Source organism: Nerophis ophidion, linkage group LG10, assembly GCF_033978795.1.
Source record: "Nerophis ophidion isolate RoL-2023_Sa linkage group LG10, RoL_Noph_v1.0, whole genome shotgun sequence".
NCBI classification, from domain to species: Eukaryota; Metazoa; Chordata; class Actinopteri; order Syngnathiformes; family Syngnathidae; genus Nerophis; species Nerophis ophidion.
The window spans coordinates 54015273-54087361 of NC_084620.1; the positions used below are offsets into that span (position 1 = coordinate 54015273).

General features: G+C 39.8%; 2 protein-coding genes across 2 annotated transcripts; both read right to left on the bottom strand.

The window, feature by feature from the left end:
- Positions 1-7067: 7067 nt before the first annotated feature.
- On the bottom strand, positions 7068-8186 carry tnnt2c (troponin T2c, cardiac). The gene has a single exon (XM_061914125.1). It carries the CDS (start codon positions 8027-8029, stop codon positions 7238-7240), a length of 792 nt encoding a protein of 263 aa, XP_061770109.1. The 5' UTR covers positions 8030-8186; the 3' UTR covers positions 7068-7237.
- An 18027-nt stretch (positions 8187-26213) lies between these two features.
- Positions 26214-50436, bottom strand: cry1a (cryptochrome circadian regulator 1a). Its single transcript, XM_061914126.1, has 13 exons — positions 49198-50436; positions 41379-41487; positions 41156-41298; positions 40894-41078; positions 40728-40816; positions 37745-37885; positions 37353-37664; positions 37119-37270; positions 29283-29485; positions 29130-29222; positions 28967-29056; positions 28825-28890; positions 26214-26795 (listed from the first exon to the last, which is right to left on the bottom strand). Exons 1-13 carry the CDS (start codon positions 49353-49355, stop codon positions 26698-26700), a joined length of 1839 nt encoding a protein of 612 aa, XP_061770110.1. The 5' UTR covers positions 49356-50436; the 3' UTR covers positions 26214-26697.
- Positions 50437-72089: the final 21653 nt, after the last annotated feature.

The window sequence follows — 72089 nt, forward strand, 5'->3', positions numbered from 1 at the left end:
CATGAAAAGCACATTTAATTGAAAAAAAAACGTTATTCTGGTCTTACCCTTACTTATAAATGAAGTCCATGCGCAGCTCCTTCTGATCAAAAGCATCGATAACTTGTTTATAGAAGTCTTCCTTATCTTTCTTCAGTTTTAAAAGTCTCCCTGTCTCGATGGAGATCTTCCTTTATTACCTCCTGCTTCGATTGAAAGTCCAGTTTAGAAAACGGTTTTGTTTTAGATATGTAATCCTCCATGTTAAAAGTGCAAGCGAGAGGAAAAAATAAACTCTTGCTGTTTGTTGTCACTTCTTCTGCAGCCGAGTAGTCGCAAGAAGGATCACTAGCGCCCTCTACCACCAGGAGACGGGAGTTATTTAATGACTCATATTTGACACACGTAGCTACGGTATATTAATAAAACATAGCCGCTTACTGTTCTTTTTAGCATATTCAATAGCTTGGACCTTAAATCCTACTGAATAGCTCTAAATCTTTTTCCCGTTATGCGATTTCAAATGATTGAAATCAGCCTCCTCCATTTTGAAAATGATGACAGGGGAAGTGTCACTCGTGACGTGACGAGTTTGACCCTGTGGAAATTCTAGGCATATGCTAATTATTTGGCGAAACGCGTTTGACCCGGCAGTAATTCTAGGCAGGCGCATACTATATACCCGGCGAATTCAAGGAAATACGGTATTCTGTTTCGGATGCGGCCCTTGAGCTAAAACGGTTTTATTTAAGATATGTAATCCTCCATGTTAAAAGTGCAAGCGAGAGGAAAACATAAACGACTGTGCTTGTTGTCACTTCTTCTGCAGCTGAGTAGACGCAAGAAGGATCACTAGCGCCCTCTACCACCAGGAAGCGGGAGTCATTTAATGACTCATATTTGACACACACAGCTACGGTATATTAATAAAAAATAGCCGCTTACTGTTCTTTTTAGCATATTCAATAACTTGAACTTTAAATCCTACTGAATAGCTCTTAATCTTCTTCCCTTTATGCGATTTCAAATGATTGAAATCAGCCTCCTCCATTTTGAAAATGACGACAGGTGACGTATCACTTGTGACGTGACGAGTTTGGCATATGCTAATTATTTGGCGAAAACGAGTTTGACCCGGCATTAAAAATCTAGGCAGGCGCATACTATATATACCTGGCAAACTCAAGGAAATACGGTATTCTGATTCTGATGCGGCCCTTGAGCTCAAATGAGTTTGACACCCCTGTCTTAGGGTGATTCAATATGTTTTGCTCAGAATGATTTCAACAGCATCGTGCTCAGATATGTCAACACTGAGATGGAGTTAAAGAACAGCTTGCAACCCGGTCAGAGTTGAAGGCTGTCAATCACACAACACATAGCGGGACGCTAATGAGTTAGTCCCCCCACCCCCCTCAAGATCCACAGCTGCTGTTCTGCTCACACACATCTCTCTCAGCGTGCGTCACCACGAGGCGCCATTTTCTTTTCAAGCTAAATTGGATTCATCACCGTGTTGGTCGGACACCGCGGCGGGTGAGCCGGATCAGGCGTATCATCTTCCATGTCGCCCGGTCATTGCGGACTTGAGGAAACGTGTCCTTCTTTGCACGTGGGGCCCATGAACGTGTCAACTACGGGGCCTTTTTGGCCCCCTTCGCGCCGTCAAGGATACAAAGCGCCCGCCTTGAAACTGAAGTGGCAGGGTGTGGGTGTGCAGGAGACGGGCCTGACAGTATATGCGCGGCCTCTCCCAGTCTCCATGGAAACGGGCAGGCGTGCAGCCGTGTCTGGGAAGGGCTCTTAATGGCCTGTCATGGCCTTGAGAGCATGCGGCGGGTCTGCGGGGTCTGCGGCCCACCTCCCACAGGCGGCCTGGATGAACTACTACTTGTTGATTTGAAAAAAATGCTCCACACGCTCCAACTACAGACGGAATATTAATTCCATCAGGCGAAAGTTACACAAACGTGCGCTGCTGTAAAAGCAGGTGCTCTGGCGCCCTCATGTGGACACTATGGAACTAATAATAGTTATTCGGCATAACCACAATAATAACCTAGCAGAATTCCATCCATCCATTCATTTTTCTACCGCTTATTCCTGTTTGGGGTTGCTGGAGTTTATCTCAGCTACAATTGGGCGGAAGGTGGCGTACACCCTGGACAAGTCGCCACAGATAGACAGACAACTTTCAGGTTTGTCCCTGTTTTAGTTTTTCCTCTTTGTTACCTGTCAGCGCTCTTATTTTGTCCGTTTCCTGTTCGTCTCCCTGTGAATTATATTTGTGAAGTGAATTATATTTATATAGCGCTTTTTCTCTAGTGACACAAAGCGCTTTACATAGTGAAACCCAATATCTAAGTTACATTCAAACCAGTGTGGGTGGCACTGGGAGGAGGTGGGTAAAGTGTCTTGCCCAAGGACACAACGGCAGTGACTAGGTTGGCAGAAGCGGGAATTGAACCTGCAACCCTCAAGTCGCTGGCACGGCCACTCTACCAACCGAGTTAAACAGCCCCTGAGTGCTGTGTCTCCCCAGCTGTGGCCGATTGGCACCTGGCCACACCTGGTGTCAATCAGTCAGTTACTATTTAAAGCTGCCTTCCCCTCCAGTCAGTGCTGGATTATTGTCACCACTTCCTGTCACTGTCATTAATACTTAATGTCGTAGTTGTGTCTACTTCTGTTCACTCTGATCATGTCATAGTTAATTTCTGTCACAGTAAGTGTTTTTGTTTGTAGTACACAGTTAGGCTTTGTGCTAGTTTTTTTTTCCATAGCCAAGTTTGTTTTCCGCCTTGTGCGCGCCTTTTGTTTGTACCCTTTTGTTTCCAATCCAATCCACTTTATTTATATAGCACATATAAACAACAATAACGTTTCCAAAATGTGTTCTTATTTTAGTGTTAAATGCAATCATGTTTACCTGCACAATGCCTGCATCTTGGGGTTTGTCACAAACTCAACCTGACAACAACATCCACACACTAGGGACCATTTAGTGTTGCCAATCAACCAGAATTCACGATTATATATTAAAATTTAAAAATTTTTATATGTTACACACTAAAAAAAATGCTGGTTTATTTTTCTTTACCCAATTTATGAGTGTTTTTTAATTTTTGGAGTTATTTTTATGAAGAGCAATCTATTTTTGGGGTTATAAGGGTATTCTTTTAACAAAATGATGAACCATTTTTGGGTTGTTTTTCAATGAGTAATGCGTTTTAGGGTAAACCAGTACTTTTTTCTTGAAGGGAATTTTACTAAAAATTAATCTTGTAAATATAATTTACAATCACATATCTTATGTACATAAAAATATTTGAGCATGCTGTATGAATGTCACTCGAATCTTGCTTTTGAATATATTTTAATGGAATAAAAATAATTTTTATCAGTAGTTGGGAAGGAGTAGGACAAACCGGCAGTAAAAGTTATTATTTTTAACCATATATTGGGTTAAGGAGCGCTAAATTGCACAACCCAATAGTTGGGTTATTAGTTGGGTTTGGAATAACCCAACATTGTAGTTAGCATCACTCAACTTTTGTGTTAAATAAAGTCCACCCAGACGTTGGGTTATGAATCAACCAACATTGAGTTAGTATAACCCCACTTTGGGTTAAACAATTCAACCCAATAGTTGGGTTATGAATCAACCAACATTAGGTTAGCGTAACTTAACTTTTGGGTTAAATAATTCAACCCAATAGTTGGATTATGAATAAACTAATATTGAGTTAGCATAACTCAGCTTTTATGTTAAATAAATTCAACCCAATAGTTGGGTTATGGGTCAACCAACATTGCGTTATCGTAATTGAACTTTTGGGTTAAATAATTCAACGCAATAGCTTGGTTGGGAATAACCCAACATTAAGTTATCATAACACAACTTTTTGGTTAAATAATTCAATCCAATAGTTGGATTATGAATCAACTAATACTAAATTAGCATAACTCAACTTTTGGGTTGAATAATTCAACCCAATTGTTGGGTTATGGGTCAACCAACATTGAGTTATCGTAACTTAACTTTTGGGTTAAATAATTCAATCCAATAGTTGGATTATGAATCGACTAATATTGAGTTACCGTAACTCAATTTTTGGGTTGAATAATTCAACCCAATAGTTGGGTTATGAATCAACCAACATTGAGTTATCGTAACTTAACTTTTGGGTTAATAATTCAACCCAATAGTTGGATTCTGAATCAACTAATATTGAGTTAGCATAACTCAATTTTTGGGTTGAATAATTCAACCCAATAGTTGGGTTATGAATCAACCAACATTGAGTTATCGTAACCTAACTTTTGGGTTAAATATTTCAACCCAACAGTTGGGTTATGAATCAACCAACATTGAGTTAGGATAACCCCACTTTGGGTTAAATAATTCAACCCAATAGTTGGATTATGAATCAACTAATATTGAGTTAGAATAACTCAATTTTTGGGTTGAATAATTCAACCCAATAGTTGGGTTATGAATCAACCAACATTGAGTTATCGTAACTTAACTTTTGGGTTAATAATTCAACCCAATAGTTGGATTATGAATCAACTAATATTGAGTTAGCATAACTCAACTTTTGGGTAGAATAATTCAACCCAATAGTTGGAATATGAATCAACTAATATTGAGTTAGCATGACTCAACTTTTGGGTAGAATAATTCAACCCAATAGTTGGAATATGAATCAACTAATATTGAGATAGCATAACTCAACTTTTGGGTTGAATAATTCAACCAAAAAGTTGGGTTATGAAGCAACCAACATTGAGTTAGGATAACCCCACTTTGGGTTAAATAATTCAACCAAATAGTTGGATTATGAATCAACTAATATTGAGTTAGAATAACTCAATTTTTGGGTTGAATAATTCAACCCAATAGTTGAATTATGAATCAACTAATATTGAGTTAGCATAACTCAACTTTTGGGTTGAATAATTCAACCCAATAGTTGGGTTATGAATCAACCAACATTGAGTTATCGTAACCTAACTTTTGGGTTAAATATTTCAACCCAATAGTTGGATAATGAATCAGCTAATATTGAGTTAGCATAACTCAACTTTTGGGTTGAATAATTCAACCCAATAGTTGAATTATGAATCAACTAATATTGAGTTAGAATAACTCAACTTTTGGGTTGAATAATTCAACCCAATAGTTGGATTATGAATCAACTAAAATTGAATTAGCTTAACTCAACTTTTGGGTTGAAAAATTCAACCCAATAGTTGGGTTATGAATCAACCAACATTGAGTTAGTATAACCCTATTTTTGTTAAATAATTCAACCCAATAGTTGGATTATGAATAAACTAATATTGAGTTAGCATAACTCAGCTTTTGTGTTAAATAAATTCAACCCAATAGTTGGGTTATGGGTCAACCAACATTGCGTTATCGTAATTGAACTTTTGGGTTAAATAATTCAACCCAATAGCTTGGTTGGGAATAACCCAACATTAAGTTATCATAACACAATTTTTTGGTTAAATAATTCAATCCAATAGTTGGATTATGAATCAACTAATACTAAATTAGCATAACTCAACTTTTGGGTTGAATAATTCAACCCAATAGTTGGGTTATGGGTCAACCAACATTGTGTTTTCGTAACTTAACTTTTGGGTTAAATAATTCAACCCAATAGTTGGATTATGAATCAACTAATATTGAGTTAGAATAACTCAACTTTTGGGTTAAATAATTCAACCCAATAGTTGGATTATGAATCAACTAATATTGAGTTGGCATAACTCAACTTTTGGGTTGAATAATTCAACCCAACAGTTGGAATATGAATCAACTAATATTGAGTTAGCATAACTCAACTTTTGGGTAGAATAATTCAACCCAATAGTTGGGTTATGGGTCAACCAACATTGAGTTATCGTAACTTAACTTTTGGGTTAAATGATTCAATCCAATAGTTGGATTATGAATCGACTAATATTGAGTTAGCATAACTCAATTTTTGGGTTGAATAATTCAACCCAATAGTTGGGTTATGAATCAACCAACATTGAGTTATCGTAAATTAACTTTTGGGTTAAATAATTCAACCCAATAGTTGGATTATGAATCAACTAATATTGAGTTAGCATAACTCAACTTTTGGGTAGAATAATTCAACCCAATAGTTGGAATATGAATCAACTAATATTGAGATAGCATACCTCAACTTTTGGGTTAAATAATTATACCAAATAGTTGGGTTATGAATCAACCAACATTGAGTTAGGATAACCCCACTTTGGGTTAAATAATTCAACCCAATAGTTGGATTATGAATCAACTAATATTGAGTTAGCATAACTCAACTTTTGGGTTAAATAATTCAATCCAATAGTTGGATTATGAATCGACTAATATTGAGTTAGCATAACTCAATTTTTGGGTTGAATAATTCAACCCAATAGTTGGGTTATGAATCAACCAACATTGAGTTATCGTAACTTAACTTTTGGGTTAAATAATTCAACCCAATAGTTGGATTATGAATCAACTAATATTGAGTTGGCATAACTCAACTTTTGGGTTTAATTTTTCGAGTTAGCATAACTCAACTTTTGGGTTGAATAATTCAACCCAAAAGTTGGAATGTGAATCAACTAATATTGAGTAAGCATAACTAAAATTTTGGGTTTAATAATTCAACCCAATAGTTGGAATGTGAATCAACTAATATTGAGTAAGCATAACTAAAATTTTGGGTTTAATAATTCAACCCAATAGTTGGCTTATGAATCAACCAACATTGAGTTATTCTAACTTAACTTTTGGGTTAAATAATTCAACCCAATAGCTTGGTTGGGAATAACCCAACGTTAAAAGTTATCATTACACAACTTTTGGTTAAATATTTCAACGCAAAAGTTGGGTTGAAAAAATTAACCCAAAATAATGAGTTAAAATAACTCAAATAAGAGGTTTGTCCTATCCTGAACCAACAGTTGGGTTAAAATTGGGTTAATTACACTTTTGTTTTCAATAAAAACAACTGACCGGAAGCTACAAATACAAATGTTATGAAAAAGTTTTTTCTGAAAGCATGACAAAACAGTTTCTGGTGGAGGCTGCAGATCGCCACCAAACAATCAAGTTTAATAATAATTATGTGGATAAAGTAGATCGACATCAATGACTCCGCCCCTCAGCATTAACGCCTGCCCCAGAAAATGATCTCCAATAAAGTTAGATACAAACAAGACAACAAGTCCGGGAAAGGTTTCCTCACTTCCAGGACCCAGACTTGCCCTTGGCCCCGCGGGTGGTCTTGGACGCTTTGGAGCCTCGCTGGTGGTCGCTGACGCGGTTCCTGAGAACGTAGATGTCGTACTTCTGCCGCTTGAGCTTCTCCGCCAGCTGGAACTTCTCAGCGTGGAGCTGATGGAGCCACGCCCAGAGGTCCTGCGCCTTCTCCGCCAGCTTCTCCTGGTTGAGGTGGTCGATGTTGAGCGGCTTGCGGCGCTCCAGTAGCGCCTTCTTCTTCTCCTCGCGCGCCGTCAGCTTCTTGCCCTTCTTCTGGTCCACCTTCTGCAGGTAGCCGCCGAAGGACTTGTTGGTGAAGGTCTTTTTCTTCTTGGCCTCCTCCTCGGCGCGGAGCTTGGCCGCCTCCTCCTCGCGCCTCGCCCGCTCCTCGGTCACCCTGGCCTGGCGTTCCCGCTCCTCCTCGGCGCGGACCCGCTGTTGCTCGGCGCGGTCCGAGCGGCGGCGCTCGATGCGGTTGCACAGATCCACCAGTTCCTCCTCTTCCTTCTGGCGGTTGGAGAAATGCATCTCAATCAGGCTCTGGAGGTCATTGAAGTCCTTCTCCAGTCTCTTGCGGTGCAGGTCGTCGAAGTCCACCTTCTCGCCGTCCGGCAACTTCGGAGGGGCGATGTTTGGTACATAAGTGGTTTTGTGTCGAGGTTTGGACTCTTCCTCCTGTTCTGTCTCCTCTTCCTTTACCTCCACTTCATTGTCTTCCAGCTCCTCTACCTCCTCTTCGTACTCCTCCTGTTCGTACTCCTCTGTGTCCGACATGTCTTAAGGTGGCTTTCCGCAGATCACCAGAACCACCAAGACCAGCTGGTGTCTGAAGACTGGACTCGTGGGCGCACTATTTGGGCCTTTTTTAAGGCTTTGCAGGGACCATGTGACCCAGCAGAGTCTCCAGGGGAGTGGGTCAGCAAGGGGGCAGATTTGGAGACAGATGGAAGCTTCTATTTTCTCCAAGTCTTTCAGGCTTGCATACCTCCTAAAGACCCCCTTGCTGTAGACTGACCCCCGGGCACGCCTCATTCCTTTGTAAGGACAAAATTAGAGCCCTTTTCGGATGTCCAACAGTTGCGTACACAGACTTGTGCGGCGCGTCATAATAACCACGACCAATAAAAGGTGAGGCGCTATAGGGGCAGCCTATAGGCGCACAAATTGGTGGACATGTTAATCCACGGTGATGGCGTAATGGGAGTGCTAGATTTTAATGATCGTAGCAGTGAGCGGCTGTCACTAATGTGAGACCATCACCATGGGTGTGCGGCATAAAAACAAACAACGGATGAGGAGATGCTGCTGCGTCCGAATGTCATTTAAACAGTTAGCGCCATCTTTTGACACTTCTTCCACTCCCGTCCTTGCACGCTACACGGCTACAACAAAGATGACGGGGAGAAGACGCTGTCGAAGGTGAGCCACGGATATAAGACCGCCCGAAGATCAGCAACTGTCAGAAAGCGACTTGAAGATGATGTGTAAAACATCATCTCAATGGACTCTCACTATTATGTTAGATCCACTATGAACTGGACTCTCGCTATTATGTTAGATTCACTATGGACTGGACTCTCACTATTATGTTAGATCCACTATGGACTGGACTCTCACAATATTATGTTAGATCCACTATGGACTGGACTCTCGCTATTATGTTAGATCCACTATGGACTGGACTCTCCTTATTACATTAGACCCATTATGGACTGGACTCTCCCTATTATGTTAGACCCACTATGGACTGGACTCTCACTATTATGTCAAATCCACTATGGACTGGACTCTCCCTCTTATGTTAGATCCACTATGGACTGGACTCTCACAATATTATGTTGGATCCACTATGGACTGGACTCTCGCTATTATGTTAGATCCACTATGGACTGGACTCTCCTTATTACATTAGACCCACTATGGGCTGGACTCTCACTATTATGTTAGACCCACTATGGACTGGACTCTCACTATTATGTCAAATCCACTATGGACTGGACTCTCCCTCTTATGTTAGATCCACTATGGACTGGACTCTCACAATATTATGCTAGATCCACTATGGACTGGACTGTCACTATTATGTTAGATCCACGATGGACTGGACTCTCACAATATTATGCTAGATCCACTATAGACTGGACTCTCCCTATTATGTTAGATCCACTATGGACTGGACTCTCACTATTATGTTGGATCCACTATGGACTGGACTCTCACTATTATGTTAAATCCAATATGGACTAGACTCTCAAAACATTATGCTAGATGCACTATGGACTGGACTCTCACTATTATGTTAGATCCACTATGGAATGGACTCTATTATGTTAGATCCACAATGGACTGGACTCTCACTATTATTATAGATCCACTATGGACTGGACTCCCCTTATTACATTAGACCCACTATGGACTGGACTCTCACTATTATGTTAGATCCACTATGGACTGGACTCTCACTATTATGTTAGATCCACTATGGACTGGACTCTCGCTATTATGTTAGATCCACTATGGACTGGACTCTCACTATTATGTTAGATCCACTATGGACTGGACTCTCAATATTATGCTAGATCCACTATGGACTGGACTCTCACTAATATGTTAGATCCACAATGGACTGGACTCTCACAATATTATGTTGGATCCACTATGGACTGGACTCTCGCTATTATGTTAGATCCACTATGAACTGGACTCTCCTTATTACATTAGACCCAATATGGACTGGACTCTCACTATTATGTTAGATCCACTATGGACTCGACTCTCACTATTATGTTAGAGCCACTATGGACTGGACTCTCGCTATTATGTTAGACCCACTATGGACTGGACTCTCACTATTATGTTAGATCCATTATGGACTGGACTCACACTATTATGTTAGATCCACTATGGACTGTACTGTCACCATTATGTTAGATCCACTATTGACTGGACTCTCACTATTATGTTAGACCCACTATGGACTGGACTCTCACAATATTATGTTAGATCCACTATGGACTGGACTCTCGCTGTTATGTTAGATCCACTATGGACTGGACTCTCACTAATATGTTAGATCCACTATGGACTGGACTATCACTATTATGTTAGACCCACTATGGACTGGACTCTCACTATTATGTTGGATCCACTATGGACTGGACTCTCACTATTATGTTAGAGCCACTATGGACTGGACTCTCGCTATTATGTTAGATCCACTATTGACTGGACTCTCACTATTATGTTAGATCCACTATGGACTGGACTCACACTATTATGTTAGATCCACTATGGACTGGACTCACAATATTATGTTGGATCCACTATGGACTGGACTCTCACGATTATGTTAGAACCACTATGGACTGGACTCTCACTATTACGTTAGATCCACAACAGACTGGAGTCCCACAATATTATGCTAGATCCACTATAGACTGGACTGTCACTATTATGTTGGACCCACTATGGACTGGACTCTCACTATTATGTTAGATCCACTATGGACTGGACTCTCACTCTTATGTTAGATCCACAATAGACTGGACTCTCAAAATATTATGCTAGACCCACTATGGACTGGACTCTCACTATGATGTCAGATCCACTATGGACAGGACTCTCACTATTATGTTAGATCCACTATGGACTGGACTCTCACACTATTATGTCAGATCCACTATGGACTGGACTTTCACAATATTATGCTAGATCCACCCGATGTACATTGCACAGGTCATCCCATAGGGTTGAGTTTTTCCTTGCCCCTGATGTGGGATCTGAGCAGAGGATGTCGTTGTGGCTCGTGCAGCCCTTTGAGACACTGGTGATTTAGGGTCTTACAACCATCAGCAAGATGAGCTTCACTTTACCGCCATCGGCCTTAATCTCCCCACTTTGAAAAGTTATTCAAACATGGGTGATTTCCCGAGGCTCTACGCTCCAGGGTGGATTAGTCGGAGGACTGACTCCCGAGCTGTAACATTTAAACACAGACGTGCAGTCGGGGTTATTTGTGGAAAAGGACAAAAGGCACTTTTGGGAAGGATGAGCTACCTAAGTGACAAGAGGGACAGGTGCTCACCGCCGCCCAGAAAGAAACTCATTATCTGCGGTCGGGTTGAGTTTCAGTCTCGTTCCTAATCTTGACGTGAAGATAAACTAAACGAGGCCTTGGACTTCAACACCTGTCGAGCCCCGCTGAAACATGCCCGGAGCGCAGCAGGTGGTTCCAGTCCAGGGACAACCATGTTTGTCTCACGACTAAAAATAGCCGCCGAAAATAATGTCGCTGTTTAATAGCGGCATTCTTCTGCCACTGCCCCCAGCAGGACCAGCAGATGCTAGTTTCAAGACTACAATAAATCTGATGGATTTCCACTATTTTTCCTTCTTTAAAAGTCAGGCGTTTCTCCTGAGATGAAAACAACTTGTCTGTAAAGGAAGCTCGGGTTCCATCCATCTATTCTGGGGTGGCGGGGGTGCTGGAACCTATCTCAGCGGTGTACACCCTGGACAAGTCGCCACCTCATTGTTCCTTTAAGAGGCGACCTCAGTGATGTTGACTGTGGAACTCCTGAATAAATAGAGGGACGCAGGAGCTGAACCTTAGAGCGTAGGGCGAGACTGGGACTAAGTGTGCAGCTCTATGCTTTCTCCTCATTGAGCTAAATTAAATCCAGTCTCTGTTTAATTCCTTGCTTCTTGTCTGTTTAATAGATGTCATCAGTGTTTGAACCTGACACCTTCTTGGTCCTTCGAGCATTAAGAAAAATACCACTTCAGCACATTTTCTACCGCTTGTTCCGTTCGGTGTTAAGGTGGGGGGGGGGGGGGGGGTCGCTCGAGCCTATCTCAGCTGCATTCAGGTGAAAGGCGGGGTACACCCTGGACAAGTCGCCACCTCATCGTTCTTTTAAGAGGCGGCCTCAGTGATGTTGACTGTGGAACTCCTGAATAAACAGAGGGACGCGGAAACTGAACCTTAGAGCGTAGGGCAAGACTGGGATTAAGTGTGCAGATCCTTGCGTTCTCCTCATGAGCTAAATTGAACTCTGTTTCTGCATGGTTCATTGCTTCTTGTCTAGATTAATAGATGTCATCGGTGTTTGAACCTAACATCTTCTTGGTCCTTCGAGCATTAACAAAAATACCACTTCAGCACATTTTCTACCGCTTGTTCTGTTCGGTGTCAAGGGGGGGTCACTCGAGCCTATCTCAGCTGCATTCGGATGAAAGGCGGGGTACACCCTGGACAAGTCGCCACCTCATCGTTCTTTTAAGAGGCGGCCTCAGTGATGTTGACTGTGGAACTCCTGAATAAATAGAGGGACGCGGAAACTGAACCTTAGAGCGTAGGGCGAGACTGGGATTAAGTGTGCAGCTCCTTGCGTTCTCCTCATGAGCTAAATTGAACTCTGTTTCTGCATGGTTCATTGCTTCTTGTCTAGATTAATAGATGTCATCGGTGTTTGAACATAAGATCTTCTTAGTCCTTCGAGCATTAAGAAAAATACCACTTCAGCAAATTTTCTACCGATTGTTCCGTTCGGTGTTAAGGGGGGGTCGCTCGAGCCTATCTCAGCTGCATTCGGGTGAAAGGCGGGGTACACCCTGAACAAGTCGCCACCTCACCGTTCCTTTAAGAGGCGGCCTCAGTGATGTTGACTGTGGAACTCCTGAATAGATAGAGGGACGCGGAAACTGAACCGTAGAGCGTAGGGCGAGACTGGGATTAAGTGTGCAGCTCCTTGCGTTCTCCTCATGAGCTAAATTGAACTCTGTCGCTGCATGGTTCATTGCTTCTTGTCTAGATTAATAGATGTCATCAGTGTTTGAACCTAACATTTTGGTCCTTCGAGCATTAAGAAAAATACCACTTCAGCACATTTTCTACCGCTTGTTCCGTTTAGTGTTATGGGGGGACGCTCGAGCCTATCTCAGCTGCATTCGGGTGAAAGGCGGGGTACACCCTGGACAAATCGCCACCTCATCGTTCTTTTAAGAGGCGGCCTCAGTGATGTTGACTGTGGAACTCCTGAATAAATAGAGGGACGCGGAAACTGAACCTTAGAGTGTAGGGCGAGCCTGGGATTAAGTGTGCAGCTCCTTGCGTTCTCCTCATGAGCTAAATTGAACTCTGTTTCTGCATGGTTCATTGCTTCTTGTCTAGATTAATAGATGTCATCGGTGTTTGAACCTAACATCTTGGTCCTTCGAGCATTAAGAAAAATACCACTTCAGCACATTTTCTACTGCTTGTTCCGTTCGGTGTTAAGGGGGGGGGGGGGGGGGGGGTCGCTCAAGCCTATCTCAGCTGCATTCGGGTGAAAGGCGGGGTACACCCTGGACAAGTCGCCACCTCATCGTTCCTTTAAGAGGCGGCCTCAGTGATGTTGACTGTGGAACTCCTGAATACATAGAGGGACGCGGAAACTGAACCTTAGAGCGTAGGGCAAGCCTGGGATTAAGTGTGCAGCTCCATGCGTTCTCCGCATGAGCTAAATTGAACTCTGTCTCTGCATGGTTCCTTGCTTGTTGTCTGTTTAGTGTTTGAACCTGACATCTTCTTGGTCCTTCAAGCATTAAGAAAAATACCACTTCAGCACATTTTCTACCGCTTGTTCCGTTCAGTGTTAAGGGGGGTCGCTCGAGCCTATCTCAGTTGCATTCGGGTGAAAGGCGGGGTACACCCTGGACAAGTCGCCACCTCATCGCAGGGCCAACACAGATAGACAGACAACATTCACACACTAGGGACCATTTAGCAGAGGTGGGACCAAGTCATTATTTTGCAAGTCACAAGTAAGTCTCAAGTCTTTGCCCTCAAATCTCGAGTCAAGTCCCGAGTCAAGACAGGCAAGTCTCGAGTCAAGGCCAAGTCAAAACTGAAAAGTCTCAAGTCAAGTCCCAAGTCCTGCATTTTGAGTTTCGAGTCATTTCAAGTCCTTTTAACCACAGACTAATATATTTACACAGATTGTGTATGCTTTTAAAACGCTGTATGTATTTATTATAAAAGAAAATAGTGCTGACATTGCACTTCATAATAGCACTATTAACCAGTTATTTTAAACATGTAACTCATTCCTTTGAAGAATAAACACATTTGAAAAAACAAGTGCAACTGTAATTATTTGCACAAAAATGTTATCATTGTATTTCTATGGCATATTGCATTGGAACTAGTTCCACAGCAGTTTCCATCCTGTTTGTACCTTATCTCATTGATCTCATCTCATACTGTATGTGTTTTAAAGTGTGCTTACACATGAAAACCATAAATACATGAACATAACAATGAACAGAGTTGTACTTTTTAGATGTCAGGGCCCTATGCAATATGTACACATATTCTTAATATAGTATACATTTTAACTGACCTTTATTTGACTATGTTTGTCCTTTTGTAGGTTGCTAAAATACGTGGTGTTGCTGACCGCCATCTAACGTTACGTTACTGTGTGTGATACATTCATGAACGTAACATTATGTGTAGGTACCTCATGCAGCCCTGCTTAAGAAAAAATCACTTGACAAAAAGAATGAATCAGGTAGTGAGCTGCAATGGACGCAACAGATTGTAGTGTTTGCGATGACGTTATAACCATAGACATATTATAAGTAGACCCAGCATTGGCTGCTGTGACGCGAGCAATTTGGCCACCATCTTGAAGTGGTGATAAAGAGCTGGCGAGCAGCCTAAACTGACAGTTGAGAGGTAGAAAACAAAGATGCCGGGCTGGTGTTCAGCGTTTTCCTGCTTAAATGAGCGGACTGTTGAAAATAGGAATCGGGGGGTTACTTTTCACAAGTAAGATTTAACATTAACATACTATTGGTAGTATTTTGTGAAAATAATATTATCACAGAGTTGTGAAGGAGCAGAGATCTTCGATATTTGTATGTGAAAATTACAAAGAAATCTTCTGGAGGAGGATGACCCCTCTACTGGTATTTGGTGTACAAACTTTCAGCCACCACTGATTATGATGCATTCATCATTTTAGGCAAAACATAAGACAATACTTTTTTAACCGTAGAATTGTAACCAGGAATGAGTCTTCAAGTAACAATATTCAAATACTAACATTGTTGGGTAAAACAGACTTTGGTTTTATTCTGAATCCAGTGAAACAGATTGGCGGCTTTAGCTGACATAAAGACTTTCAGGTTTTATATCCATCCATCTTATTCCGCTTATCCGAGGTCGGGTCGCGGGGGCAACAACCTAAGCAGGGAAACCCAGACTTCCCTGTCCCCAGCCACTTCGTGTAGCTCTTCCCGGGGGATCCCGAGGTGTTCCCAGGCCACCCGGGAGACATAGTCTTCTCAACGTGTCCTGGGTCTTCCCCGTGGCCTCTTACCGGTTGGACGTGCCCTAAACACCTCCCTATGGAGGCGTTCGGGTGGCATCCTGACCAGATGCCCGAACCACCTCATCTGGCTCCTCTCGATGTGAAGGAGCAGCGGCTTTACTTTGAGGTCCTCCCGGATGGCAGAGCTTCTCACCCTGTCTCTAAGGGAGAGCCCCGCCACCCGGCGGAGGAAACTCATTTCGGCCGCTTGTACCCGTGATCTTATCCTTTCGGTCATGACCCAAAGCTCATGATCATAGGTGAGGATGGGAACGTAGATCGACCGGTAAATTGAGGACTTTGCCTTCCGGCTCAGCTCCTTCTTCACCACAACGGATTGGTACAACGTCCGCATTACTGAAGACGCCGCACCGATCCGCCTGTCGACCTCACGATCCACTCTTCCCTCACTCGTGAACAAGACTCCTAGGTACTTGAACTCCTCCACTTGGCTTTTATATAAGTTTAAGTATTTGGCCAAAGCAACATACATGAAAAATACATATAAAACAATCACTGTAAACATGATTGTTTAGGGCAGGGGTAGGGAACCTATGCCTCACGAGGCAGATGTGGCTCTTTTGATGACTGCATCTGGCTCTCGGATAAATCTGAGCTGACATTGCTTAACACGATAAGTAATGAATAATTCCACTTGTAATCACAGTGTTAAAAATAACGTTCAAAATATAAAACATTCTCATGCATTTTTAATCCATCCATACGTTTTCTACCGCACCTGTTCAAGAAGTTGCATTAAAGGTAAGAAGTTATTTATTTATTATTGGTTGGTGTGGGGCTTGCCCTCCTGGGGGTTCTTCAGACCACCAAGCACCGACACGAGAGCCTGTTTCAGGGTTACAATATTGTGAAGTGAAGTGGATTATATTTATACAGCGCTTTTTCTCAAGTGACTCAAAGCGCTTTACATAGTGAAACCCCATATCTAAGTTACATTCAAACCAGTGTGGGTGGCACTGGGAGCAGGTGGGTAAAGTGTCTTGCCCAAGGACACAACGGTTGGCTGAAACGGGAATCGAACCTGCAACCCTCAAGTTGCTGGCACGGCCACTCTACCAACCGAGCTAAACCGCCCCCATATTGTTTTATTTTTCAATTAGTCTCTCAGTTGCTTTCTAGCAATTGTCTTTTTCTCTTTCGTTCTCGCTCGCGCTCTGGCTCCAGCCCCAGTCCCAACCCCGTCTCTCCTCCTGGCTGCTGCTTATAACAGAGCGACAGATGATTAGATAACAAGGCCCAGGGGGGCAATCTACACACATGTCGCTGATTTCAAGGCCGATCCTGGCAACACCCCGCTTTGCTGCAGGCCCGCAGGCCACGCCCCCTCCACATTTAACTTCAGAATAACGATGTTATTACAAAGAATAAGAGACCTATTATACTCTAGAAATGTTGGTCTTACTTAAAAATGCACGCGTTTAGTTGTGTTCAGTGTTAAAAAAAATATTACATGGCTCTTGAGTAAATACATTCTAAAATATTTGGCTTCTTGGCTCTTTCAGTCAAAAAGGTTCCCGACCCCTGGTTTAAGGGAAGAATGTAATACAAAATATCAATACAAAATGTCAAGACTAAATAAAATATCAGCTGTTGCAGCAACAGAGATGAAGTCTATTGGTCCGTAAGATAAATAGATATCTAATATATTCATACATTGTTTATGTAGGATATACACATGTATATATAACCTCATCATATTGTTTCTTCAATTTAAAAACGTCATACGCAAATACGGTATTAGCTTTCACTGTTATGCTGATGACACCCAACTCTACATGCCCCTAAAGCTGACCAACACGCCGGACTGTAGTCAGTTGGAAGCGTGTCTTAATGAAATTAAACAATGGATGCTCGCTAATTTTTTGCAACTTAACGCCGAAAAAACGGAAATGCTGATTATCGGTCCTGCTAGACACCGACCTCTATTTAATAATACAACTTTAACATTTGACAACCAAATAATAAAACAGGGTGACTCGGTAAAAAATCTGGGTATTATCTTCGACCCAACTCTCTCCTTTGAGTCACACATTAAAAGAGTTACTAAAACGGCCTTCTTTCATCTCCGTAATATCGCTAAAATTCGCTCCATTTTGTCCAATAAAGACGCCGAGATCATTATCCATGCGTTTGTTATGTCTCGTCTTGATTACTGTAACGTATTATTTTCGGGTCTCCCCATGTCTAGCATTAAAAGATTACAGTTGGTACAAAATGCGGCTGCTAGACTTTTGACAAGAACAAGAAAGTTTGATCATATTACGCCTGTACTGGCTCACCTGCACTGGCTTCCTGTGCACTTAAGATGTGACTTTAAGGTTTTACTAATTACGTATAAAATACTACACGGTCCAGCTCCATCCTATCTTGCCGAGTGTATTGTACCATATGTCCCGGCAAGAAATCTGCGTTCAAAAGACTCCGGCTTATTAGTGATTCCTAGAGCCCAAAAGAAGTCTGCGGGCTATAGAGCGTTTTCCGTTCGGGCTCTAGTACTCTGGAATGCCCTCCCGGTAACAGTTCGAGATGCTACCTCAGTAGAAGCATTTAAGTCTCACCTTAAAACTTATCTGTATACTCTAGCCTTTAAATAGACCTCCTTTTTAGACCAGTTGATCTGCCGCTTCTTTTCTTTTTCGTCCTGCCCCCCCCCCCCCTCCCTTGTGGAGGGGGTCCGGTCCGATGACCATGGATGAAGTACTGGCTGTCCAGAGTCGAGACCCAGGATGGACCGCTCGTCGGGACCCAGGATGGACCGCTCGCCTGTGTATCGGTTGGAGACATCTCTACGCTGCTGATCCGCCTCCGCTTGAGATGGTTTCCTGTGGACGGGACTCTCGCTGCTGTCTTGGATCCGCTTTGAACTGAAATCTCGCGGCTGTGTTGTAGCCACAAAGGATTGAACTTTCACAGTATCATGTTAGACCCGCTCGACATCCATTGCTTTCGTTCCCCAAAAGGGGGGGGGTTGCCCACATCTGAGGTCCTCTCCAAGGTTTCTCATAGTCAGCATTGTCACTGGCGTCCCACTGGATGTGAATTCTCCCTGCCCACTGGGTGTGAGTTTTCCTTGCCCTTTTGTGGGTTCTTCCGAGGATGTTGTAATCGTAATGATTTGTGCAGTCCTTTGAGACATTTGTGATTTGGGGCTATATAAATAAACATTGATTGATTGATTGATTGATTGAAAAATAGCTGACCGTTTTTTTCCCCCTTCTCTGGGATTATTATTCCCAGTTTTGATCTTGGACGTCTGGTCACTTACAGCATATAAGAATATTCTATTACTGTTAAGCAAACTATGAATAATAAAACATGTGTCCTTTATCGTAGTTACACGTATGACAAAAAAAGCGCGTGAAAATCAGTGGTATTCAGTGAGTTAATATGAATTAAATGTGCTGACAGTTCACTGCTCTTGCCAAATGAATTGCACTGAGTGGAGTTGATCACCACTCCAAGATGGCGGCCCTGCGTCTCGTCTCGTCAGCGCCAGTAGCGGTCGATGCTGCGTCTACTTATAAGATGTCTATGGTTCTAACGTTAGCAGTGAGTTTACAGCCTCGCTGATTTAAATACACAACAAATAAAAGTCACGTTACTCAGCCAATAAACGTTAGCTTTCATTAAAAACTTACCCTTCATTGTACATCGTCAAATGTCGAACGAAGTAGGAAGTAGTTGCGTCTCCGTCTGTAATCTTCCAACCGCATGTTTAGCATCCGGCAATTCGTTATTTGTTAACCAAGTCGTTGTTTTAATACCCGAACAAAAATATTTTTGTATAATTTTTCCTCACTGGCGCTTTTGTTTAAGAGCTCTTCTTCGTTGGTTTTTCTGCAATTTGATTGGATGAATGCTGTGTGACGAAAATAACATGGATGTAATTTGATTGGCTGTTGTTCTGACAGGCGGCGCGCGCACTGTCACACACTTGTACACGATGGAAGATACGGAGCGCTCCTGAATAAATGTTTAATCTTTGGGTTTTGGGGAAAGTTGCAAGTCATGTCAAGTCAAAAGGCTCAAGTCCAAGTCAAGTCACAAGTCATTGATGTTAAAGTCTAAGTCGAGTCGCAAGTCTTTTTACATTTTGTCAAGTCGAGTCTAAAGTCATCAAATTCATGACTCGAGTCTGACTCGAGTCCAAGTCATGTGACTCAAGTCCACACCTCTGCCATTTAGTGTTGCCAAACAACCAATCCCCATATGTCTTTGGAGGTGGGAGGAGCCTATCCCCAGGTACATGTCATTGGAGGTGGGAGGAGCCTATTCCCAGATACACGTCTTTGGAGGTGGGAGGAGCCTATCCCCAGGTACATGTCTTTGGAGGTGGGAGGAGCCTATCCCCAGGTGCATGTGTTTGGAGGTGGGAGGAGCCTATCCCCAGGTGCATGTCTTTGGAGGTGGGAGGAGCCTATCCCCAGGTGCATGTCTTTGGAGGCGGGAGGAGCCTATCCCCAGGTGCATGTCTTTGGAGGCGGGAGGAGCCTATCCCCAGGTGCATGTCTTTGGAGGTGGGAGGAGCCTAGCCCCAGGTGCATGTCTTTGGAGGTGGGAGGAGCCTACCCCCAGGTACATGTCTTTGGAGGCGGGAGGAGCCTATCCCCAGGTGCATGTCTTTGGAGGTGGGAGGAGCCTATCCCCAGGTGCATGTCTTTGGAAGTAGGAGGAGCCTATCCCCAGGTGCATGTCTTAGGAGGTAGGAGGAGCCTATCCCCAGGTGCATGTCTTTGGACGTGGGAGGAGCCTATCCCCAGGTGCATGTCTTTGGAGGTGGGAGGAGCCTAGCCCCAGGTGCATGTCTTTGGAGGTAGGAGGAGCCTATCCCTAGGTACATGTCTTTGGAGGTGGGAGGAGCCTATCCCCAGGTGCATGTCTTTGGAGGTGGGAGGAGCCTATCCCCAGGTGCATGTCTTTGGAGGTGGGAGGAGCCTATCCCCAGGTGCATGTCTTTGGAGGCGGGAGGAAGCCGGAGGACCCGGAGGGAACCCACGCAGTCCTGGGGAGAACATGCAAACTCTACACAGAAAGATCCCGAGCCCGGGATTGAACTCAGGACTATTTAGGACCTTCTTATTGTGAGGCACATGCACTAACACTCTTCCACCGTGCTGCCCGGAAGCGTGTGTTGAGGACAGTAAAGGAGGGAGGGAGCGTATGTTTTCATTGACCAATGGCATGTTGTAAAAATCAAAGATACAAACCCCAAAACCAGTTTTTTGATTGATTGATTGATTGATATAAACTTGTATTAGTAGATTGCAAAGTTCGGTACATAATTCGTACAATTGACCACTAAATTGTAACCCGAATACGTTTTTCACTTAATCAATTCATGGTAGAGTGAAGTTGGCACGTTGTGTAAATGGTAAATAAAAAATAGATCGGTTAGTGGAGCGGCCGTGCCAGCAACTTGCGGGTTCCAGGTTCGATCCACGCTTCCGCCAACCTGGTCACTGCCGTTGTGTCCTTGGGCAAGACAATTTACCCGCCCACTCCACACTGGTTTGAAAAACGTAACTTAGATATTGGGTTTCACAATGTAAAGTGCTTTGAGTCACTAGAGAAAAGCGCTATATAAATATAATTCAGTTCACTAACAGAATACAATGATTTGAACATCCTTTTCGACTTATATTCATTTGAAGATATTCAACATTCCAACTAAGAAATGTTGCTAGGTGCTTTAAGAAATGGCTAGCTAGCTAGCAGCTAACGTCCAATGCTAAAACAATGCAGTCGGCATTGTTTTAGCTACCTCTAAATCATTAATCCTTATCTCCATGGGGACAAATAAAACGTTTCTTACAAGTATCAGTATGAGGAACTCTAAACATGCTTCACTACACACCGTAGGATATGATAGCTCACCGCTAACAGCAAGCTAGCACGTCTGAATGGAAACAAATGCCATGCTGACGTCCACTGTAATGATACCAAGTACAAAAGCATATCTAGTGGCTACTATTATGATTGGGACTCACAATACGAAGGTCCTGAGTAGTCCTGAGTTCATTCCCGGGCTCGGGATCTTTCATGTTCTCCCCATGACTGCGTGGGTTCCCTCCGGGTACTCCAGCTTCTTCCCACCTTCAAAGACATGCACCTGGGGATAGGTTGATTGGCAACACTAAATGGTCTCTAGTGTGTGAATGTTGTCAGTCTATCTGTGTTGGCCCTGTGATGAGGTGGCGACTTGTCCAGGGTGTACACCACCTTCCGCCCGAATGCAGCTGAGATAGGTTCCAGCTACCCCAAAAAAGGGAAAAGCAGTAGAAATGGATGGATGGGACGGCATGGCGCAGTCGGGAGAGTGGCCGTGTCAGCATACCTGAGGGTTCCTGGTTCAATAACCTCGTCATGTCTGATGGTGTAATGATAAATGTGACCAGTAGATGGCAGTAGAACATAAGAGATACGTGCAGACTGCAATATGACGCCAGTAAACAACACCAAAATTTGATATGTTCCACTGAAAAAAAAGACAATACGCACGGCGCTGAAAGATCTATCAACATTTTTTCAGTAGGACTTTGGTAAGCTATGAAGCCGCACCGCTTGATGGATTGTACTGTGCTTCAACATAGGAGTATTATTAAGTTTCAAGTTTTATTCGTCACATGCAGAGTACACCACAGTGAAATTGTGAAGTGAATTATATTTATATAGCCCTTTTCTCTAGTGAATTAGTGAAGTGAATTATATTTATATAGCGCTTTTTCTCTATTGACTCAAAGCGCTTTTACATAGTGAAACCCAATATCTAAGTTACATTTAAACCAGTGTGGGTGGCACTGGGAGCAGGTGGGTAAAGTGTCTTGCCCAAGGACACAACGGCAGTGACTAGGATGGCGGAAGCGGGAATCGAACCTCCAACCCTCAAGTTGCTGGCACGGCCGCTCTACCAACCGAGCTATACCGCCCCTAGTGACTTAAAGCGCTTTTACATAGTGAAACGCAATATCCAAGTTCCATTTAAAGCAGTGTGGGTGGCACTGGGAGCAGGTGGGCTAAGTCTTGCCCAAGGACGCGACGGAAGTGACGAGGATGGCGGAAGCGGGGATCGAACCTGGAACCCTCAAGTTCCTGGCATGGCCGCTCTACCAACCGAGCTTTACCGCTCGAAAAAATGCTTTTTTCCATGTTCTTCAGTGGGATCCAAACACTAGTTGCAGAATCTAATACACTGAATACCAACAATTTGAATAGCTCTGATGTACATTATTTACAAGACAATAAGTTGCACAATAAGTTATAGTAGTTATGGTAGAGGTACCAGTACAAGTAGAAAGACAGTACCAGTGCAAGATCAACTACAGTAGTATAACATTATGGTGTGTGTATAAGGTAAGTCATATTATCTGGCGTTTTGTTACGCAATATTAGGCAAAAAGCAACTTTTCTTACCTTCTGGTTCCTGCTGATGTGTATTTGGGATCTGTATAAGTCCTGAAAAATTGTGCGAGTCCGCCTCTGTAGTCCGTGTTGACCCGTAGTCGATGAGCTTCTTCTTGTTATGTGACGTTCATTCTCCGCTGTTGACATTTCTAATATAAATAGTGTAAAGTTCTTACTTATATCTGTCATGTAAAACATACCGGTGTAGTGAGTTTACATTATTCACCCAAGGAACTTTAGTTATTAGAGAGTTCTGGTCGGACGGTTTTTCGCGGGACACATTTCGGCCGTTGTTGTTGTTGCACTAGTGAGCCAGGGACGAGATGCTGCTCCGATATTGATTGAAGTAAAGTCTGAATGTCATTAAAACAGTTAGCGCCATCTTTTGACACTTCTTCCACTCCCGTGCTTGCACGCTACACCGCTACAACAAAGATGACGGGGGAGAAGATGCCGTGGAAGTTGAGCCACGTAAATAAAACCGCCCCGGAAGAGACTTGAAGATGATGTGTAAAAAATCATCTATGCAACATTTGACCAAAAAAAACACCAACACATGTCTCACCTTAAAACTCATCTGTATACTCTAGCCTTTAAATAGACCTCCTTTTTAGACCACTTGATCTACCGCTTCTTTTCTTTTTTCTCCTATGCCCCCCCCTCCCTTGTGGAGGGGGTCCGGTCCGATGACCATGGATGAAGTACTGGCTGTCCAGAGTCGAGACCCAGGATGGACCGCTCGCCTGTGTATCGGTTGGGGACATCTCTACGCTGCTGATCCGCCCCCGCTTGAGATGGTTTCCTGAGGACGGGACTCTCGCTGCTGTCTTGGATCCGCTTTGAACTGAACTCTTGCGGTTGTGTTGGAGCCACTATGGATTGAACTTTCACAGTATCATGTTAGACCCGCTCGACATCCATTGCTTTCGGTCCCCTAGAGGGGGGTGGGGGGGTGGGCGTGGGTTTGCCCACATCTGAGGTCCTCTCCAAGGTTTCTCATAGTCAGCATTGTCACTGGCGTCCCACTGGATGTGAATTCTCCCTGCCCACTGGGTGTGAGTTTTCCTTGCCCTTTTGTGGGTTCTTCCGAGGATGTTGTAGTCGTAATGATTTGTGCAGTCCTTTGAGACATTTGTGATTTGGGGCTATATAAATAAACATTGATTGATTGATTTCGATACAGTCGATCATATTTTATTAGAGCGTATCAAAACACGAATTGGTGTGTCAGACTTAGCCCTGTCTTGGTTTAACTCTTATCTTACTGATAGGATGCAGTGTGTCTCCCATAACAATGTGACCTCGGACTATGTTAAGGTAACGTGTGGAGTTCCCCAGGGTTCGGTTCTTGGCCCTGTTCTCTTCAGCATCTACATGCTGCCGCTAGGTGACGTCATACGCAAATACGGTGTTAGCTTTCACTGTTATGCTGATGACACCCAACTCTACATGCCCCTAAAGCTGACCAACACGCCGGATTGTAGTCAGCTGGAGGCGTGTCTTAATGAAATTAAACAAAGGATGTCCGCTAACTTTTTGCAACTCAACGCCAAAAAAACGGAAATGCTGATTATCGGTCCTGCTAGACACCGACCTCTATTTAATAATACAACTTTAACATTTGACAACCAAACAATTAAACAAGGCGACTCGGTAAAGAATCTGGGTATTATCTTCCACCCAATTCTCTCCTTTGAGTCACACATTAAAAGCGTTACTAAAACGGCCTTCTTTCATCTCCGTAATATCGCTAAAATTTGCTCCATTCTGTCCACTAAAGACGCTGAGATCATTATCCATGCGTTTGTTACGCCTCGTCTTGATTACTGTAACGTATTATTTTCGGGTCTCCCCATGTCTAGCATTAAAAGATTACAGTTGGTACAAAATGCAGTTGCTAGACTTTTGACAAGAACAAGAAAGTTTGATCATGTTACGCCTATACTGTATATACCTATATATATACCTATACTGTATATACCTTTATATACATATATACATACATATACCTATACTGGCTCACCTGCACTGGCTTCCTGTGCACTTAAGATGTGACTTTAAGGTTTTACTACTTACGTATAAAATACTACACGGTCTAGCTCCATCCTATCTTGCCGAGTGTATTGTACCATATGTACCGGCAAGAAATCTGCGTTCAAAGGACTCCGGCTTATTAGTGATTCTCAAAGCCCAAAAAAAGTCTGCGGGCTATAGAGCGTTTTCATTTCGGGCTCCAGTACTCTGGAATGCCCTCCCGGTAACAGTTCGAGATGCCACCTCAGTAGAAGCATTTAAGTCTCACCTTAAAACTCATTTGTATACTCTAGCCTTTAAATAGACTCCCTTTTTAGACCAGTTGATCTGCCGTTTCTTTTCTTTTTCTCCTGAGTCCCACTCTCCCTTGTGGATAGGGTCCGGTCCGATCCGGTGGCCATGTACTGCTTGCCTGTGTATTGGCTGGGGACATCTCTGCGCTGCTGATCCGCCTCCGCTTGGGATGGTTTCCTGCTGGCTCCGCTGTGAACGGGACTCTCGCTGCTGTGTTGGATCCGCTTTGGACTGGACTCTTGCGGCTGTGTTGGATCCATTATGGATTTAACTTTTACAGTATCATATTAGACCCGCTCGACATCCATTGCTTTTGTCCTCTCCAAGGTTCTCATAGTCATCATTGTCACCGACGTCCCACTGGGTGTGAGTTTTCCTTGCCCTTATGTGGGCCTACCGAGGATGTCGTAGTGGTTTGTGTTGTGGTTTGTGCAGCCCTTTGAGACACTAGTGATTTAGGGCTATATACGTAAACATTGATTGATGTTATGTAGACCACAAGAACTTTGACTTTGCGATCATTCAGCTATGACCGCTAAGTCATAGCTGAATGATCACTGAGTCATAACTAAATGATCTCTCAGTCACTGCGATCATTCAGCTATGACTTAAGGATCATTTAGGTATGGACATGATTCGCAGGTATGAATCAGGTTAATATGAATAAAGAATATTGAAAATATTGTTGGGCCTAAGAAAAATGTATTTTGACACAAGCTTTTGTTTCTTAGTAGTATTTTGTTTGAAAATACTGGTGCTGTGAAATGTTCACAAGCTGTTTTCATTGCACTGCGATACTGGAACTGCCGGTTGCACTATTGTTTCATTTCAGGTTAGAAAGACCTGACATCTTTGGTGTGTTGACGTGGTTTTAATCCAACAAGCACAAGAGATGGAGGCAGTGTTATTGCTGCACTTTCTAGTGCTTCCACTAAGTCTACTTGCACTGAAATCAACAAATCTTACAGGCTCAAAACAAACGGAGATGAATTCTACATGAAGCTGCTTTATGATATTTTTTTTATACATTTATTTACTTCAAATGTCATCTTTTTATTCATTTTTTTTTAGGAAAAATGTCCAAGAAGAAACAGCGATTACATGTTTTGTCATATCAAAAATATATATCATGGATCTATGGCTACACAAGACGCACATACTGTAGTGGATTATGTACAGGTTGTATGTGAGCAAGTTTTTTATATACAACACAAGTGGCGGTGTGGCCTCACCACATGAAAAGTCCTACCAGGAGCAGAAGGGACAGGAAGTGGGCTGAAGTCCTGTCCTCGACTAAGCAGAAGTGAAAGTAGGAGTGACCAAGTCTTCTGCAAGTTAGTGTCTCTGGATTTTGGAGCTTTTGCTTTTGCCGGGGTCTTCGCAGTGGCGTTTGCCGCTCGTTGGGAACTCAGGCCCTGGTGAGACATGGAGGGCTAAATAGAAAAAGGAAAGGGAAAGTAAACATAGGATGTTGGGAAAGTGTAAACATCGACATTGTTTGCATGTTGGGTCTGTCTAGAACAGTGGTCTCAAACATGCGGCCCGCGCTCAGATATGACAATTTACTGTATGTGCGGCCCGCAAATTTAATATGAACGGAACTTGACAGCGTCATTCTACCCAAAATTCACAATTTTCACTGAAGTCCCCATCGAATCAAGGCCGAGTTTTACACAATCACACTATTCATGGAGTGTTGCAACGGCACTGTTCTTAGCACCCGCTGAATTCTGTGCAGGCAGTGTTCAAGCCAAATTGTTTTTCACATTTGGCTGAGTAGTACACACGTGTGGTGTTGCAAGACCTGTTTGGTCTACAGCTACACAAGTCGCACTGAGGGTGGCCATAAAAAAAAAACCTTTAACACTTATAAATATGTGCGGGACCGTTAACCCACACCAAACAAGAATGACAAACACATTTCAGGAGAACATCCGCAATGTAATACAACATAAAGGCAACAGAATAAATACCCACAATTCCATGCAGCCCTGACTCTTACGGGCTACAATACACACGCCCCCACCCTCCCTACTTGCGTCGGTAGAGGTGGTGTACTCTATGAAAAAAACTGCGACTTATAGTCCGAAAAATACGGTACTGGTTTGCATACATTTTTTGCAACCCATCCATCCATCTTCTTCCACTTCTCCGAGGTCGGGTCGCGGGGGCATCAGCCTAAGCAGGGAAGCCCAGACTTCCCTCTCCCCAGCCACTTCGTCTAGCTCTTCCCGGGAGATCCCGAGGCGTTCCCAGGCCAGCCGGGAGACATAGTCTTCCCAACGTGTCCTGGGTCTTCTACCGTGGCCTCCTACCGGTTGGACGTGCCCTAAACACCTCCCTAGGGAGGCGTTCGGGTGGCATCCTGACCAGATGCCCGAACCACCTCATCTGGCTCCTCTCGATGTGGAGGAGCAGCGGCTTTACTTTGAGTTCCTCCCGGATGGCAGAGCTTCTCACCCTATCTCTAAGGGAGAGCCCCGCCACACGGCGGAGGAAACTCATTTCGGCCGCTTGTACCCATGATCTTATCCTTTCGGTCATGACCCAAAGCTCATGACCATAGGTGAGAATGGGAACATAGATCGACCGGTAAATTGAGAGCTTTGTCTTCCGGCTCAGCTCCTTCTTCACCACAACGGATCGGTACAAGGTCCGCATTACTGAAGACGCCGCACCGATCCGCCTGTCGATCTCACGATCCACTCTTCCCCCACTCGAGAACAAGACTCCTAGGTACTTGAACTCCTCCACTTGGGGCAGGGTCTCCTCCCCAACCCGGAGATGGCACTCCACCCTTTTCCGGGAGAGAACCATGGACTCGGATTTGGAGGTGCTGATTCTTATTCCGGCCGCTTCACACTCGGCTGCGAACCGATCCAGTGAGAGCTGAAGATCCTGGCCAGATGAAGCCAACAGGACCACATCGTCTCCAAAAAGCAGAGACCTAATCCCGCGGTCACCAAACCGGAACCCCTCAATGCCTTGACTGTGCCTAGAAATTCTGTCCATAAAAGTTATGAACAGAATCGGTGACAAAGGATAGCCTTGGCGGAGTCCAACCCTCACAGGAAACGTGTCCGACTTACTCCCAGCAATGCGGACCAAGCTCCGACACTGATCGTACAGGGATCGGATTGCCACAATAAGACAGTCCGATACCCCATACTCTCTGAGCACTCCCCACAGGACTTCCCGAGGGACACGGTCGAATGCTTTCTCCAAGTCCACAAAGCACATGTAGACTGGTTGGGCAAACTCCCATGCACCCTCAAGAAGCCTGCCGAGAGTATAGAGCTGGTCCACAGTTCCACGACCAGGACGAAAACCACACTGTACCTCCTGAATCCGAGGTTTTGCAACCCGAATAGGTGAAATTACATAATCTCCCACGGCACAGCAGACTGTATCTCACGGCACAAGTGATTGCAAAACACCGGTATATGGAGCAGCCATCTTTACCTTTTTGAAGTGCGGGACTCTGTCGGCTGCCTGGAGTGTAAGACATTCTGCCAGCGCTGGCAAAACCTGCAATATAAACAGTTTTTAGTAGGATTGGAAGTTGTCAGCATAAGACGTGTGGATCCTTGGAAGCCCCGCCTACCATGCTGGTGTGTGCTCTGGGAGTCCCCCTGCAGGTACATCATGGCGCCGCTTTGCCAATCTCCTTGGGACTGAGCCGGCATCTGATAGCCTGAAAGTGCACGGCAACATGAAGGTCAAATAAAGCAAAAAAAAAAAAAGACCCAAAGTTAAAGTTGTCTTACTCGACGGAGCTTCGACGGAATATCCCATGGCATCTGAAGACGGCGGGTTGTTGCCGTTCCCGCTGGCGGTGGAGGGGACAGACGCCAGCAGACCTGAAGAAGCAGAGTTAGAGACAAGTCCTTCTTGGTTCATGCGTGGTTCCTGGTCCTCACCGAGGCCTCTATAGCAGGACAGCTGCTGGTAGATCTGCTTCATGCGCTCGATGTTCAGGCGGCTGGACTCGGCGTGGTTCACCATGGGCTTGGGGTAATGCACGCCGATGATGCACTTGGCCGCCTTCTGCACGCCCTCCGGAGCGTTCCAGGGGTCGTAGATGTACTTGGCCGGGAATCCCCTCAGGACGGGCAGGTAGCGGCTAAGGGAAAGACGCGGGTTGTTAAGTACAGTATCATCATCATCATCATCATCATTTATTTTTATTCCTTTCATGAAAATGCATATTTAAAAGCCACGTACAATTGACACTTTCATTGTTTTTTTTCTTATACATTTCCATGATCAGAAAGAAGCAGATGGAAGAATTATATTCTTATATTTATCTGCCCCTTTTTTTTTTTAACACAACTTACAGTATTTTAGATGACTTTATAACTGTTCCCTCCACCAACACCCAAACTCCAACATACTTTTCCATTTTCCTTTAAGCACTTTCACAATGACACATCCAATCTAAATCAAAACTCAGTTTGATATAATTCCAGTTTTCTCTTTTTATAACTCTTTTTAAATACAAAGATATTCTTACAGCTTTTTAAGTCTTTGCTTAGAGAATTCCATGCTTTCACACCAACAACAAACAAGCACATTTGTTTCAAATTTGTTCGCGCTCTTGGATGTTTAAAGTCATACGGCCTTCTGTGGTTCTCATCTTCAGATGTGAACACAAATAACTTTTGTATGTCCTTCGGAAGAACTTTATTTCTCGCTTTGAACATCATTAATAGCGTATTCAATTCTACAATGTCTTTTAGTTTTAGTAATCCTGACCTAATGAAGAGTGGATTTGTGTGGTCTCTATATCCTACTTTAAAAATGATTCAAATTGCTCTTTTCTGTGACAGAAATAAAGGCATTATGTTGCTATGATATGTATTTCCCCATATTTCTGCACAATAATTGAAATAAGGTAGAATAATTGAGCAATATAACATTCTCATTGTGTTGTATGGAAAACTATATTTAACTTTGTTCAAAATAAATAAGCTTTGTTGTAGGGTTGAAGGGTATACCGCGACTGGTACAGTATCGCGCTAATAATGAATCAAAAAGGATAATATACTCTGTTTGAAAAGTACCGGTTCCCGGGCATGACATCATGTCGTGACATTGCTGGTTTTACGAGCAGAGGAGCATGTTCAGCAGCGCATACACACCGAGTACTTACAAGCAGACAGTGTGTAGACAGAAAAAGGAAAATGGACGCATTTTGGCTGTAACACTAATGATAAAGGTGAAGTTATAACACTGAAATACCCCTAGGAAGAGGTGCTTTAAGACACGTGTCAAACTCAAGGCACGGGGCCCAGATCTGGCCCGCCACATCATTTTATCTGGCACACGACCACCTGTGTCAATAAAGTACCATATTTTTTGGAGTATAAGTCGCTCCGGAGTATAAGTCGCACCTGCCGAAAATGCATAATAAAGAAGTAGGGATGCACCGAAATGAAAATTTGTGGCCGAAGCCGAATAAAATTTAAAAGCTTGGCCGAAGGCCGAATACTGAATACCGAATAATGAATGCAGTTTTTCCCCAAAAATGTTATATTGCATAAACAGCCTACAATAAATTTTTAGACATGTTTTTTTAAATAAAGTACATTTTTATTGAATATTGACATTTTTTTAATATTCCAGTAGGCTTTGCTTTTCAAAAAAAGCACAAAGTTTTTCATTTATATTAGGCCTTAAAAAAAAACATGCATTCCAAAAAAAAAATAAAGTGCATTAAAGTGGATAAGCCCACAACAAATGAATTATTGTCCTTTTGGCAAAAGTCTTCTTAGCCGCAGTAGATAGACTAATAATGTAAACAGAAGGCTCAAGTAAATCTCAATTAAGTGTGTGCTTGTAACCTCATACACTTATATAGGTAGCCTACACAACAGGCTAATAATGTAAACAGAAGGCTCAAGTAAATCTCAATTAAGTGTGTGTTTGTAAGCTCATACACTTATACAGGTAGCCTACACAAGAGGCTAATAATGTAAACAGCACACACACAATGTAAAGAGCACACATCGGAGAAATACCGTCTGCTCGGTATCTTGTAACGGGGCTCAATGTGCTCAATGAGTCTCTGAAAGGCAATGTCCTCCACAACACTAAACGGTTGATCATCCAAAGCCATAAACCCCATTACCTTCTTTGTAATTCCGTTTGCTTTGGCACTGTCAGTCGCAAACATTTTCGTCCTCTCAAAGACGTCGGCCACGAGGCACCTCCTCGAGACAGTTTGGCTGAACATTCGTCGCAAACTGCAATACTTTTGTCACTTTCCGACACTTTCAAATATCTCCACACTGCTGACATTTTTCCGAAGGCGCCTGGTTCCAACGTCACCGCGTTACTGCACGTTGGTTGATTGCGTCACCGCGTCGAAAAATTGCGTCATTGCGTCACACGCCACTATTCGGCCTTGCATTTAACTCATTCCACCGAAGGCCGAATGTGGCTTTTTTTGCCATATTCGGCCGAATATATTCGGTTACCGATTAATCGGTGCATCCCTATAAAGAAGGGAAAAAAACATACATAAGTCGGACTGGAGTATAAGTCGCATTTTTTGGGGAAATTTATTCGATGAAACCCAACACCCATGAATAGACATCTATCCATCCATTTTCTACCGCTTATTCCCTTTCGGGGTTGCGCTGGCGCTTATCTCAGCCACAATCGGGCGGCAGGCAGGGTACACTCTGGACAAGTCGCCACCTCATCGCAGGGCCAACACAGATAGACAGACAACATTCACACTCACATTCACACACTAGGGCCAATTTAGTGTTGCCAATCAACCTATCCCCAGGTGCATGTCTTTGGAAGTGGGTGCAAGCCGGAGTACCCGGAGGGAACCCACGCATTCACGGGGAGAACATGCAAATTGAACCCAGGACTGCAGGACCTTTGTATTGTGAGGCAGACGCACTAACCCCTCTGCCACCGTGAAGCCCTAAGAATAGACATTTGAAAGGCAATTTAAAATAAATAAAGAATAGTGAAGAACAGGCTGAAAAAGTGTACGTTATATGAGGCATAAATAACCAACCGAGAAGGTGCCTGGTATGTTAACCTAACATATTATGAATGTGAGTGTGAATGGTGTCTGTCTATCTGTGTTGGCCCTGCGATGAGGTGGCGACTTGTCCAGGGTGTACCCTGCCTTCCGCCCGATTGTAGCTGAGGTAGGCGCCAGCGCCCCCTGCGACCCCGAAAGGGAATAAGCGGTAGAAAATGGATGGATGGATAGATTATGATAAGAGTCATTCAAATAACTATAACATATAGAACATGCTATACTTTTACCAAACAATCTGTCACTCCTAATCGCCAAGTCCCAAGAAATCTTATACGTCTAGTCCAGTGGTTCTTAACCTGGGTTCGATCGACCCCCAGGGGTTCGGTGAGTCGGCCTCAGGGGTTCGGCGGGTGTCAAGACACACCCGACTCATCGTGTAAATAACAACTTCTCCCTATAGGCGTATTTTGGAGACCCCCAAACAATGTCCCCTCTAATTTTCCATATGTGTGAGCAAAGGCAAAAACCCCTTTAGCATTCAGTGGAGCACATGTGAGCGACAGCAGACGTGCACATGCACTGTGGCCACACCAGCAGCACACCTGTCCCAAACCTGACTAAATAACAAGCTGAATGTTTTATTATTATAATCAAATGACAGCAGTCATTTCCATGAGGTTATTTTCTAATATAAGTGTTTTGGCCCACTTACAATGAAAATAACAAAACATATTGTATTTTCAGGAGCTGTCTATTAGTATTGTATGTTTGGGTGGGGGTCCTGCTTTGGAAATAATTTGTACCCCTTTCAGATAGCGCATTTGGTTCCCATTTAAACATTCACATGTTGCACAATGAGATGTAAACATGGGATCATGTTTACATTCCTGAAAAATATTTCTTTATTAGTATTTGTTTAATATAATTACATAATCTCATGATTAATATTTATAAATTAAGATTAAATTAGGAAAAAAACATTTTATTTTTCAGTTCATAAGGGTTCGGTGAATAAGCATATGAAACCGGTGGGGTTCGGTACCTCCTACAAGGTTAAAGGGGAACATTATCACCAAACCTATGCAAGCGTCAATATATACCTTGATGTTGCAGAAAAAAAGACCATGTATTTTTTTAACCGATTTCCGAACTCTAAAGGGGTGAATTTTGGCAAATTAAACGCCTTTCTGTTTATCGGTCTTTTAGCGATGACGTCAGAACGTGACGTCACCGAGGTAACACACCCGCCATTTTCATTTTCACATTACAAACACCGGGTCTCAGCTCTGTTATTTTCTGTTTTTTCGACTATTTTTTGGAACCTTGGAGACATCATGCCTCGTCGGTGTGTTGTCGGAGGGTGTAACAACACTAACAGGGAGGGATTCAAGTTGCACCACCGGCAAGAAATCTGCCGCCAGACCCCTATTGAATTTGCCAGAGTGTCTGCACATTTTACCGGCGATGCTAAGACAGACATGGCACAGAGATGAATGGATAACCTGCAGATGCATTTGCAACGATTAAGTCAACGAAATCACAATGGTGAGTTTTGTTGATGTTGTTGACTTATGTGCTAATCAGAAATATTTGGTCACGGCATGACTGCCAGCTAATCGATGCTAACATGCTATTTACGCTAGCTGTATGTACATTTGAAACTAGATACCCACATTTAATGCGAAACAAACACTTACCAATCGACGGATTTAAGTTTCTCCAGTGTCACAAGATGCGAAAGTCCTGATCGTTTGGTCCGCACATTTTACCGGCGATGCTAATAAGGCAGCCATGCTATGGGCCACTTCATTAGGTACACCCATGCTATGGCCGAATAGCGTCAATAGCTATTCGCTCAATAGCTTCAATTTCTTCTTCAATTTAGTTTTCGCTATCTGCCTCCATACTCCGACCATCTGTTTCAATACATGCGTAATCTGTTGAATCGCTTAAACCGCTTGAATCTGAGCTAATGTCGCTATATCTTGCTGTGGTAACCGCCATGTTGTTTGTATTGGCAGCACTGTATGACGTCACATGGAAATGGACAGTCGCATCGCAAATAGCGAAAATCAAGAGCTTTAAAGCTTTTTTTAGGGATATTCCGGGAAGTGTAAAATTTTGAAAAAAACTTCGAAAAATAAAACATGCCACTGGGAACTGATTTTTATTGTTCTTAACCCTTTTGAAATTGTGATAATGTCCCCCTTTAAGAACCACTGGCCTAGTCTCTTACGTGAATGAGCTAAATAATATTATTTGATATTTTACGATAATGTGTTAATAATTTCACACATAAATCGCTCCTGAGCATAAGTCGCACACCTCGCCAAACTATGAAAAAAATTGTGACTTATATTCCGAAAAATACGGTACTTACTGATAAAAGACAAGTTGTCTTGTAGGTTCACTATTTTATGAGGACAAAATTGCGATAAAAAACATATGTTTAATGTACCCTTAAATTTTTTGTTGAAATAAAACCAATGATGCCATTTTTGTTGTCTCCTTTCTTTAGAAAAGTATTGAAATACATTTTGGTACCGGTACCAAAATATTGGTATGGAGTAAAGATGCGTGGATAGGCAATTATATCATCCGCAACCGCATCACTAAAGTCGTCATCCACCCGCCACCCACCCGAACCAACATTTCATCAAAGCCACACCCACCCGCCCGTTGTTATATATCTAATATAGACGATGCAAGGCATTAGTGAGGTTAGGAAGTGTAACTCCCTCCAAATAGCACAGACACAATGGCTTTCTTGAACTGATTTATTTGAAGGCTTACTTTCCCTTCAAATTCACCGTGAAAACTGTAATAAATAAAGCGCGTTGCAAACGTAAAAATAACTTTTTACCAAGTAAAATACCAACAAATGACAAATACATCATTGGCCATACCCGGAAGTAGCTTCCTTACATCTGTCGACAGCCCAAACGAGACACTTCAAAATAAAAGTATGCCCACATACTGTTTCAAAGAGGGCTGCTCGTTTTTCGTATGTGGGTAACCACATTTAACTATTTATAAATGGTTGATTTCTATAGGCTAGTAAGGTAAAGTGTTGTACCTGACAAGTTTGGGCTACCTTACTTCTGCAGCCTTCATCAGATGTGTCACGTGATGTTAGCGTGACGTTGTCTGTGACGTGTTATATGGATTGTACCATCAAGAGTTGTCAGCTACAACACTTTACCTACTAGCCTGTATAAATCAACCATTTATAAACACACGTCAGTAGGCTAAATGAACCTCTTCAACATAACATTTAACTATGTATAATGTAGCGGCTGGCTACGGGGTGTTAGCCAATGACTTTGGTTGGGGGGCGGGACTTCCGGGAAGGGAAGTGACGTCATCGACTGGAAGAGAGAGTTCGAGTTAGGGCTGGGCGATAAAACAACAATATATATCGCGATAGACATGTGATCGATATCAATAGAAAATGGGGTCGATAGAAGGTTCGATAATTTCACTGAGTTCTGTTAGAAAAAAATAGTAAGAAACGCAGAGCCGGAACCGCACGGCATTCTGGGGGGTGTAGGCAAAGGAAAGACTTTATCCTCTCGACCTATCACGGCCGAGCCTGAACCGCAAGGCATTCTGGGAAATGCTAACAGGAAAAAAAAAAAAAAAAAGCAACGATTGATTGATACTTTTATTAGTAGATTGGACAGTTCAGTACATATTCCGTACAATTGACCACTAAATGGTAACACCCGGATAAGTTTTTCAACTTGTTTAAGTCGGGGTCCACGTTAATCAACGAAATGGGAATATGAGTGCGGCAGCACGAGAGGAAATTGTAAATAAAAAAGGAAACGTTACGTTTTCCAGTTTGGCAGTATTTTGGATTTTTTAAGTCCGATACGAATCACAGTAATACTGTCTGCAAACTTTGCAAGCTCGTCGTCCCGACCAAGTCTTGGAACACGACAAACTTATTTTACCACCTGAGCCGCTCTCACCCGCTAGAGTACAGCAGCAAACAGCCACAACATCAGCCGGTGCAAGTGGAACAGCACCAAAGCGGCAACAACAGACCACCATCGAGAGGTACTCGGCAGCAGTGCCATACGACAAAAATTCAAAATGTTAGAAAGAAATAAGGGATGCAGTGGTATCAATTAGCGAAGGACATGCTACCGCTCAGCATAGTTGAGAAGTCTGGGTAAGCATTTAATTAATGTCAATATTTGCACATCGACCAGTATTTTCATTTATTTGACAGTTTTTCTTAATGCTGACCTCGTTCTAAAGGTTATATTTAAAATAAAAGTACTTAAATTCAGCCTTTTTTCTCCTGGTCTTTATTTAGAGTATTTTTATTTTATTTTTTATAATCAATAATTATCGATATCGACTGATATGAAACACTTATATCGTGATACATTTTTTTGTCATATCGCCCAGCCATAGTTCGAGTTGTCCCAGGAAAAGCTTTAGAGACATGAGAGCTGTTGTGTGGTTGTATTACATCTTGTGCAATAAAGACAAGACAAACGAAGAAGTTTTATGACCTTACATTCCTGGGATTATTACAATATATATTTCCGAATTGGTTCAACCGCCACCCGCCCGAATCTATTTAAAATCTATTTTTTTGTCATGTCACCCGCCCGACCGCGAACCGCGCATCTCTAGTATGAAGACAATGAATCACACTTGTTATTTAGGGCTATATAAAGAAACATGAATAAATACAAAAAATAAGGTCACGAGTAGACGAAAGTGTGCCACTTACCGTATGTAATCTCCGTTGGGATCGGTGCGGCGTCCGAAGCCCACAGGACAGTAGCAGTGGAAGAACTGCTGGAAGAAGGAGCTGCATGAGAGCCACATCCAGCTGCCGGCGTTGACGCTCCAGTCGGCGTCCAGCAGCAGCTCCTCGAACACCTCCAAATAAAAAACCCGAGTTAAAATCATCTCCATTTTCAAAAAGGGGGAACGTTACCACCTCTCATCCTCTCTCGCCCACCTTCATGCCCTCCTCCCAGCTGATCCACAGGTCCCCTCGCGTCAGGAAGCAGGCCACGGCGTGCCGGGCCAGGTGGTGGATCCAGCCTTCCTGCCTCAGCTGGGTCATGACGGCGTCGATCCAGGGGAAGCCCGTGCGGCCCTCGGCCCACTTGGCCAAGGCCTCGGCGTTGCGGTCCCACGGGATCTGCACGCAGATAGGGTTGCCCTCCATCTTGTCAAAGCAGGGGTTGTTGGTGGCCGCCGTGTAGAAGAACTCGCGCCACAGCAGCTGGCCGTACAGCGAGAGCGGCGGCGAGCTATTCTTCTTCACCTTTGGGAGAGAGTTGATAATAAACGACATCAATCGAGGAGGCGCAGGAGGAGAAGCCATGTTTGTGTAGCGGGACATACCTTCTTGTAGAGGTCGGTGAGTTTGAAGTAAAACAGCCGGCAGGAGAGGCAACCGAAGCGCAGATAGGGGCTGAGGCCGGTCGGGCTGGCCAGGAGAGAGTTGGCGTTCATTCTGGGACGCTCAAAGTTGGCCACCCAAGCCTGGAGGATCAACATTAAGACTTTGGACATGCCCACTTGACAATAAACAACTGCGTATCTCCCTACACCCCGTGGCCCTGAACGCAACATCTGAATGATGAAGATTCATTCAAAATACCCAGAATCCCATGCAGCCCTAACTCTTCCTGGGCTACATTATAATCCCCTGCTACCACGCCCCTCCGTGCGTCGGTTGAGGCTGGCGGGGTTGGGGGTGGCAGGGGTGTATAATGTAGCCCGGAAAAGTTAGGGATGCATGGAATTCTGGGTATTTGTTCTGTTGTATTTATGTTGTGTTACAGCGCGGATGTTCTCCCGAAATGTGTTTGTCATTCTTATTTAGTGTGGGTTCACAGTGTGGCGCATATTAGTAGGAGTGTTAAAGTTGTTTATTCGGCCACTCTCAGTGTGACCTGTATGGCTGTTTGGGAGAGGCGGAGCCAACGGTCCGACAGAGCACGCTGGAGCCCGGCCCAAGATGGCGGCGAGGAGGCGGAGAATGCGAGCAAGCGACCGGCGAGGCGGGGCGTGCCGGGAGCGACGCCACTAGCGAGATCAGGTGCGTGGATCGCGCACCTGGACACAATTTATAAATCCTTTTGCACTGTTAAAAGGGGCGGCAGCTGTGAATGTGGGGAGGAGTAGTGGAGAAACAAGGAAGGAACGAGAGGGAGACGCAAGAGAACAAACAGCGCATGCAACGAGGAAGAGAGCAACAGCGAGAGCCAGACGCAAAAGACGTGGACGGCTGAAAAGCGACACGGGGGGAGCGAGCAGTGAGAGCGCGGACGGCTGAAAAGCAAGCCGCAAAAGACTTTCCTTGATTAAAAATAAAGAAGTCTACAACTGCTCGAAAATGTCTGTGCTTGGTGGTCCATGGAACCCGCACGACGGCTTGAGACCGTCACACTGTTGAACAAGTATGCCTTGCAGTCTGTTGAAGCCACGTACAATATGTAAATGGGCTGACAAGCTGTTCGTTACGTATGTAGAGGGTTTTAAGCACAATGTCATCACAGAACGCCATTAATATCGTCGTTTGGGCGAAAATCGGCAGACATTCGAGAGAACAGTTGCCCTGAAATTTGGGAGTCTCCCGGATAAATTGGGATGGTTGGCAATTTTGATGTTGTCAAGCGGCAAAAGGTGTGGGCCGCATGTCTGAGACCCCAGGTTTATACATAGCACAAAACAAAACAAAAATTTGTACGCTGTTTTATTTAATTTCAAAAGAGTTTTGTGGCTCCCATTGTTTTTTTTATTTTGTGAAACGGGTCAAAATGGCTCTTTGAGTGCTAAAGGTTGCCAACCCCTGCTCTAAATAAACTCAAAAACAAACTCCTTTTCGAACATGTTGAATAGAGAAACTGGAAATGTTGATGCAACATGTTGTATGCATGCATGTGTGATGCGTCATGTTGTATGCATGCATGTGTGATGTATCATGTTGTATGCATGCATGTGTGATTTATCATGTTGTATGCATGCATGTGTGATGTATCATGTTGTATGCATGCATGTGTGATGTATCATGTTGTATGCATGCATGTGTGATGTATCATGTTGTATGCATGCATGTGTGATGTATCATGTTGTATGCATGCATGTGTGATATATCATGTTGTATGCATGCATGTGTGATGTATCATGTTGTATGCATGCATGTGTGATGTATCATGTTGTATGCATGCATGTGTGATGTATCATGTTGTATGCATGCATGTGTGATGTATCATGTTGCATGCATGCATGTGTGATGTATCATGTTGTATGCATGCATGTAGGATGTGTCATGTTGTATGCATGCATGTGTGATGCATCATGTTGTATGCATGCATGTGTGATGTATCATGTTGTATGCATGCATGTGTGATGTATCATGTTGCGTGCATGCATGTGTGATGTATCATGTTGTATACATGCATGTGTGATGTATCATGTTGTATGGATGCATGTGTGATGTATCATGTTGTATGCATGCATGTGTAATGCATCATGTTGCAGGCATGCAAGTGTGATGTATCATGTTGTATGCATGCATGTGCGATGTATCATGTTGTATGCATACATGTGTGATGTATCATGTTGTATGCATGCATGTGTGATGTATCATGTTGTATGCATGCATGTGTGACGTATCATGTTGTATGCATGCATGTGTGATGTATCATGTTGTATGCATGCATGTGTGATGTATCATGTTGTATGCATGCATGTGTGATGCAACATGTTGTATGCATGCATGTGTGATGTATCATATTGTATGCATGCATGTGTGATGTATCATGTTGCATGCATGCATGTGTGATGTATCATGTTGTATGCATGCATGATGTATCATGTTGTATGCATGCATGTGTGATATATCATGTTGTATGTATGCATGTGTGATGTATCATGTTGTATGTATGCATGTGTGATGTATCATGTTGTATGCATGCATGTGTGATGTATCATGTTGTATGCATGCATGTGTGATGTATCATGTTGTATGCATGCATGTGTGATGTATCATGTTGTATGCATGCATGATGTATCATGTTGTATGCATGCATGTGTGATGTATCATGTTGTATGCATGCATGTGTGATGTAGCACGTTGTATGCATGCATGTGTGATGTATCATGTTGTATGCATGCATGTGTGATGTATCATGTTGTATGCATGCATGTGTGATGTATCATGTTGTATGCATGCATGTGTGATGTATCATGTTGTATGCATGCATGTGTGATGTATCATGTGGTATGTGTGTGTATGTTCTAGATAAACACAGAGTCAATATTATAGCGAAAGTGACCATGACTATTAGTAAAGCAACAGGTGGTTAAATTGACTGACCTTCCTCTCCAAATGTCTTTCCAGCCGCGTGAGGGCTTCTGTTTCTCCTCCAGGCCACACGGCTGACGACAAGCCTTCTGTATCGAAACCTGCAAGAGGAGCGTCACACACGTCACACACTCATCTTCGACATCAGCCGTTCAGTATCGTCCGTGTCGTCACTCACCCAGCTCCTCCAGCGACGGCACGCCAAATTTGTCGTCGTGCTCGTCGGACAGCGGCGTGGAGCACTTCCCCTTGATCTCGGCCGTGATGAATTCGGCGGGCTCTTCCACGGCGTCCATGTGACTGATGAGGGTTTGAAAGCGCTTGTAGGTGAGGGGCGACTGACCGCCGTTCAACTCGATGATCCTGCAAGGGGAGGGAATTGCAGCTGAGTGGCGGTCGGGGAAGGAATGAGGTGTCGGGGCACGGGGTGAGGCACTCACTTGTCCAGGTCGTAGAGCGTGTGGGAGATGCGCACCGTCACCTCCACGCCGGCCTCTGACGCCAGCTTCTTGATGGCGGCATCCCGCTCCTTCCCAAAGGGCTCCGAGTCATATTCGTAAGACAGACGGGATATATTCCACTCCTGGGGTAGCGAGCGAGAGAGAGGAGATTATTTTCATGTCGGTGTCTGCTTGGCACGGTTGCACGGGATAACGGTGTCACCTTGAAGAGCCTGGGAAAGACATCGGTGGGTTGGCCTCTTATCACGAAGAGACGGGAGTTGAGTTTGCGGAGGCTGGAGTCCAAATCCTCCAGACTCTGCAGCAGGAATCTAAGGAGGATAGAAATCCCATTTTTCACAGAGCAAAGGAAATAAACATGTTTGTTTGCTTTGTGTGGGCAGAGCAAACACACACGAAAATGAGTGCAACTAATATTGGAGCAACCAAAATCGGTAGCTGGAAGCACACTAGTGATCTGGATGATGTTTTTTTTTTTTTACACAAACTCTTTTTGTATTAAATTCAGGTGTGTAACGGTATGTGTATTTGTAATGAACCGTTTCGGTACGAGGGTGTATCGAACGAGTTTGTAAACTAAATTCTTAGCAAGCTGCTCCGCTTTCTGCCTCTGTCTGAGTAGTGAGCACCCAGCATTGTCCCGCCCACACAACCATCTGATTGGTTACATACAAAGCCAATCAGCAGTGTGTATTCAGAAAGCATGGAGTCAGTGATTCGGCGTCGAGATGAGCAGATATGTATTTAGCAGGTGAGCAGCGGACATCGTACACTCCCCAAATTATAAAAAAAACCCTTCCCAGTCACAACTATTACAAACATCACTATGAGCCTGTTGACCTTCTAGAAACTTAAACTGCAGCTCAGCTCGCTCATAGTTGAGGTGAAGGCTAATTAGCTTTTAGCGTTACATTAGCTCATTTTGCAGTGTGCGCGCATGTGTGCGTGCGTGTGTGTGTGTTTGTGTATAATAAAAGTCAACTACAGACTTCCCAATTGCTGTCTGCCGGCGCTGGAAGCCGGCAGACCCGTCAGCGATCCTGTTCTGTCTTCCTGTAATGTTTGTCTAAACTTGAATGGGATTGTGCTGAAAATGTTAATTTTCCTGAAGGAACTCTCCTGACGGAATAAATAAAGTACTATCTAATCTAATTTAATCTAACAAATGAAGCATGATGGGAAGAGTGGATCGTGAGATCGACAGGCGGATCGGTGCGGCGTCTTCAGTAATGCGGACGTTTTACCGATCCATTGTGGTGAAGAAGGAGCTGAGCCGGAAGGCAAAGCTCTCAATTTACCGGTCGATCTACGTTCCCATCCTCACCTATGGTCATGAGCTTTGGGTCATGACCGAAAGGATAAGATTACGGGTACAAGCGGCCCAAATGAGTTTCCTCCGCCGTGTGGCGGGGCTCTCCCTTAGAGATAGGGTGAGAAGCTCTGCCATCCGGGAGGAACTCAAAGTAAAGCCGCAGCTCCTCCACATGGAGAGGAGCCAGATGAGGTGGTTCAGGCATCTGGTCAGGATGCCACCCGAACGCCTCCCGAGGGAGGTGTTTAGGGCACGTCCAACCGGTAGGAGGCTACGGGGAAGACCCAGGACACGTTGGGAAGACTATGTCTCCCGGCTGGCCTGGGAACGCCTCGGGATCCCCCGGGAAGAGCTAGACGAAGTGGCTGGGGAGAGGGAAGTCTGGGCTTCCCTGCTTAGGCTGCTGCCCCCGCGACCCGACCTCAGATGAGCGGAAGAAGATGGATGGATGGAATTAAGCATGATGAGTTGACTTGAAACTGTTAAATGTTGCACTTTTTATATGTAGAAGAAAGGTTTTGTCATTTTATTTAATCAAAGCAACAACTTGAGGCAGTTTAATGTGGATTAACGTTGGCAGAATTATTATAATGTTCCCAATGTTAAAAGGATAAAGCCATTGTTTACAAATTTGGTAAATAAACAACCAAAAAATATATTTTTTTGTTTTCTTACTGTACCGAAAATTAACCGAACCGTGACCTCTAAACCGAGGTACGTACCGAAACAAAATTTTTGTGTACCGTTACACCCTTAATTAAATTTAATTTCAGTTATGTGTCTTGTACAGCGTTCCAGAAGTTAGTAAATATGCAGTACTCACAAAATCAGAAATTCACTGTACAAAACCCAAAAGCAGTGAAGTTGGCACATTGTGTAAATGGTGAATAAAAACAGAATACAATGATTTGCAAATCCTTTTACAAACTATATTCAGATGAACAGACTGCAAAGACAAGAAGACACTTAACGTTCTAACTTGTAAACTTTGTTATTTTGGGTGTAAAAGCAGCTTCCGTAAAATGCTCATTCACAACCAAGAATGGGGCGAGGGTAACCCATTTGTGAACAAATGCGTGAGCAAATTGCCCAACAGTTTAAGAACAACATTTGTCAACCAGCTATTACAAGCAATTTAGAGGTTTCACCATCTACGGTCTGTAATATCATCAAAAGTTTTTTTAACTCATTATTAGTTCATGATATCATATCAATTCAAGCGCTGTCTAACTCATTTTAAATGTTCAAACCTTTCAAGCACCCTTGAATTAGTTATTGACGTCAAATTTTTGACATTCTCTAAATTATTATCACACCTAAACTAGTATTTAGAATCAGGATCAGCTGGTCTTTTATCGGTCCTCTGTGTGTTGTTTAAAGATAAAAGCTGTAACAGGGTTGTGTTTGATTGTGGCGCACATTAAAAATTAATCAACTTCTCAAATTACTGAATAGATTACTCGCTGACTAAATCAATACCTGCAGCCCTTTAAAGGCCTACTAAAACCCACTACTACCGACCACACGGTCTGATAGTTTATATATCAATGATGAAATATTAACATTGCAACACATGCCAATACGGCCTTTTTAGTTTACTAAATTGCAATTTAAAATTTTGCGCGGAAGTATCATGCTAAAACGTCGCGGTATGATGACGCGTGCGCGTGACGTCACGCATTGTAGAGGACATTTGGTTCCAGCACCGTTCACAGCTATAAATCGTCTCTTTTCATCGAATAATTCCACAGTATTATGGACATCTGTGTTGCTGAATCTTTAGCTATTTGTTCAATGAATAATGGAGACCTCAAAGAAGAAAGCTGTAGGTGGGAAGCGGTGTACTGCGGCCGCCTTTAGCAACACAAACTCAGCCGGTGTTTCATTGATTACATTCCCGAAAGATGACGGTGAAGCTTTACTATGGAACAGAGATGTCAAGCGAACGCAGTTGGATTGGACCACACACACCAAAGTACAGTGTATTATGCAGCGATCATTTCGAAAGATCGTGTTTCAAAGAGGATCCCCTGCGAAGGGCAGAGATGGGCATCGCCACCACCCATCGACTGGTGCGGGGCCGACCTTCAGGTTGTACAAGTACGACCATATAATCTCACTAAAACACTAGTAACACAATAAGCAGATAAGGGATTTTCCAGAATTATCCTAGTAAATTTGTCTAATAACATCTGAATCGCTCCCACTGTATCGTCTTTTTTTTCTAGTCCTTCACTCTCACTTTCCTCATCCACAAATCTTTCATCCTCGCTCAAATTAATGGGGAAATCATCGCTTTCTCGGTCCGAATCGCTCTCACTGCTGGCGGCCATGATTTTAAACAATACTCAGATGTGAGGAGCTCCACAACCCGTGACGTCACGCGCACATTGTCTGCTACTTCCCGTACAGGCAAGGCTTTTTATTAGCGACCAAAAGTTGCGAACTTTATCGTCTATGTTCTCTACTAAATCCTTTCAGCAAAAATATGGCGATATCGCGAAATGATCAAGTATGACACATAAACATGCCCGTTTAAATAAGAAAATCTCCTTTAATTAGTCTAGTAGTAGTAACTAACAAACCAAATCTGTGGTCAGCTGGCCCATGTTGGCGCCGTCAAGCAACTCACAATTTCAAGTACAACTTCCTGTATTTCCTCCACTTTGGGGGCGGGGGGGCAAACACGAGGCCCTCGACCCCATCAGCGAGGGTATGTGACGGAAGCGGCTCTGTAAGGATTAGCGCTCACGGCGACTGTGATCTGTGGAAATAGTTGGGTGGGCTCACTGCCGAAGTAGGTCACACAGACAGGAATGAGGCAGAGGGTGGAGCGGAAGGGGGGGTGGGGGGGTTTGGGGGTCCTACAAACACATTGACCCACTTCAGTAATAACGTGGACAGTTCACGTGATCAAGTTTTGCTGAACGCTCGAGTGGCGGATGTTCGTTTCCTGCACACAACAACAACAGCCTCTGCGTCATTCAGTTATATAATAAAAACGTGGATGCTCTGTTGGAGACCCTCGCCAGTTACAGCAGGGGACGCCCGCACAATAAAAGCCATCCTTGTGCTTCATTCAGAGGAAACACCGCAGGAAGTGAACACGTGTTCTATGATATTATGTAAACAGCAGGTGACCTGGTCAACACATGGCGAGAACCAATCATCATAATTGCTATAGTTTTAAAAAGGCGTAATGTTAACCGAGACGGACTTCTTCCTACTCCTTCCGGGAATTGATTAGTGTAATCATGTATGCAAATCGTTAAGCATGACCGGAACTAATAAATCACATGAAACTTTTACACGTTGCATCAGTCCATCTTAGATGAGCTCGGGCCCGGGGTAGCCGGAGGCATTCCTGGGTGTTGTTGATAAATGTATAGTAGATTTTAACTTGCGCTTACAGATGCCGCGACCAACTGTAGTTACTGACAGTGGTTTTCCGAAGTGCTCCTGAGCCCACGTGGTGATATCCTTTACACACTGATGTCGCTTTTTGAGGGCTCGAACGTCCGAAATATCATCGCTTACCTGCAGTGATTTCTCCGGACTCTCTTAACATTTTGATGATTGACACTTTTAAATACCTGGGCGTACCCTTGGACAATGAACTCACCTTTGATCAGCATTGATTGATTGATTGAAACATTTATTAGTAGATTGCACAGTACAGTACATATTCCGTACAATTGACCACTAAATGGTAACACCTGAATACGTTTTTCAACGCGTTTATGTCAGGGTCCACGTTAATCAATTTGTGGTAGTTAGAAGTTCTTAATTTCATTCAATCAAACTTGTGAAGTGAATTATATTTATATAGCGCTTTTCTCTAGTGACTCAAAGCGCTTTACATAGTGAAACCCAATATCTAAGTTACATTTAAACCAGTGTGGGTGGCACTGGGAGCAGGTGGGTAAAGCGTCTTGCCCAAGGACACAACGGCAGTGACTAGGATGGTGGAAGCGGGAATCCAACCTGCAACCGTCAAGTTGCTGGCACGGCCGCTCCACCAACCGAGCTATGCCGCCAACCTTAATGTTGAACCTTATTTATATTACATTTTTATAGCTTACATATTTAAATGACACCACGGACATTCATAATAAAAGTCAACAAAGACTGTTGCCATCCGAAAATTACTTTACCAAAGCATTGTTCAACCTATCCTTATGTACTGTTCCACATGTTTTTTCACCATGCTTTCTGGAACCAACCGGACCAAACTCACATGCATTACAAAAATACAGTAGCAGCTAAAATCATCGGCCTACCCACACACAACATTTCAGATTCAAACCACAGGTCCATCATTCGACTGGCAAAAACGATAGTAGGATATCAGTCACCCACTACACCAATACATAACCCCACTACCATCAGGGCACAGGTACAGAACCATCCAATTCCGGAGGGCCCGCCTCAAGAAAAGCCTTATTCCTGCAGCTATAGCCGCCCTTAACAGCAGGCCCGGCTGACCACCCTGTAACTGTGTTGGTCATGTATGATGTCTTTTTGTTATTTTTGTGATGTTTATGTTTAAATGTACGGCAGTGTAACTGAATTTCACCAATGGGGACCAATAAATCAAAATATAAATATTACAAATAGCTCGTTGAAAAATGTTCTTAAATTGTTTGGACAATTTCCCGCATTTGTTGACTAAGTGGTGACCCTCGCCCCGTCCTTGTTTGTGAACGACTGAGCATTTCATGGAAGCTGCTTTTATACCCAATCATGGCACCCACCTGTTCCAAATTAGCCCGTTCACCTGCGGGATGTTACAAATAAGCGTTTGATGAGCATTCCTCAACTTTCTCATTCTTTTTTTGCCACTTGTGCCAGCTTTTTTTTAAACATGTTGCAGGCATCACATTCTAAATGAGCTAAGTTTACCAGTATCTTGTCTTTGCAGTCTATAAAATTGAATATAGGTTGAAAAGGATTTGCATTCTGTTTTTATTTACCATTCACAAAACGTGCCAACTTCACTGATTTTGGGTTTTGTGCGTTAAAGATACTAAAACCAATTCAATCCATCCATCTTCTACTGCTAGTCCCTTTCTTCAAGTTCATATGAACTAAAAATACCAACGCTAAAGTAGAATTGGCCACTAGGGGGTGAACAAAACACTCAGGCCGTGTTAACGTTAGGTTAAATCACCAAAATGATTCCCGGGCGTGGCCACCGCTGCCGCTCACTGCTCCCCTCACCTCCCAGGAGGGTGATGGTGATGGGTCAAATGCAGAGGATGATCTCTATGTGACAATCCCTGGTACTTAGTTAGTTTAGTTTGTAATTTCTTCGGTCAATTGTCAACAAAACAAACATTTTTACACAAACAGTTGTACGTTCATAAATTGACAATTTTGCAGGTCGAAAGGGTTTAGGGCTGAAGTTGAACACTTATAGCGCCTAACACTATAAACCAGGGGTAGGGAACCTATGGCTCTAGAGCCAGATGTGGCTCTTTTGATGACTGCATCTGGCTCTCGGATAAATCTGAGCTGACGTTGCTTAACACGATAAATAATGACTAATTCCACTTGTAATCAGAGTGTTAAAAATAACGTTCAAAATATAAAACATTCTCATGCATTTTTAATCCATCCATCCGTTTTTCTACCGCACCTGTTCAAGAAGTTGCGTTAAAGGTAAGAAGTTATTTATTTATTATTGGTTAGTGTGGGGCTTGCCCTCCTGGGGGTTCTTCAGACCACCAAGCACCGACATGAGAGCCTGTTTCAGGGTTACAATATTGTTTTATTTTTCAATTAGTCTCTCAGTTGCTTTCCAGCAATTGTTTTTTTCTTTTTCGTTCTCGCTCGCGCAGCCCCAACCCCGTCTCTCCTCCTGGCTGCTGCTTGTAACAGATGATTAAACAACAAGGCCCAGGTGGGCCATCTACACACCTGTCACTGATTTCAAGGCCGATCCTGGCAACACCCCGCTTCGCTGCAGGCCCGCAGGCCACGCCCCCTCCACATTTAGCTACAGAATAACAATGTTATTACAAAGAATAAGAGACCTATTATACTCTAGAAATGTTGGTCTTACTTAAAAATGCACGTGTTTAGTTCTGTTCAGTGTTAAAAAAATATTATATGGCTCTTAAGTAAATACATTTTAAAATATTTGGCTTCTTGGCTCTCTCAGTCAAAAAGGTTCCCGACCCCTGCTATAAACAATGTCAAATACAAGATGAGCTTCCCAAAAAATTTTGGGGAACATATGGTACTTTAACTATTAATGAAGACTTTTCCCTCCAAAATTTTTTTTTTTTGTATGAATGTTTGTGATGAGGTAGCGACTTGTCCAGGGTGCACCCCGCCTTCCGCAGCTGAGATAGGCTCCAGCAACCCCCCGCGTCCCCGAAAGGGACAAGCGGTAAAAAATGGATGGATGTTCTTATTTTATCTTTACAATGTGTTAAGTAAAAGTTAAAGGACCAACTGTTGTCACACACACACTTGGTGTGGCAAAATTATTCTCTGCATTAGACCCATCACCCTTGATATTTAAGGGGAGCAGTGAGCAGCAGCAGTGGCCGCGCCCGGGAATCATTTTTGGTGATTTAACTCCCAGGTAACGGTTCCCATTTTTTAATAGTCGTTGGCATGACTCGGCCGGGGTTTGAACTGCACTTTAGACACCTGTTCTAGGGGCCGGAGTCCTGTGTGGACTACCTGTGGCGGGACTCACCTCCACCTGTTGATCCCGACGTTGGACGAGCCGGCAAACCAGGGGTCGAGGATGTAGACGCAGCGGACGGTGTCGGCCCCCAGCAGGGACTCCTTGAGGGATGGGTTGTCGTGGAGCCGCAAGCCCTTTCTGAACCAGTGGATCGTATTAACGACCATCACTCAATTGGACGGATGTCTTCTGCGTGGAAACGTTGTCTCCTTCACTCCACCTCAACTACACTTTGTATGTAAAGTACACTAAGCAAGTCGGGGGCGTTTTGTTCGATTTTCCTCGACCCGGAGTTAGCCTTGCTCTAATAAAACCTTTTCCATGGTGACAAAGAACTTGGAACGTGTCGGAGACTGAAGCATTTGGCCAAAAGGCGCGCTCCTGCAACGTGACAGACGAGCGGGCGGGCGCTAGGACCTGCGCGGCACGAAGGCGAGCCCACCTCGTTGTATAACTTGGTTTTTTTTTTGTGAAAAAAAAAACAACCTACAAAATAAACACAAAATGCGTGAAAAAATAAATTAGTTTACGCAGAACTGCGCTTAAGAGACAGTTTATGTTAAAAAGTGGAAAAAGAAACGATTCACAACGCGACTAACGAGCGGGCGGGCGCTAGGACCTGCGCGGCACGAAGGGGAGCCCACCTCGTTGTATAACTTGTTGTTTTTTTGGGGGGGGGGGGAAACAACCTACAAAATAAACACAAAATGCGTGAAAAAATAAATTAGTTTACGCAGAACTGCGCTTAAGAGACAGTTTATGTTAAAAAGTGGAAAAAGAAACGGTTCACAACGTGACGAACGGGCGGGCGCTAGGACCTGCGGGGCACGAAGGCGAGCCCACCTCGTTGTATAACTTGTTTTTTTGTGAAAAAAAAAAAACACCTACAAATTAAACACGAAATGCACGAAGAATTAAATTAGTTTACGCAAAACTGCACTTAAGAGACAGTTTATGTTAAAAGTGGAAAAAGAAACGAACCGTAAGTGACTTGAATGTTGTCACCGCCCAGGCTTCTGGAAGGATGGTTATGTAAATACACAAAAAAACGGCGCTTAAGTCAAATAAGGTCGACTGGTCGGAATAAAAATATCCACTTAGCTCTTCTAAACTCCTCCCGCTTCTTTATCGCTCGTTTTCGGTGCCGTAGCGGGTGTTTTTGGAGGCTAAAAGGCTGAATTTACTCGCAGCAGCAAAAGCACCACCGTACGGTCGCTCGCTCCTCGCGCCGCACCTTCTGTCGTGTCTCCGCCCACTCGATGACGCATGTTGCTCCGCGGCTTCTGATTGGTCAGGAGCCACCACACGTTCCCGAGCGTGGTCACTTTCCTGCAGCGTGCTTTTTTTTTTTTTTTTTTTTTTTTTTTTTTCTTCCACACGCTTCCTAAGCACACGTGGGCCCCTCGGTGACATTATTTATATTTAGTCACATATGTTTCAATTCGACAAGTAAATAAAAATAGGGATATTTTTAAAAAACGTCCACTTTGTTGCTCTCTGAGTCCGTAGGTGTAGTTGCAAGGCCGGCGAGATAGGGGGCAGTAGTGGTAGGCGGGTAGTTGTTTGAGGCCTAAACTTTTCGAAGACACCAAAACTTATAGGAGCTAATAAATAAATGTACATTTTTATTTGTATATCTGCATGTTTTGCGCATAAATGTATGCATTATCTAGTAAAATATATGAATAAATAATGTGTCACGTGTGTACCTTACATAAACCCTTAATGAACGCTGGGTGTAGTGACAGATGCAGCCACTGGGTGTCAGTAAAACACCACAACAACAGACATTTTGAAGATTTTAAGGAACTTTACTGTCTTAGTGGCATACGACACACATGCAATGGCAGTAGTTTTCACATATGTTTTAATTCGACACGTTAATAAAAGGGATATTCTTACAAAACGCCCACTTTCTAGCTGTGGTGTTGTTGCTGTTTGAGTCTGTAGGTGTAGTTGCAGGGCCAGCTAGATAGGGGGCAGTAGTTGTACTTATTTATTTTTATTTTTTTTACAACAAACATACATTTATAATTCACACAAACATCAAGGAAAGAAAAAAAGCAAACAAGGAGAATATTAAATAATAATAAATAATAATAATAAACAATATTTAAAAAAAAGACAAAAAGGGCTTTAGTTAGCTCTTTTTTCATATTTTTTATTATTACTATTTATTAATATTTAACACTCTCATTATTTGTTTTTGTTTTCTTTCCTTGATGTAAAAAGTGCCTTGATTTTTGTGTGAATTATAAAAGTATGTTAGTTGTTCAATTAAAAAAAAAACGAATAAATAAAACTAAAAGGCAGTAATTTTATTTATTTTTATTATTTTATTTTTATAAAAAAAAATAAACAAAATAAAACCTAAGGGTAGTAGTTTTATTTTGTTTTGTTTGTAATTTTTTTTTTATTGAACAACACACACATTTATAACTCACACAAAAGTCAAGGCACTTTCAACATCAAGGAAAGAAAACAAAAGCAGATAACGAGAGAATTAAATATTAATAAATAATAATAATGAAAAAATATGGAAAAAAAGACAAAAAGGGTGAACTAAATCACTTTAAATGTGTTTAAAAAATATATCAATTTAAGGGCTTTTGTGCTGTAAATCATTCTCCAAGATTTTATTGATTATTGTAAACCATTAAGCCAATTACAAAATGTAGGCCTTACTTTTATTTATGTACATTTATGTAGATAGGGGGCAGTAGTGGAAGGCACACATTTTGGCGGGTAGTGTTTGAGGCCTAAACTTTTCGAAGACACCAAAACTTAAAATATGAGCTAATAAATGAAGGCGCAGTTTGTAACATTTATCAGGTACTTGGTTTGTTTACTACCAAAGTAGCTGGATTAGCACTCAACATCGTGCAAGTGGCCGCAGTAAAGGTATTGAGAATACTTTGTTGTTGTTTATTAAAATATTTTTCACAACTAAATAAGTTCATGTTAGTAAATCTGCATGTTTTGCACATAAATGTATGCATTATCTAGTCATATATATGAAGAAAAAATGCGTCACGTGTGTACCTTACATAAACACTTGTTGGACGCTGGATGCAGTGACAGATGCAGCCACTGGGTGTCAGTAAAACACCGCAACAACTTACATTTTGAAGATTTTAAGGAACTTTACTGTCATACCGGCACACGAGACACATGAGACGGCGCCAACTTAAAATGAGTACTCTTTGTTCCGGATACATCAAGAAAATAAAAGTTTTGAAATGCCTTTTTTTTCATTATTCAAACCATGCATGTCTTTGAGCCAAACAAAACAAGTCTAAATGTTTTTGATTGATTGAGACTTTTATTAGTACAAACCCCGTTTCCATATGATTTGGGAAATTGTGTTGGATGTAAATATAAACGGAATACAAAAATTTGCTAATCATTTTCAACCCATATTCAGTTGAACATGCAACAAAGACAACATATCTAATGTTCAAACTGATAAACTTTTTTTTGTTGTTGTTGCAAATAATCATTAACTTTACAATTTGATGCCAGCAACACGTGACAAAGAAGTTGGGAAAGGTGGCAATAAATACTGATTAAACTGAGAAATTCTAATCAAACACTTATTTGGAACATCCCACAGGTGTGCAAGCTAATTGGGAACAGGTGGGTGCCATGATTGGGTATAAAAGCAGCTTCCATGAAATGCTAAGTAATTCACAAACAAGGATGGGGCGAGGGTCACCAATTTGTAAGCAAATTGTCGAACAGTTTTAGAACAACATTTCTCAACGAGCTAATGCAAGGAATTTAGGGACTTTACCATCCACGGTCCGTAAAATCATCAAAAGGTTCAGATAATCTGGAGAAATCACTGCACGTAAGCGATGATATTACGGACCGTTGATCCCTCAGGCGGTACTGCATCAAAAACCGACATCACTGTGTAAAGGATATCACCACATGGGCTCAGAAACACTTCTTAAAACCACTGTCAGTAACTAGAGTTGGCTGTTACATCTGTAAGTACAAGTTAAAACTGTACTAAGCAAAGCAAAACCCATTTATCAATAACACCAAGGAACGTTGCTGGCTTCGCTGGGCCCGAGATCATCTAAGATGGACTGATGCAAAGCGGAAAGGTGTTCTGTGGTCTGACGAGTCCACATTTCAAATTATATTTGGAAACTGTGGATGTGGCGTCCTCCGGAACAATAAAATAGAGATGCCATGGATTACTGAACAAAAGACATTTATAGTTGAGGCCTATTTCCGGCTGAATTCTATCCACGCGGCTCAATCGCAATTCAAAGAACGGTTTGGATGTCGTGAATTTCCTGCCCACACAATGATCTACAGATGGGTCAACAAGTTCCGAACCCATGGGACTGTTAATAACCTCAATCGTAAAGATACTAACAGACAATCACACTCTGGACGACCGAAATCATCAAGGACGCCACAGAACGTTGATGCAGTCAGAGACTCTGTTGTTCGCAGACCACGCAAGTCTGTGCGTCGACGAAGTCAGGAGTTTGGAATGAACCGGGAGTCTGTGCGGAAAATTCTGATTGCAAATCTCGACCTCTATCCTTACAGGATACAGTTCCGAACCCATGGGACTGTTAATAACCTCAATCGTAAAGATACTAACAGACAATCACACTCTGGACGACCGAAATCATCAAGGACACCACAGAACGTTGATGCAGTCAGAGACTCTGTTGTTCGCAGACCACACAAGTCTGTGCATCGACAAAGTCAGGAGCTTGGAATGAACCAGGAGTCTGTGCTGAGAATTCTGATCGCAGTTTTCGATCTCTATCCTTACAGGTTACAGTTCCGAACCCATGGGACTGTTAATAACCTCAATCGTAAAGATACTAACAGACAATCACACTCTGGACGACCGAAATCATCAAGGACAGCACAGAACGTCGATGCAGTCAGAGACTCTGTTGTTCGCAGATCACGCAAGTCTGTGCGTCGACGAAGTCCGGAGCTTGGAATGAACCGGGAGTCTGTGCTGAGAATTTTGATCGCAGTTTTCGACCTCTATTCTACAGGATACAGTTCTGAACACATGGGACTAATAATAAACTCAATCGTAAAGATACTAACAGACAATCACACTCTGGACGACCGAAATCATCAAGGACACCACAGAACGTTGATGCAGTCAGAGACTCTGTTGTTCGCAGATCACGCAAGTCTGTGCGTCGACGAAGTCAGGAGCTTGGAATGAACCGGTAGTCTGTGCGGAGAATTTTGATCGCAGTTCTCGATCTCTATCCTTACAGGTTACAGTTCCGAACCCATGGGACTGTTAATAACCTCAATCGTAAAGATACTAACAGACAATCACACTCTGGACGACCGAAATCATCAAGGACACCACAGAACGTTGATGCAGTCAGAGACTCTGTTGTTCGCAGACCACACAAGTCTGTGCGTCGACAAAGTCAGGAGCTTGGAATGAACCGGGAGTCTGTGCGGAAAATTCTGATTGCAAATCTCGACCTCTATCCTTACAGGATACAGTTCCGAACCCATGGGACTGTTAATAACCTCAATCGTAAAGATACTAACAGACAATCACACTCTGGACGACCGAAATCATCAAGGACACCACAGAACGTTGATGCAGTCAGAGACTCTGTTGTTCGCAGACCACGCAAGTCTGTGCGTCGACAAAGTCAGGAGCTTGGAATGAACCGGGAGTCTGTGCGGAAAATTCTGATTGCAAATCTCGACCTCTATCCTTACAGGATACAGTTCCGAACCCATGGGACTGTTAATAACCTCAATCGTAAAGATACTAACAGACAATCACACTCTGGACGACCGAAATCATCAAGGACACCACAGAACGTTGATGCAGTCAGAGACTCTGTTGTTCGCAGACCACGCAAGTCTGTGCGTCGACAAAGTCAGGAGCTTGGAATGAACCGGGAGTCTGTGCGGAAAATTCTGATTGCAAATCTCGACCTCTATCCTTACAGGATACAGTTCCGAACCCATGGGACTGTTAATAACCTCAATCGTGAAGATACTAACAGACAATCACACTCTGGACGACCAAAATCATCAAGGACACCACAGAACATTCTCATACTTGTTATTTTTAAATCTCATAATTCGACTTTTTATTCCATAATTATGGAATAAAAAGTCGAATTATGAGATTTTTATCTCATAAATTTGACTTTATATTCAATAATTTTTTTCTTTCTCATAAATTCGACTTTTATTACATATTTATCTTTTTTATATCATAATTATCCTTTTATCTCTCAATTATTATTATTTTTAAATCTCATAGTTCGACTTTTTCTCTCATAATTGTCTTTTTATCCCATACTTATGACTTTTTATCTCATAAATTCGACATTTCAATTTCGTATTTATCTTTTTTATCTCATAAATTCGACTTTTTATTTCATAATTGTCTTTTTATCTCATAATTGTCTCTATCTCATAATTATTAATTTTTTCAAATCTCATAATTCGACTCTTTATTCTTATAAGTGTCTTTTTTGTCCTAATTATGACTTTTTATCTAATAAATTCGACATTTTCTTTCATAATTGTCTTTTTATCTTATAATTATTATTTTTAAATCTCATTATTCGAGTTTTTATCCCATAATTATGACTTGTTATCTAATACATTTGACTATATATATATATATATATATATATATATATATATATATCAATCAATCAATGTTTACTTATATAGCCCTAAATCACTAGTGTCTCAAAGGGCTGCACAAACCACTACGACATCCTCGGTAGGCCCACATAAGGGCAAGGAAAACTCACACCCAGTGGGACGTCGGTGACAATGATGACTATGAGAACATGATACTGTGAAAGATCAATCCATAATGGATCCAACACAGTCGCGAGAGTCCAGTCCAGAGCGGATCCAACACAGCAGCGAGAGTCCCGTTCACAGCGGAGCCAGCAGGAAACCATCCCAAGAGGAGGCTGATCAGCAGCTTAGAGATGTCCCCAGCCGATACACAGGCGAGCAGTACATGGCCACCGGATCGGACCGGACTCCCTCCACAAAGGAGAGTGGGACATAGAAGAAAAAGAAAAGAAACGGCAGAACAACTGGTCTAAAAAGGGAGTCTATTTAAAGGCTAGAGCATACAAATGAGTTTTAAGGTGAGACTTAAATGCTTCTACTGAGGTAGCATCTCGAACTGTTACCGGGAGGGCATTCCAGAGTACTGGAGCCCGAAATGAAAAAGCTCTACAGCCCGCAGACTTTTTTTGGGCTTTGGGGATCACTAATAAGCCGGAGTCCTTTGAACGCAGATTTCTTGCCGGGACATATGGTACAATACAATCGGCAAGATAGGATGGAGCTAGACCGTGTAGTATTTTATACGTAAGTAGTAAAACTTTAAAGTCACATCTTAAGTGCACAGGAAGTCAGTGCAGGTGAGCCAGTACAGGCGTAATGTGATCAAACTTTCTTGTTCTTGTCAAAAGTCTAGCAGCCGCATTTTGTACCAACTGTAATCTTTTAATGCTAGACATGGGGAGACCCGAAAATAATACGTTACAGTAGTCGAGGCGAGACGTAACAAACGCATGGATAATGATCTCAGCGTCTTTAGTGGACAGAATGGAGCGAATTTTAGCGATATTACGGAGATGAAAGAAGGCCGTTTTAGTAACGCTTTTAATGTGTGCCTCAAAGGAGAGAGTTGGGTCGAAGATAATACCCAGATTCTTTACCGTGTCGCCTTGTTTAATTGTTTGGTTGTCAAATGTTAGAGTTGTATTATTAAATAGAGCTCGGTGTCCAGCAGGACCGATAATCAGCATTTCCGTTTTTTTGGCGTTGAGTTGCAAAAAGTTAGCGGACATCCATTGTTTAATTTCATTAAGACACGCCTCCATCTGACTACAATCCGGCATGTTGGTCAGCTTTAGGGGCATGTAGAGTTGGGTGTCATCAGCATAACAGTGAAAGCTAACACCGTATTTGCGTATGATGTCACCTAGCGGCAGCATGTAGATGCTGAAGAGTGCAGGGCCAAGGACCGAACCCTGGGGAACTCCACACGTTACCTTAACGTAGTCCGAGGTCACATTGTTATGGGAGACACACTGCATCCTATCAGTAAGATAAGAGTTAAACCAAGACAGGGCTAAGTCTGACATACCAATTCGTGTTTTGATACATTCTAATAAAATATTATGATCGACGGTATCGAAAGCAGCGCTAAGATCGAGGAGCAGCAACATAGATGACACATCAGAATCCATCGTTAGCAATAGATCATTAGTCATTTTTGCGAGGGCTGTCTCCGTGGAGTGATTTGCCCTGAAACCGGATTGAAAGGTTTCACATAGATTGTTAGACGCTAAGTGTTCATTTAACTGCTCCGCAACAATTTTTTCGAGGATTTTTGAAATAAAGGGAAGGTGAGACACCGGTCGGTAGTTTACCATGAGGTCAGGATCGAGGTTAGGTCTTTTAAGAAGAGGATGAATAACCGCTTTTTTGAATGCTAGGGGAACAGTGCCCGAGGAAAGTGATAAGTTTATAATATTTAGCACTGATGGACCTAATAATACAAAGAGCTCCTTGATCAGTTTCCCAGGAAGAGGGTCAAGTAAACATGTTGTTTGTTTTATTCCATTTACACGTTGTAACAATTCCTCTAATGTTATTTCCTCAAAACGAGAGAAACTATTTTGGAGGGCAGTATCCGCCGTATATACAATCGTGTCAGTGTTAATAGAACCCCGTTGTAGCTGGGACGCATTGTCTTTAATCTCCTTTCTAATGACTTCAATTTTCTTACTAAAGAATTGCATAAAGTCATCAGCTGAGTGGGTGGAGCTACTGGAAGGAGTCCCTTGTTGGGTTAGCGATGCTACCGTACTAAACAAAAATTTAGGATCGTTTTTATTACGGTGGATGAGATTTGAGTAATAATTAGCTTTAGCTAAGGTAAGCATGCGTTTATAAGTTATTAAACCATCACTAAATGCTTGATGGTGCACCTCAAGTTTAGTCGTGCGCCATTTGCGTTCCAGCTTTCTGCATAATAATTTCTGAGCTCTAGTTTCTTCTGTAAACCACGGGGTGCGCTTTTTTGGAGCCTTTTTTAACTTTAGCGGTACTATGTTATCAATGGTTTCGCGCAGGGCGTCGTTAAAGTTGTTAGTGAGGTTATCAATAGAGCCCACATACTTTGGGAATGGTGCCATTACCGAGGGCAGTAGGTCAGCAAGAGTTGTCGTTGTGGCCGTATTAATGTTGCGGCTGCTATAGCAGTTATTATTATTATTAGTTTGACGAACATGTATATATATATATGTATATATATATATATATATATATATATATATATTCCATATTTTTTTCTCATAAATTCGACTTTAATTACATAATTGTCTTTTTATCTCATAATTGTTATTTAGAAAAAATCTCACAATTTGACTTTTTATCTCATGATTGTCTTTTTATCCCAAACTTAATGACTTTTTCTCTCATAAATTTGACCAAATATATATATTCCATATTTTTTCCTCATAAATTCGGCTTTAATTACATAATTGTCTTTTTATCTCATAATTATTATTTTTAAATCTCATAGTTCGACTTTTTGTCTCATAATTCTCTTTTTATCACATACTTATGACTTTTTATCTTATAAATTCGACATTTCAATTTTGTATTTATCTTTTTTATCTCATAAATTCGACTTTTTTTTCATAATTGTCTTTTTATCTCATAATTGTCTCTATCTCATAATTATTTATTTTTCAAATATCATAATTCGACTCTTTATTCTTATAAGTGTCTTTTTTGTCCTAATTATGACTTTTTATCTAATAAATTCGACATTTTCTTTTCATAATTGTCTTTTTATCTTATAATTATTATTTTTAAATCTAATTATTCGATCTCACGATCTCACGTGAGATCGACAGGCGGATCGGTGCGGCGTCTTCAGTAATGCGGACGTTATACCGGTCCGTTGTGGTGAAGAAGGAGCTGAGCCGGAAGGCAAAGCTCTCAATTTACCGGTCGATCTACGTGCCCATCCTCACCTATGGTCATGAGCTTTGGGTCATGACCGAAAGGATAAGATCACGGGTACAAGCGGCCGAAATGAGTTTCCTCCGCCGTGTGGCGGGGCTCTCCCTTAGAGATAGGGTGAGAAGCTCTGCCATCCGGGAGGAACTCAAAGTAAAGCCGCTGCTCCTTCACATCGAGAGGAGCCAGATGAGGTGGTTCGGGCATCTGGTCAGGATGCCACCCGAACGCCTCCCTAGGGAGGTGTTTAGGGCACGTCCAACCGGTAGGAGGCCACGGGGAAGACCCAGGACACGTTGGGAAGACTATGTCTCCCGGCTGGCCTGGGAACGCCTCGGGATCCCCCGGGAAGAGCTAGACGAAGTGGCTGGGGAGAGGGAAGTCTGGGTTTCCCTGCTTAGGCTGTTGCCCCCGCGACCCGACCTCGGATAAGCGGAAGATGATGGATGGATGGATGGATGGAATTATTCGAGTTTTTATCCCATAATTATGACTTTTTATCTAATAAATTTGACTATATATATATTCCATATTTTTTTCTCATAAATTCGACTTTAATTACATAATTGTCTTTTTATCTCATAGTTATTATTTTTAAATCTCATAATTCAACTTTTTATCCCATGATTATGACTTTTTATCTCATAAATTTGACTATATATTCCATAATAATTAGTTTATCTCATAAATTCGACTTTTATTACATAATTATACTTGTATCTCATAATTATTTTTTCCTTTAATCTCATAATTCGACTTTTTGTCTCATAATTGTCTTTTTATCCCATACTTATGACTTTTTATCTCATAAAGTCGACATTTCAATTTCGTAATGATCTTTTTCATCTCATAAATTTGACTTTTTATTTCATAACTGTCTTTTTATCTCATAATTGTCTCTATTTCGTAATCAATATTATTTTTAAATCTCATAATTCGACTCTTTATTCTTATAATTGTCTTTTTGTGTCATAATTATGACTTTTTATCGCATGAATTTGACATTTTCTTTCATAATTGTCTTTTTATCTCAGAGTTATTATTTTTAAATCTCATAATTCGACTTTTTATCCCATAACTATGACTTTTTGTCTCATAAAATTGACTATATATTCCATAATATTTTCTTTAATCTCATAAATTGGATTTTTATTACATACATTTATCTTTATCTCATAATTATCCTTTTATCTTATAATTATTATATTTTAGAGATCTCACAATTCGACTTTTTATCTCATAATAGTCTTTTTATCCCAAACGTATGACTTTTTATCTCATAAATTCGACATTTTAATTTCGTAATGATCTTTATTATCTCATAAATTCGATTTTTAATTTCATAATTGTCTTTTTATCTCATAATTGTCTCTATCTCATAATTATTTAATTTTTCAAATCTCATAATTCGACTCTTTATTCCTATAATTGTCTTTTTATGTCATAATGATAACTTTTTATCTCATAAATTTGACTTTTTCTTTCATACTTGTCTTTTTATCTCATAATTATTATTTTTAAATCTCATAATTCGACTTTTTATCCCATAATTATGACTTTTTATCCCATAAATTTGACTATATATTCCATTGTATTTTTTATCTCATAAATTCGACTTTTATTACATAGTTGTCTTTTTATCTCATAATTATTTTTTTAAAATCTCATAATTCGACTTATAGTCTCATAATTGTCTTTTAATTCCATAATTATTATTTTTAAACTTCATAATTCAACTTTTTATCCCATAACTATGACTTTTTCCCTAATAAATTTGACTACATATATTTAATAATAATTAGCTCATCTAAAAAATTCGACTTTTATTACATAGTTGTATTTCTATCTCATATCTAGTATTCTTTTTAATCCCATAATTCGCCTGCCATCCCGCTTTTGTCTCATAATTGTCTTTTTATCTCATAGATTCGACAAATTTAATTTCGTATTTATCTTTTTTATCTCATAAATTTGACTTTTTATTTCATAATTGTCTTTTTATCTCATAATTGTCTCTATCGCATAATTATTTATTTTTTCAAATCTCATAATTCCACACTTTATCCTAATAATTGTCTTTTTATGTCATAATTATGACTTTTTATCTCATAAATTCGACTTTTTCTTTAATAATTGTCTTTTTATCTCATAATTATTTTTTTAATCTCACAATTCGACTTTTTATCCCATAATTATGACTTTTTATCTAAAAAAATTGACTATATATTCCATAATATTTTTTATCTCATAAATTCGACTTTTATTACATAATTTTCTTTTTTTTTAATGTCATAATTATTCTTTTATCTCATAATTAATATTTTTTTAAATCTCATAATTCAACTTTTTATCCCATAATTATGACTTTTTGTCTAAGAAAACTGACTCTATATATATTCCATATTTTTTCTCATAAATTCAACTTTTATTACATAATTGTCTTTTTATCTCATAATTGTCTCTATCGCATAATTATTTATTTTTTCAAATCTCACAATTCCACACTTTATTCTAATAATTGTCTTTTTATGTCATAATTATGACTTTTTATCTCATAAATTCGACCTTTTCTTTAATAATTGTCTTTTTATCTCATAATTATTTTTTTAATCTCATAATTCGACTTTTTATCCCATAATTATGACTTGTTATCTAAAAAATTTGACTATATATTCCATAATATTTTTTATCTCATGAATTCGACTTTTATTACATAATTTTCTTTTTTTTAATGTCATAATTATCCTTTTATCTCATAATTAATATTTTTTTAAATCTCATAATTCGACTTTTTATCCCATAATTATGACTTTTTGTCTAAGAAAATTGACTCTATATATATTCCATATTTTTTCTCATAAATTCAACTTTTATTACATAATTGTCTTTTTATCTCATAATTATTATTTTGAAAAAATCTCACAATTCGACTTTTTATCTCATGATTGTCTTTTTATCCCAAACTTATGACTTTTTCTCTCATAAATTCGACATTTTAATGTCACATTTATCTTTTTTATCTCATAAATTCGACATTTCAATTTCGTATTTATCTTTTTTATCTCATAAATTCGACTTTTTATTTCAGAATTGTCTTTTTATCTCATAATTGTCTCTATCTCATAATTATTTATTTTTTCAAATAAATGTATTCTTATAAATGTCTTTTTTGTCATAGTTATGACTTTTTATCTCATAAATTCGACATTTTCTTTTATAATTGTCTTTTTATCTCATAATTATTATTTTTAAATCTCATAATTTGACTTTTTATCCCATGATTATGACTTTTTATCTCATAAATTTGACTATATATTCCATAATAATTTGTTTATCTCATAAATTCGACTTTTATTACATAGTTATACTTTTATCTCATAATTATTTTTTCCTTAAATCTCATAATTCGACTTTTTGTCTCATAATTGTCTTTTTATCCTATACTTATGACATTTTATCTCATAAATTCGACAAATTTAATTTCATATTTATCTTTTTTATCTCATAAATTTGACTTTTTATTTCAGAACTGTCTTTTTATCTCATAATTGTCTCTATTTCGTAATCATTATTATTTTAAATCTCATAATTCGACTCTTTATTCTTATAATTGTATTTTTGTGTCATAATTATGACTTTTTATCGCAAGAATTCGACTTTTTCTTTCATGATGGTCTTTTTATCTCAGAGTTATTATTTTTAAATCTCATAATTCGACTTTTTATCCCATAACTATGACTTTTTGTCTCATAAAATTGACTATATATTCCATAATATTTTCTTTAATCTCATAAATTGGACTTTTATTACATACATTTATCTTTATCTCATAATTATCCTTTTATCTTATAATTATTATAATTTAGAAATCTCATAATTCGACTTTTTTTTTTTATCTCATAATAGTCTTTTTATCCCAAACTTATGACTTTTTATCTCATAAATTCGACATTTTAATTTCTTAATGATCTTTATTGTCTCATAAATTCGATTTTTAATTTCATAATTGTCTTTTTATCTCATAATTGTCTCCATCTCATAATTATTTAATTTTTCAAATCTCATAATTTGACTCTTTATTCCTATAATTGTCTTTGTATGTCATAATTATAACTTTTTATCTCATAAATTCGACTTTCTCTTTCATACTTGTCTTTTTATCTCATAATTGTTCTTTTTAAATCTCATAATTCGACTTTTTATCCCATAATTATGACTTTTTATCCCATAAATTTGACTATATATTCCATAATATTTTTAATCTCATAAATTCGACTTTTATTACATAATTGTCTTTTTATCTCATAATTATTGTTTTTTTAAATCTCATAATTCGACTTATTGTCTCATAATTGTCTTTTTATTCCATAATTATTATTTTTAAACCTCATAATTCGACTTTTTATCCCATAATTATGACTTTTTATCTCATACATTTGACTATATATTCAATAATAATTAGTTAACCTCAAAAATTCGACTTTTATTACAAAATTGTCTTTTTATCTCATAACTATTATTTTTTTAAAATCTCATAATTTGCCTTCCATCCCGCTTTTGTCTCATAATTGTCTTTATGTCCCATACTTATGACTTTTTATCTCATAAATTCGACAAATTTAATTTCGTATTTATCAATTTTTATCTCATAAATTTGACTTTTATTTCATAATTGTATTTTTATCTCATAATTGTCTTTTTATTTCATAATTGTCTCTATCGCATAATTATTTATTTTTTCAAATCTCATAATTTGACACTTTATTCTAATAATTGTCTTTTTATGTCATAATTATGACTTTTTATCTAATTATTTCGACTTTTTCTTTCATAATTGTCTTTTTATCTTATAATTATTTTTTAAAATCTCATAATTCGACTTTTTATCCCATATTTATGACTTTTTACCTAAAAAATTTGACTAGATATTCCATAAAAAATTTGATCTCATAAATTCGACTTTTATTACATAATTTTCTTTTTTTTAATCTCATAATTATCCTTTTATCTCATAATTAATATTTTTTAAATCTCATAATTCGACTTTTTATCCCATAATTATGACTTTTTGTCTAAGAAAATTGACTATATATATATTCCATATTTTTTTTCTCATAAATTCGACTTTTATTACATAATTGTCTTTTTATCTCATAATTATTATTTAGAAAAAATCTCACAATTCGACTTTTTATCTCAGAATTGTCTTTTTATCCCAAACTTATGACTTTTTATCTCATAATTGTCTTTTTATCCCAAACTTATGACTTTTTCTCTCATAAATTCGACATTTTATTGTCACATTTATCTTTTTTATCTCATAAATTCGACATTTCAATTTCGTATTTATCTTTTTTATCCCATAAATTCGACTTTTTATTTCAGAATTGTCTTTTTATCTCATAATTGTCTCTATCTCATAATTATTTATTTTTTCAAATAAATGTATTCTTATAAATGTCTTTTTTGTCATAATTATGACTTTTTATCTCATAAATTCGACATTTTCTTTTATAATTGTCTTTTTATCTCGTAATTATTATTTTTAAATCTCATAATTCGACTTTTTATCCCATAATTATGACTTTTCATCTCAAAAATTTGACTGTATATTCCATAATATTTTTATCTCATAAATTCGACTTTTGTTACATAATTATACTTTTATCTCATAATTATTTTTTTCTTAAATCTCATAATTCGACTTTTTGTCTCATAATTGTCTTTTTATCCAATACTTATGACTTTTTATCTCATAGAGTCGACATTTTAATTTCGTATTTATCTTTTTCATCTCATAAGTTTGACTTTTTACCTCATAATTGTCTTTATTTCCTAATTATTTTTTTTCAATCTCATAATTCGACTCTTTATTCTTATAATTGTCTTTTTATTGCATAATTATGACTTTTTATCGCATAAATTCGACTTTTTCTTTCATAATTGTCTTTTTATCTCATAATTATTATTTTTAAATCTCAATATTCGACTTTTTATCCCAAAATTATGACATTTTATCTCATAAATTTGACTATATATATGTATTCCATATATTTTTTCTCACTAATTCGACTTTAATTAAATAATTGCCTTTTTATCTCATAATTATTATTTTGAAAAAATCTCATAATTCGACTTTTTATCCCATGATTATGACTTTTTATCTCATACATTTGACTATATATTCCATAATAGTTTTTCTCATAAATTCGACTTTTGTTACATAATTATACTTTTATCTCATAATTATTTTTTTCTTAAGTCTCATCATTCGACTTTTTGTCTCATAATTGTCTTTTTATCCAATACTTATGACTTTTTATCTCATAGAGTCAACATTTTAATTTCGTATTCATCTTTTTCATCTCAGCTAGCTGAGATAGGCGCCAGCGCCCCCCGCGACCCCGAAAGGGAATAAGCGGTAGAAAATGGATGGATGGATGGATGGATCTTTTTCATCTCATAAATTCGACTTTTTATTTCATAACTGTCTTTTTATCACATAATTGTCTCTATTTCATAATTATTGTTTTTTTTTAAATCTCATAATTCGACTCTTTATTCTTATAATTGTCTTTTTATGTCATAATTATGACTTTTTATCGCATAAATTCGACTTTTTCTTTCATAATTGTCTTTTTATCTCATAATTATTATTTTTAAATCTCATTATTCGACTTTTTATCCCATAATTATGACTTTTTATCTCATAAATCTGACTATATATATATATTCCATATTTTTTTTCTCATAAATTCGACTTTAATTACATAATTGTCTTTTTGTCTCATAATTATCATTTTGAAAAAATCTCATAATTCGACTTTTTATCTCATGATTGTCTTTTTATCCCAAACTTATGACTTTTTCTCTCATAAATTCGACATTTTAATTTTTACATTTATCTTTTTTATCTCATAAATTCGACTTTTAATTTCATAATTGTCTTTTTATCTCATAATTGTCTCTATCTTTTTGTGTGTGTGTTAATTTAAATACAATTTTGGAAGTTATTCGATTTTTATTGATGAGCGTTTTTTTTTGCAGTCGGGTTAAAATGGGGTTATTTTTTTAAGCCAGCATTTTTAGTGTGTATTGAAAAATGTTTTAGTCTACAACTCAATGACGGTCACACTCATCCTCTATGGGGAATAAAACGTTTGTTATTCTTGCCGGGGGGTAAAAAGCATGATGATGATTTGCTGTTACCAGGCAACAGGGGTTTAATAAATGAGCTTCAGAGGTTCCAGATTGCACGCAGGGATGCATCTGACAGCTGCCCACTTCCTGCATCATCAGTTAGTCGCCAAGATGCGGTATTGTTGTGTCGCGTGTCAGCTCTCTCTGGTCCTGTGGTGCACATAAACGCCGGGTGTTTTGGCATCTCCAAAACAAGACGATGTCTGCGTTATAAAGTTGATGATATGGGTTGCAGTGTTGGGAAACTCACTGGCCATGACAACACATGAATCATCATTCTGCCAACTGTTCCTCTCAGCGGGACCCCCGGAGTGGGCTCACCCTCTTTTTTTTTTGCGTTACTGCGGAGAAGATGAATTCTTACGAGCTGCTCCGAGCGAGCCTGCGCTAGTGCCAGATGTTACTCGCGCTAAAATATTTATGCGAGCACCTGATGTTAAAGCTAAAGTGGATCCCTGCCTGTTTGGCAGCTTCGTGAAGGTTGTAAAGTGGTTTGGGATTTAACGAAAAACAGCAACTTTGTAGCACGGCAGACAGAAGCTGGGCAAAGTACGGCCCGCGGGTCGTATTAACTTGAACCCGACAATCAAAGAGAACCACGTCAGAGTAGCTCAATGCAGAGTGGGGGTTTGTAGACAGAGCACTATATACACTAGAACATGTTGGGTTAAAAAGTAACCCAATTTTAACCCAACTGCTGGTTCAGAAAAGGATAAACACCTTATTTGAATTATTTTAATTCAGAATTTTGGGTTAATTTTTTCAACCCAACTTTTGAGTTGAATTATTTAAACAAAAAGTTGAGTTTTTCTATCTCAATGTTGGTTGATTCGTAACCCAACTATTGGGTAGAATTATTTAACCTAAAAGTTAATTTATGCTAACTCAATGTTGGTTGATCCATAAATCAACTATTGGGTTGAATTATTTAACCCAAAAGTTGAGTTGTGCTAACTCAATATTGGTTGATTCATAACCCAACTATCGGGTTGAATTATTGAACTCAAAAGTTGAGTTATGCTAACTCAATGTTGGTCCATTCATAACCCAACTATTGGGTTGAATTATTTCACCCAAAAGTTGAGTTATGCTAACTCAATATTAGTTGATTCATAATCCAACTATTGGGTTGAATTATTTAACCCAAAGTGAGGTTATCCTAACTCAATGTTGGTTGATTCATAACCCAACTATTGAGTTGAATTATTCAACCCAAAAGTTGAGTTATGCTAACTCAATATTAGTTGATTCATATTCCAACTATTGGGTTGAATTATTCAACCCAAAAGTTGAGTTATGCTAACTCAGTATTAGTTGATCCAACTATTGGGTTGAATTATTTAACCCAAAAGTTAAGTTATGCTAAATCTCTATCGGTTGATCCATAAACCAACTATAAAGTTGAATTATTTAATCCAAAAATTGAGGTATTCTAACTCCATGTTGGTTGCTTCATAACCCAACTACTGAGTTGAATATTTTATCCCAAAAGTTGAGTTATGCTAACTCAATGTTGGTTGATTCATAAACTAACTATTGGGTAGAATTATTTAACCCAAAAGTTAAGTTATTCTAACTCAATGTTGGTTGATTCGTAAACCAACTATTGGGTTGAATTATTGAACTCAAAAGTTGAGTTATGCTAACTCAATGTTGGTCCATTCATAACCCAACTATTGGGTTGAATTATTTAACCCAAAAGTTGAGTTATGCTAACTCAATATTAGTTGATTCATATTACAACTATTGGGTTGAATTATTTAACCCAAAGTGGGGTTATCCTAACTCAATGTTGGTTGATTCATAACCCAACTATTGGGTTGAATTATTCAACCCAAAAGTTGAGTTATGCTAACCCAATATTAGTTGATTCATATTCCAACTATTGGGTTGAATTATTCAACCCAAAAGTTGAGTTATGCTAACTCAATATTAGTTGATTCATAATCCAACTATTGGGTTGAATTATTTAACCCAAAAGTTAAGTTATGCTAAATCTATGTCGGTTGATCCATAAACCAACTATAAGGTTGAATTATAGAATCCAAAAATTGATTGAGGTATTCAAACTCCATGTTGGTTGATTCGTAACCCAACTACTGAGTTGAATAATATAACCCAAAGCTAAGGTATGCTAACACTTTTTTGGGTTGTTTCATAACCCAACTAATGTGTTGATTATGATTTGTCAACCAACTGTTGGGTTGAACTATTTAACCCAAAAGTTGAGTTATGCCAACTCAATGTTGGTCCATTCATAACCCAACTACTGAGTTGAATTATTTAACCCAAAAGTTAGGTTATTTTAACTCAATGTTGGTTGATTCATAACCAAACAATTGAGTTTAATTATTTAACCCAAAAGTTAAGTTATGCTAATTCTACAAACCTGGTTTCCATATGAGTTGGGAAATTGTGTTATATGTAAATATAAACAGAATACAATGATTTGCAAATCCTTTTCAACCCATATTCAGTTGAATATGCTACAAAGACAACATATTTGATGTTCAAACTCATAAACTTTATTTTTTTTTCTGCAAATAATAGTTAACTTAGAATTTCATGGCTGCAACACGTGCCAAAGTAGTTGGGAAAGGGCATGTTCACCACTGTGTTACATCACCTTTTCTTTTAACAACACTCAATAAACGTTTGGGAACTGAGGAAACTAATTGTTGACGCTTTGAAAGTGGAATTCTTTCCCATTCTTGTTTTATGTTGAGCTTCAGTCCTTCAACAGTCCGGGGTCATAATCGTCTTTTTATACCATAAATATGACTTTTCATCTCTTAAATTTGACTTTTTATATCAAAATTATTTTTTTATCTCATAAATTCGACTTTTTATTTCATTACTGTCTTTTTATCTCATGACTTTTTTTATCTCATAATTCGACTTTTTTTTTTAATCTGATGACTTTTTATCTCATAAATTCAACTTTTTATTACATCATTTTCTTTTTAGCTCATAATTATACCTTTTCAATCTCATAATTGGACTTTATAGTATATATTATATACTTATGTTCATCATTTCGAATTTTGGTCTCATAATGATCTTTTTTATCTCATGATTATGACTTTTTAATTTTGACTTTTTATTTCAGAATAATTTTTTTATCTCATAAATTTGACTTTTTTTTACTTAGTTGTATTTTTATCTCATAAATGTCTTTTTATGTCATAATTATTATTGTTTTTTATCTCATAAATCGACTTCTTATTCTTTTATTTACTTTTTATGTTATAATTATGACTTTCTATCTCAAATTCTACTTTTTCTTTCATAATTGTCTTTTTATCTCATAATTCTTATTGTTTTTAAATCTCATAATTTGACTATTTATCCCATAATTATGACTTTTTATCTGATGAATTATACTTTTTATTCCATAAATATTTTTTCATCTCACGAATTCGACTTTTATTACATAATTGTCTTTTTATCTCATAATTTTTTTATTTATTTCATAATTATTATTTTTTTTAAATCTCATAATTCGACTTTTATGTCATAACTGTCTTTTTATCCCGTAATTATGACTTTTTCTCTCATAAGTTTGACATTTTAATTTCATATTCATCTTTTTTATCTCATAAATTTGATTTATTATTTCATAATTGTCTTTATATCTTATAATTATTTATTATTTAAAATCTCATAATTCGACTTTTTAATTTTTATAATTGTCTTTATGTCATAATTAGGACTTTTATATAGTATATTTTATATATTTATGTTCATATTTATGCTCATGAAATCTGTGTTTTCTGCAGCTGTCAATCAATAACGATGAAGGTGATCCGTCATAATTATGACTTTTTATCTCATAAATTCGACTTTTTATTTCATAATTGTCTTTTTATCTTATATATTTTTTTAAACATCTCATAATTCAACTTTTTATTCTTGTCATCATTTTGCCTTTATCTCATAAATTCGACTTTTTACTTTCAAATTTGTCTTTTTTATCTCATAAATTCGACTTTTTAATTTCATATTTATTTTTTATCTCATAAATTTGACTTTTTATTCCATGATTGTCTTTTTATCTCATATTTTTTTTAAGAAAATCTCATAATTTGACTTTTTATTCTTATAATTGTATTTTCATATCATAATTTTGACTTTATTTCATAATTTCGACTTTTTACTTTCATATTTATCTTTTTTATCTCATAAATTCGACTTTTTATTTCATAATTGTCTTTTTATCTTATATATTTTTTAAAACATCTCATAATTCAACTTTTTATTCTTGTCATCATTTTGACTTTATCTCATAAATTCGACTTTTTACTTTCAAATTTATCTTTTTTATCTCATAAATTCAACTTTTTAATTTCAAATTTATTTTTTATCTCATAAATTCGACTTTTTATTTAATAATAGTCTTTTTATCTCATTTTTTAAAAGAAAAATCTCATAATTTGACTTTTTATTCTTATAATTGGATTTTCATATCATATAATTTTGACTTTATTTCATAAATTCGACTTTTTACTTTCATATTTTATTTTTTTAATCTCATAAATTCGACTTTTTATTTCATAATTGCCTTTTTGCTTTATAATTGTCCTTTTATCTCATTTTTTTAAATCTCATAATTCAACTTTAAAGTATATTGTCACACCCATGGGATCATGATTGTTTTTTGTCATGTTTGGTTTTATTTTTTGGACAATCTGTTCCTGTTCCTGCACTTCCTTGTTTTGTTACCACAGCAACTAATCAGTTTCACCTGTCATGTCACGCACCTGTTCAATCACGGGTATTATTTAAGCCACAGTTAACAGGTAGTCAGTCTGGCAACGTCACCTCCTGCACCCATGCTGCTTTTCTCATACCCTTGTCACAGTAAGTTTTCTTGTTATTTATGCCACTGTGCAAGTTTTTGTTTCATGTTTATAGTTAATTGCCTTTGTGCTAGTCTTTTGTTTCATAGCCCAGTTTTTTGTACCGCCATTGTGTGCGCTTTTTGTTGGTTCCTGTTTTTAGTGTTAAAATAAAGATGTCTTTACCTTCACGCCGTTTCCACTCCATTCGCTTTGCACCTCGGGAAAACAACCCACGTCCAAGTCCCAGTTTGACATATATATTATATATTTATGTTCATGTTTATGTCCATGACATTTGTGTTTTCTGCTGCTGTCAATCAATAACGATGAAGGTGATCCATCATAATTATGACTTTTTATCTCATAAATTTGTCTTTTTAATTTCATATTTATCTTTTGATCTCATAACTTCGACTTTTTATTTCATAAATGTCTTATCTAAATGTTTTTTTAACTTGTATTTTTATGTCATAACTTTGACTTTATCTCATAAATTCGACTTTTTACTTTTATATTTATCTTTTTTATCTCATGAGTTAGACTTATTTCATATTTATATTTTTGATCTCATAAATTCGACTTTAATTTCATAATTATTTTTATCTCATTTAAAAAAAAAATCTTATAATTCGACTTTTTATTCTTTTAATTGTATTTTTATTTCATAATTTTGACCTTATCTCATAAATTTGACTTTTTACTTTCATATTTATCTTTTTAATCTCATAAATTCGACTTTTAAAATTTAATGTTTCTCTTTTTTTATCTCATAAATTCGACTTTTTATTTCATAATTGTCTTCATCTCATATATTTAAAA

Excerpts from the sequence above, each read along its gene's own strand:
- tnnt2c (XM_061914125.1), bottom strand. The coding sequence starts at position 8,029 with ATGTCGGACACAGAGGAGTACGAACAGGAGGAGTACGAAGAGGAGGTA.
- cry1a (XM_061914126.1), bottom strand. The coding sequence starts at position 49,355 with ATGGTCGTTAATACGATCCACTGGTTCAGAAAGGGCTTGCGGCTCCAC. Across the intron at positions 29,223-29,282 it reads GTCCTGCTATAGAGGCCTCG|GTCTGCTGGCGTCTGTCCCC; the intron begins GTGAGGACCAGG and ends CTGCTTCTTCAG. Across the intron at positions 26,796-28,824 it reads GAGTCCCGCACTTCAAAAAG|CCCTCCATGTCTCACCAGGG; the intron begins GTAAAGATGGCT and ends TTTTCTATTTAG.